This window comes from Gadus morhua, chromosome 18 (assembly GCF_902167405.1).
Source record: "Gadus morhua chromosome 18, gadMor3.0, whole genome shotgun sequence".
Classification (NCBI taxonomy): Eukaryota; Metazoa; Chordata; class Actinopteri; order Gadiformes; family Gadidae; genus Gadus; species Gadus morhua.
The window spans coordinates 19,263,142-19,335,230 of NC_044065.1; the positions used below are offsets into that span (position 1 = coordinate 19,263,142).

The 72,089-nt window shown below is 42.4% G+C and overlaps 4 long non-coding RNA genes across 4 annotated transcripts; 3 read left to right on the forward strand and 1 right to left on the reverse strand.

Annotated features, from left to right (window-relative positions):
- Positions 1-24,565: 24,565 nt before the first annotated feature.
- LOC115531542 (uncharacterized) lies at positions 24,566-24,898 on the forward strand. The gene is made up of 2 exons (XR_003973905.1): positions 24,566-24,665; positions 24,836-24,898. It is a non-coding gene; the product is annotated as an uncharacterized LOC115531542 (long non-coding RNA).
- A 775-nt stretch (positions 24,899-25,673) lies between these two features.
- LOC115530856 (uncharacterized) lies at positions 25,674-26,154 on the forward strand. Its single transcript, XR_003973804.1, has 3 exons — positions 25,674-25,755; positions 25,964-26,030; positions 26,110-26,154. It is a non-coding gene; the product is annotated as an uncharacterized LOC115530856 (long non-coding RNA).
- A 1,539-nt stretch (positions 26,155-27,693) lies between these two features.
- On the reverse strand, positions 27,694-28,636 carry LOC115531347 (uncharacterized). The gene is made up of 2 exons (XR_003973871.1): positions 28,145-28,636; positions 27,694-27,944 (listed from the first exon to the last, which is right to left on the reverse strand). It is a non-coding gene; the product is annotated as an uncharacterized LOC115531347 (long non-coding RNA).
- Positions 28,637-54,571: 25,935 nt separating this feature from the next.
- Positions 54,572-55,777, forward strand: LOC115531428 (uncharacterized). The gene is made up of 3 exons (XR_003973887.1): positions 54,572-54,720; positions 54,752-54,777; positions 55,731-55,777. It is a non-coding gene; the product is annotated as an uncharacterized LOC115531428 (long non-coding RNA).
- Positions 55,778-72,089: the final 16,312 nt, after the last annotated feature.

Genomic DNA, 72,089 nt, shown 5'->3' on the forward strand with positions numbered 1-72,089 from the left:
TCATATCTCCTCTCTGGCTCATCTGTGATGCAACAAAAGTAAGCAGCAAAGTAAGCACCTCTCCTCCATTTATATACTATTAAACTTCCTTAAATATTTGTTATTCTATGTCTAATCACCTTCATTTTCTTGTTTTAGAAGCTGACACTCGGACAGTCTATGCTGTGATAGTAGCACTTCTAAAGGTAGAGGTCCAACAAACAGGATTTTTGGACCAAGACAGTCAATGGTAAATGTCTGTGCAATGAATGAGTATTTTAAATAAGACCATCAGTGATCAGTGCATGTTGTTCTCTTGTCTTTCTAACCAGGTGCCTCGTCTTTGAACCATGAAGGTCAATATGACACTGATGGCCGCTTGAGGACGACACTCCCCGTAAGTGAAAACGTACAAAGGTGAAAATGTACATGTAATGTGCTCTAGATAGATGGACACTTTACGGGCTAATTCAATTTGGCCTTCCAATCATCGTGTTTCTGCCTAATTCCTCCATACAGTTAAGTGCAAGATGCACACACCCAGGTGCTTGCCTGGTAAAAAAAACGGATCAGAGGGAAACAAAAGAAAGACCTGCACACATTCTAAAAACCTCCCACAAATCTTAATTTCACAACATTTCCATCAGGATCTCCTTTGCTCTGTGATTTTAAGGAAGATCCTAAGTGATTGAAATGTTAGGATTTGTGGGAGCTTTAAAAATGTGTGCAGGTCTTTCTTTTTCTTCTTTCTGATTCTTAAAACTCTGCCTCTGGATCTCAAGCAGGCGTGTGTTGAATGATGCAATGAACGTGATTGTGAATGTTACAATACATTGGGTTGCTTTAGATCACTGAAGCCTAATTTAAATAATGAAAAAATAATCTTCCCAGACTGTTTCTGTTACTTGCTTATGCTGTATGCAAGTTGTGTAAGAAGCTTATCTCCATATAAATCTGAGCTGTACATGAATCTGTTAATGAAGTCCCATTTCGACTCCTTCCTCCACTTCACTATTCATGTTCTGTTCCTTGAAGTTAACTACAGCCACCCTTCCTGGGTAACGCCACCACCAATCCCTGGTCATCCACTCTGCACAGTCACACTGTGCAGAGTGAGAGCTTCATTCTCATTGTCTCATAATCTCATTATTAAGGCTGCTGTGGATACTTTCAAAAATAAATATTTTTCTCTTCGGTAAAATCAAACCAGTGGGATGTTAGATTGAAAACCTCCAAAGCAATGTATTAAAAATTGAAAGAACAGTCCTATGTGTAGTTTCCTTTTTGGGGATTTTCAAAATGAGGTACCAAGCTAGAATGGATTGTCATCCAACTGTTTTTCAACCCTCTCCGATTATTACTATGAGTAATAGTATTGCATGCATACAGTACTCACATCAGCGCCACAGTAAGCCTAGAGGCTGCAACCATTTGCTTCTCAAAAGATTGTAGTGTTTTAGAATGAACGACCACTAGAGAGACAAGACAGGCGCCGCTACTATGCTAGCTACTAGGTAGTAACACCAGACCAGCATTAATCAATCAAAATTAAGCTATCGACTGGCTGCTTTTCACAAACCTGAGCTGATCGAAGTTTTCTCATAAGGGGTTGCGGGAGATGATGTCACTCTCCACCGCTTGTTCTTGCTCTGCCCTTTTCTTCCCAAATAATTTTCTTATATCCATCTCTTATCAACGATATTTTATAACTGTACTTGACATGAGAAGACCTCTGAGAAGTGGCGGGCGCCAGGGTGTTGCCATAGCAACACCAGAAAGAAATTGTGTAATGAAAGAATAAAACAATGATTGATGCATTTTTGTTTGAATAACATCTTGCTCCCGCGGCCTGTGCCAGCGCCGGTGTTACACCGAATTCTGCGACCCGTCGAAATATGTGACCCCAGAGGGCGCTGTTGCATATTTTCTGCAACATGCACAAGTTTGAAGCTAGACTCGGAATGGGTACATTCGCTTTGTGACACCGGGCAATACTTTCTTTCTTGAAAGCGTCTTACTGACTGTAGCGTCTTATGGGGAAAGAAGCAACGGTGATTGACCGTACTAAACACCTTATCCATACTATGAGTCTGTGAAATGCTATCAAATGTATTTATTTGATAGCAATATTTATTAAGCACATTTAATACGGTGTGCAATTATTAGGGGTCCAAGCCAACAGGTTGGATCCCTATTGTTTTTGTAAGGATTTTTCTTATTATTATTATTAGGGGTCCAAGCCAACAGGTTGGATCCCTATTGTTTTTGTAGTGTTTGTTAGGGGTCCAAGCCAACAGGTTGGATTAGGGGTCCAAGCCAACAGGTTGGATCCCTATTGTTTTTGTAAGGATTTTTATTAGGGGTCCAAGCCAACAGGTTGGATCCCTATTGTTTTTGTAAGGATTTTTCCTATTATTATACTTACCTCCCTGAAACTGTGCCCACAGCCCAAACCGTAAATGGTGCCGACACGCCAATTGCATGACTAGATCCAGGTCTCTTCGGACTATGCAGACGACAAAATCCAGACACGCCGGTCACTAGGTGGCGCTATAGCAAGGAATACGCGTTTGGGGCTATAACTCCCACACCGAACCTCCCACAATCAAAAACTTGTACCCACATATTCACTGGAGTCTGCTGCATCTTTTGGCATAGGCCACGCCCATTTGCGTCTAGAATTTTTTTTCGCAAAATCGCGAAGACCGCAAAACTGTTTTTTCCCTACTCCTCCCACATTTCTTGACCAATCGACACCAAACTTTGCACACGACATCTTCAGACGCACATGCAAAGGAATCGTGAGACAGTTTTTTGATCCGACCTTCGACGACGAAACGGTAGCGTTTTGAATATTGGTTTATGAGCTAAATTAGACGTGGAAAATCAAAAATCCAAAGAAATCCAAAATTAGACATCGGAACGAGTCCAAATTTTACACACATTCTGGTGCTAACCTAACTGTCGTTCGATAAAAATTCCGGAATTTTTCGCCATTAGGGGGCGCAATAAACGAGGAAATTGTATATCTTCTAATTGGCCCAAGGAATGTTCTTCAAACTATAAGGAAACCATCAAGGGGCAAACCCGAGTCTATATAAAAAATATGGCCAAGAATTATTAATGTGGGCGGGAGTTATTTGGCAAAGGAAAATTGTCTTTGGAAAATCTCGCCACAAGGGGGCGCAAATAAACGACGAAATAATATATCTCCTGACTGGCCAATGGAATGTTCTGAAAACGCGTTTTGGGCTGTAACTCCCACACCGAAGCTCCCACAGTCAAAAACGTTATATGCACAGATTCACTGGAGTCAGTGGCATATTTTGGCATAGGCCACGCCAATTGGTTTTGAACACATGCTTCGCGTTGTGCCGGCGAAATGCACATTTCTTGGACCCCTGCATAACTGCTTGCAGTTCTAGTTTTTAGGGGTCCAAGCCAACAGGTTGGATCCCTATTGTTTTTGTAAGGATTTTTATTATTAGGGGTCCAAGCCAACAGGTTGGATCCCTATTGTTTTTGTAAGGATTTTTCTTTTTATTATACTACCTCCCCCTAGAAGTTGTACCACAGCCCAAACCGTAAATGGTGCCGACACGCCAATTGCATGACTAGATCCAGGTCCGGCACCGCTACTCAGATAACAAAATCCAGACACGCCGGCCACTAGGTGGCGCTATACCAAAGAATACGCGTTTGGGGCTATAACGCCCACACCGAACCTCCCACAGTCAAAAACTTGTACCCACATATTCACTGGAGTCTGCTGCATCTTTTGGCATAGGCCACGCCCATTTGCGTCTATGAATATTTTTCGCAAAATCGCGAAAACCGCAAAACTGTTTTTTCGCTACTCCTCCCACATTTCTCTACCAATCAACACCAAACTTTGCACACGGCATCTTCAGACACACACGCAAAGAAACCCTCAGACAGTTTTTTGATCCGACTTTCGACGACGAAACGGTAGCGTTTTGAATATTGGTTTATTAGCTAAATTAGACGTGGAATATCAAAAATCCAAAGAAATCCAAAATTAGACATCGGATCGAGTCCACATTTTACACACATGTTGGTGCTAACCTTAATGTCGTTCGAAAAAAATTTCGGAAAATTTCGCCATTAGGGGGCGCAATAAACGAGGAAATTGTATATCTTCTACAAAATTTCGCCGCGAAAACGCTACACTGACTTCTCGCTACTCCTACCACAGTCAAATCCTTTGTATCCACAGGTTCAGGGTAGCGTTTTGAACACATGCTTCGCTTTCTGCCGGCGAAACGCACATTTCTTGTCGCGTTGTGCCGGCGAAATGCACAGTTCTTGGACCCCTGCATAACTGCTTGCAGTTCTAGTTAGGGGTCCAAGCCAACAGGTTGGATCCCTATTGTTTTTGTAAGGATTATTATTATTCCGACATGCTAATCCTAAAAGTGTGCCCACAGCCCAAACCGTAAATGGTGCCGACACGCCAATTGCATGACTAGATCCAGGGCCCTGAGTTCTAAGCAGACGACCAAATCCAGACACGCCGGCCACTAGGTGGCGCTATACCAAGGAAAGATGCGTTTGGGGCTATAACTCCCACACCGAACCTCCCACAGTCAAAAACTTGTACCCACATATTCACTGGAATCTGCTGCATCTTTTGGCATAGGCCACGCCCATTTGCGTCTAGAATTTTTTTTCGCAAAATCGCGAAAACCGCAAAACAGTTTTTTCCCTACTCCTCCCACATTTCTTGACCAATCAACACCAAACTTTGCACACGACATCGTCAGACGCACACGCAAAGAATGCATGAGACACTTTTTTGATGCGACCTTTGACGACGAAACGGTAGCGTTTTGAATATTGGTTTATTAGCTAAATTAGACGTGGAATATCAAAAATCCAAAGAAATCCAAAATTAGACATCGGATCGAGTCCAAATTTTACACACATGTTGGTGTTAACTTTAACGTTGTTCGATAAAAAAATCGGAAAAATTCGCCATTAGGGGGCGCAATAAACGAGGAAATTGTATATCTTCTACAAAATTTCGCCGCGAAAACGCTACGCTGACTTCTCGCTACTCCTACCACAGTCAAATCCTTTGTATCCACAGGTTCAGGGTAGCGTTTTGAACACATGCTTCGCTTTGTGCCGGTGAAACGCACATTTCTTATCGCGTTGTGCCGGCGAAATGCACACTTCTTGGACCCCTGCATAACTGCTTGCAGTTCTAGTTATTATACTTCCCGCGCTAAAAGTGGGCCCACAGCCCAAACCGTAAATGGTGCCGACACGCCAATTGCATGACTAGATCCAGGTCCGGCACCGCTACTCAGATAACAAAATCCAGACACGCCGGCCACTAGGTGGCGCTATACCAAGGAAAGACGCGTTTGGGGCTATAACTCCCACACCGAACCTCCCACATTCAAAACCTTGTACACACATATTCACTGGAGTCTGCTGCATCTTTTGGCATAGGCCACGCCCATTTGCGTCTAGAATTTTTTTTCGCAAAATCGCGAAAACCGCAAAACTGTTTTTTCGCTACTCCTCCCACATTTCTCGACCAATCAACACCAAACTTTGCACACGACATCTTCAGACGCACACGCAAAGAATGCACGAAACACTCTTTTGATGCGACCTTTGACGACGAAACGGTAGCGTTTTGAATATTGGTATATTAGCTAAATTAGACGTGGAATATCAAAAATCCAAAGAAATCCAAAATTAGACATCGGATCGAGTCCAAATTTTACACACATGTTGGTGCTAACCTTAATGTCGTTCGATAAAAATTTCGGAAAAGTTCGCAATTAGGGGGCGCAATAAACGAGGAAATTGTATATCTTCTAATTGGCTGAAGGAATGTTCTTCAAACTCAAGGGAAACCATCAAGGGGCAAACCCGAGTCTATATAGAAAATATGGCCAAGAATTATTAATGTGGGCGGGAGTTATTTGGCAAAGGAAAATTGTCTTTGGAAGATTTCGCCACAGGGCGGCGCCAGAAAACTACGACATTGTCTATCTCCTATTTGGCCAATGTTCTGAAAACGCGTTTTAGGCTATAACTCCCACACCGAAGCTCCCACAGTCAAAACCTTTATATCCACATGTTGTTCACGGTAGCGTTTTGAATACTTGCTTCGCGTTGTGCCGGCGAAACGCACATTTCTTGTCGCGTTGTGCCGGCGAAATGCACACTTCTTGGACCCCTGCATAACTGCTTGCAGTTCTAGTTATTATACTTCCCGCCTTGAAAGTCGGTCCACAGCCCAAACCGTAAACGGTGCACACGCGCCAATTACATGACTAGAACCAGGTCCGGCACCGCTACTCAGATAACCAAATCCAGACATGCCGGCCTCTAGGTGGCGCTATACCAAGGAGAAACACGTTTGGGGCTATAGCTCCCACACCGAACATCCCACAGTCAAAAACTTGTACCCACTTATTCACTGGAGTCTGCTGCATCTTTTGGCATAGGCCACGCCCATTTGCGTCATTAATTTTTTTTCGCAAAATCGCGAAAACCGCAAAACTGTATTTTCGCTATCCCTCCCACATTTCTCGACCAATCAACACCAAACTTTGCACACGACATCTTCAGACGCACACGCAAAGAAACCCTCAGACAGTTTTTTGATCCGACTTTCGACGACGAAACGGTAGAGTTTTGAATATTTGTTTATTAGCTAAATTTGACGTGGAAATCAAAAATTCAAAAAATACCAAAATTAGACATCGGATCAAGCCTACATTTAAGTCACATGTCGGTGCTAGCCTTAATGTCGTTCGATAAAAAATTCGGAAAATTTCGCCATTAGGGGGCGCAATAAACGAGAAAATTGTATATCTTCTACAAATTTTCGCCGCGAAAACGCTACACTGACTTCTCGCTACTCCTACCACAGTCAAATCCTTTGTATCCACAGGTTCAGGGTAGCGTTTTGAACACATGCTTCGCGGTTGTGCCGGCGAAATGCACATTTCTTGTCGCGTTGTGCCGGCGAAATGCACACTTCTTGGACCCCTGCATAACTGCTTGCAGTTCTAGTTATTATACTTCCCGCGCTAAAAGTGGGCCCACAGCCCAAACCGTAAATGGTGCGGACATGCCAATAGCATGACTAGATTCAGGTCCGGCACCGCTACTCAGATAACAAAATCCAGACACGCCGGTCACTAGGTGGCGCTATACCAAGGAATACGCGTTTGGGGCTATATCTCCCACACCGAACCTCCCACAGTCAAAAACTTGTACGCACATATTCACTGGAGTATGCTGCATCTTTTGGCATAGGCCACGCCCATTTGCGTCCATAATTTTTTTTCGCAAAATCGCGAAAACCGCAAAAATGTTTTTTCGCTACTCCTCCCACATTTCTCGACCAATTGACACAAAACTTTGCACACGACATCTTCAGACCTACACAAAAAGAATTCCTGCATTACTTTTTTGATCCGTCCTTCGATAACGAAACGGTAGCGTTTTGAATATTGGTTTATTAGCTAAATTAGACGTGGAATATCAAAAATCCAAAGAAATCCAAAATTAGACATCGGATCGAGTCCACATTTTACACACATGTTGGTGCTAACCTTATTGTCGTTCGATAAAAATTTCGGAAAATTTCGCCATTAGGGGGCGCAATAAACAAGGAAATTGTATATCTTCTACAAAATTTCGCCGCGAAAACGCTACACTGACTTCTCGCTACTCCTACCACAGTCAAATCCTTTGTATCCACAGGTTCAGGGTAGCGTTTTGAACACATGCTTCGCTTTGTGCCGGCGAAACGCACATTTCTTGTCGCGTTGTGCCGGCGAAATGCACACTTCTTGGACCCCTGCATAACTGCTTGCAGTTCTAGTTATTATTCCCCCTGAAAGTGGGTCCACAGCCCAAACCGTAAATGGTGCACACGCGCCAATTACATAACTAGAACCAGGTCCGGCACCGCTACTCAGATAACCAAATCCAGACATGCCGGCCTCTAGGTGGCGCTATACCAAGGAGAAACACGTTTGGGGCTATAACTCCCACACCGAACCTCCCAGAGTCCAAAAACTTGTACACACAGATTCACTGGAGTCTGCTGCATCTTTTGGCATAGGCCACGCCCATTTGCGTCTAGAATTTTTTTTCGCAAAATCGCGAAAACCGCAAAACTGTTTTTTCCCTACTCCTCCCACATTTCTTGACCAATCGACACCAAACTTTGCAAACGACATCTTCAGATGCACACGCAAAGGAACCCTCAGACAGTTTTTTGATCCGACTTTCGACGACGAAACGGGAGCGTTTTGAATATTGGTTTATTAGCTAAATTAGACGTGGAATAACAAAAATCCAAAGAGATCCAAAATTAGACATCGGATCGAGTCCAAATTTCACACACATGTTGGTGTTAACCTTAACGTCGTTCGATAAAAAATTCGGAAAAATTCGCCATTAGGGGGCGCAATAAACGAGGAAATTGTATATCGTCTACAAAATTTCGCCGCGAAAACGCTACACTGACTTCTCGCTACTCCTACCACAGTCAAATCCTTTGTATCCACAGGTTCAGGGTAGCGTTTTGAACACATGCTTCGCGTTGTGCCGGCGAAACGCACATTTCTTGTCGCGTTGTGCCGGCGAAATGCACACTTCTTGGACCCCTGCATAACTGCTTGCAGTTCTAGTTAGGGGTCCAAGCCAACAGGTTGGATCCCTATTGTTTTTGTAAGGATTTTTCTTATTATTATTCCTGCGCTAAATGTGGTACCACAGCCCAAACCGTAAATGGTGCCGACACGCCAATTGCATGACTTGATCCAGGTCCGGCACCGCTACTCAGATAACAAAATCCAGACACGCCGGCCACTAGGTGGCGCTATACCAAGGAAAGACGCGTTTGGGGCTATAACTCCCACACCGAACCTCCCACATTCAAAACCTTGTACACACATATTCACTGGAGTCTGCTGCATCTTTTGGCCTAGGCCACGCCCATTTGCGTCTAGGAATATTTTTCGCAAAATCGCGAAAACCGCAAAACTGTTTTTTCCCTACTCCTCCCACATTTCTTGACCAATCGACACCAAACTTTGCAAACGACATCTTCAGATGCACACGCAAAGAATGCATGAAACACTTTTTTGATCCGTCCTTCGATAACGAAACGGTAGCGTTTTGAATATTGGTTTATTAGCTAAATTAGACGTGGAATATCAAAAATCCAAAGAAATCCAAAATTAGACATCGGATCGAGTCCACATTTTACACACATGTTGGTGCTAACGTTAATGTCGTTCGATAAAAATTTCGGAAAATTTCGCCATTAGGGGGCGCAATAAACGAGGAAATTGTATATCTTCTACAAAATTTCGCCGCGAAAACGCTACACTGACTCCTGCTACTCCTACCACAGTCAAATCCTTTGTATCCACAGGTTCAGGGTAGCGTTTTGAACACATGCTTCGCGTTGTGCCGGCGAAACGCACATTTCTTGTCGCGTTGTGCCGGCGAAATGCACACTTCTTGGACCCCTGCATAACTGCTTGCAGTTCTAGTTAGGGGTCCAAGCCAACAGGTTGGATCCCTATTGTTTTTGTAAGGATTTTTCTTCCTATTATTAGGGGTCCAAGCCAACAGGTTGGATCCCTATTGTTTTTGTAATGATTTTTTTTATTAGGGGTCCAAGCCAACAGGTTGGATCCCTATTGTTTTTGTAAGGATTTTTCCTATTATACTTACCTCCCTAAAAGTGGGACCACAGCCCAAACCGTAAATGGTGCCGACACGCCAATTGCATGACTAGATCCAGATCTCTTCGGACTATGCAGACGACCAAATCCAGACCCGCCGGCCCCTAGGTGGCGCTATACCAAGGAATACGCGTTTGGGGCTATAACTCCCACACCGAACCTCCCACATTCAAAACCTTGTACACACAGATTCACTGGAGTCTGCTGCATCTTTTGGCATAGGCCACGCCCATTTGCGTCTAGAATTTTTTTTCGCAAAATCGCGAAAACCGCAAAACTGTTTTTTCGCTACTCCTCCCACATTTCTCGACCAATCAACACCAAACTTTGCACACGGCATCTTCAGACGCACACGCAAAGAAACCCTCAGACAGTTTTTTGATCCGACTTTCGATGACGAAACGGTAGCGTTTTGAACATTGGTTTATTAGCTACGTTTTACGTCGAAACGCAAAAATTCAAAAAATACCAAAATTAGACATCGGATCAAGCCCACATTTTAGACACATGTCGGTGTTACCCTTAATGGCGTTCAATAAAAATAACGGAATTTTTCGCCATTAGGGGGCGCTATAAACGAGGAAATTGTATATCTTCTAATTGGCCCAAGGAATGTTCTTCAGACTATAAGGGAACCATCAAGGGGCAAACCCGAGTCTATATAGAAAATATGGCCAAGAATTATTAATGTGGGCGGGAGTTATTTGGCAAAGGAAAATTGTCTTTGGAAAGTTTCGCCACAGGGCGGCGCAAAAAAACGACGACATTGTCTATCTCCTATTTGGCCAATGGAATGTTCTGAAAACGCGTTTTAGGCTATAACTCCCACACCGAACCTCCCACAGTCAAAACCTTTATATCCACATGTTGTTCACGGTAGCGTTTTGAACACTTGCTTCGCGTTGTGCCGGCGAAACGCACATTTCTTGTCGCGTTGTGCCGGCGAAATGCACACTTCTTGGACCCCTGCATAACTGCTTGCAGTTCTAGTTATTATTATTCCCCCCTAGAAGTGGGCCCACAGCCCAAACCGTAAATGGTGACGACACGCCAATTGCATGACTAGATCCAGGTCCCTGAGTTCTAGGGAGACGACAAAATCCAGACACGCCGGCCACTAGGTGGCGCTATACCAAGGAAAGACGCGTTTGGGGCTATAACTCCCACACCGAACCTCCCACAGTCAAAAACTTGTACGCACATATTCACTGGAGTCTGCTGCATCTTTTGGCATAGGCCACGCCCATTTGCGTCTGGAATTTTTTTTCGCAAAATCGCGAAAACCGCAAAACTGTTTTTTCCCTACTTCTCCCACATTTCTTGACCAATCGACACCAAACTTTGCACACGACATCTTCAGACGCACATGCAAAGAATGCATGAAACACTTTTTTGATGCGACCTTTGACGACGAAACGGTATCGTTTTGAATATTGGTTTATTAGCTAAATTAGACGTGAAATATCAAAAATCCAAAGAAATCCAAAATTAGACATCGGATCGAGTCCAAATTTTACACACATGTTGGTGTTAACGTTAATGTCGTTCGATAAAAAAATCGGAAAATTTCGCCATTAGGGGGCGCAATAAACGAGGAAATTGTATATCTTCTACAAAATTTCGCCGCGAAAACGCTACACTGACTTCTCGCTACTCCTACCACAGTCAAATCCTTTGTATCCACAGGTTCAGGGTAGCGTTTTGAACACATGCTTCGCGTTGTGCCGGCGAAATGCACATTTCTTGTCGCGTTGTGCCGGCGAAATGCACACTTCTTGGACCCCTGCATAACTGCTTGCAGTTCTAGTTAGGGGTCCAAGCCAACAGGTTGGATCCCTATTGTTTTTGTAAGGATTATTATTATTATACTATACGCCTTAGAAGTGGTACCACAGCCCAAACCGTAAATGGTGCCGACACGCCAATTGCATGACTAGATCCAGGTCCGGCACCGCTACTCAGATAACCAAATCCAGACACGCCGGCCACTAGGTGGCGCTATACCAAGGACAGACGCGTTTGGGGCTATAACTCCCACACCGAACCTCCCAGAGTCCAAAAACTTGTACACACAGATGCACTGGAGTCTGCTGCATCTTTTGGCCTAGGCCACGCCCATTTGCGTCTAGGAATATTTTTCGCTATATCGCGAAAACCGCAAAAATGTTTTTTCGCTACTCCTCCCACATTTCTCGACCAATTGACACAAAACTTTGCAAACGACATCTTCAGACCTACACGAAAAGAATTCCTGCATTACTTTTTTGATCCGTCCTTCGATAACGAAATGGTAGCGTTTTGAATATTGGTTTATTAGCTAAATTAGACGTGGAATATCAAAAATCCAAAGAAATCCAAAATTAGACATCGGATCGAGTCCACATTTTACACACATGTTGGTGCTAACCTTAATGTCGTTCGATAAAAATTTCGGAAAATTTCGCCATTAGGGGGCGCAATAAACGAGGAAATTGTATATCTTCTACAAAATTTCGCCGCGAAAACGCTACACTGACTTCTCGCTACTCCTACCACAGTCAAATCCTTTGTATCCACAGGTTCAGGGTAGCGTTTTGAACACATGCTTATTAGGGGTCCAAGCCAACAGGTTGGATCCCTATTGTTTTTGTAAGGATTATTATTATTATACTATACGCCTTAGAAGTGGTACCACAGCCCAAACCGTAAATGGTGCCGACACGCCAATTGCATGACTAGATCCAGGTCCGGCACCGCTACTCAGATAACCAAATCCAGACACGCCGGCCACTAGGTGGCGCTATACCAAGGACAGACGCGTTTGGGGCTATAACTCCCACACCGAACCTCCCAGAGTCCAAAAACTTGTACACACAGATGCACTGGAGTCTGCTGCATCTTTTGGCCTAGGCCACGCCCATTTGCGTCTAGGAATATTTTTCGCTATATCGCGAAAACCGCAAAAATGTTTTTTCGCTACTCCTCCCACATTTCTCGACCAATTGACACAAAACTTTGCAAACGACATCTTCAGACCTACACGAAAAGAATTCCTGCATTACTTTTTTGATCCGTCCTTCGATAACGAAATGGTAGCGTTTTGAATATTGGTTTATTAGCTAAATTAGACGTGGAATATCAAAAATCCAAAGAAATCCAAAATTAGACATCGGATCGAGTCCACATTTTACACACATGTTGGTGCTAACCTTAATGTCGTTCGATAAAAATTTCGGAAAATTTCGCCATTAGGGGGCGCAATAAACGAGGAAATTGTATATCTTCTACAAAATTTCGCCGCGAAAACGCTACACTGACTTCTCGCTACTCCTACCACAGTCAAATCCTTTGTATCCACAGGTTCAGGGTAGCGTTTTGAACACATGCTTCGCTTTGTGCCGGCGAAACGCACATTTCTTGTCGCGTTGTGCCGGCGAAATGCACACTTCTTGGACCCCTGCATAACTGCTTGCAGTTCTAGTTATTATTATACTTACCCCCCTAAAAGTGGTACCACAGCCCAAACCGTAAATGGTGCCCACACGCCGATTACATGACTAGATCCAGATCTCTTCGGACTACGCAGACGACAAAATCCAGACACGCCGGTCCCTAGGTGGCGCTATACCAAGGAATACGCGTTTGGGGCTATAACTCCCACATCGAACCTCCCACAGTCCAAAAACTTGTACACACAGATGCACTGGAGTCTGCTGCATCTTTTGGCATAGGCCACGCCCATTTGCGTCTAGAATTTTTTTTCGCAAAATCGCGAAAACCGCAAAACTGTTTTTTCGCTACTCCTCCCACATTTCTCGACCAATTGACACAAAACTTTGCACACGGCATCTTCAGACCTACACGAAAATAATTGCTGAATTTATTTTTTGATCCGACCTTCGACGACGAAACGGTATCGTTTTTAATATTTGTTTATTAGCTAAATTAGACGTGAAAAATCCAAAATCCAAAAAAATCCAAAATTACACATCGGATCGAGTCCAAATTTAACACACATGTTAGCGCCACCCTTAACGACGTTCGAATAAAAATTCGGAAAATTACGCCCTAAGGGGGCGCTATAAACGAGGAAATTGTATATCTTCTAATTGGCCAAAGGAATGTTCTTCAAACTCAAGGGAAACCATCAAGGGGCAAACCCGAGTCTATATAGAAAATATGGCCAAGAATTATTAATATGGGCGGGAGTTATTTGGCAAAGGAAAATTGTCTTTGGAAAATTTCGCCACAGGGCGGCGCCAAAAAACGACGACATTGTCTATCTCCTATTTGGCCAATGGAATGTTCTGAAAACGCGTTTTAGGCTATAACTCCCACACCGAAGCTCCCACAGTCAAAACCTTTATATCCACATGTTGTTCACGGTAGCGTTTTGAATACTTGCTTCGCGTTGTGGTGGCGAAATGCACATTTCTTGTCGCGTTGTGCCGGCGAAATGCACACTTCTTGGACCCCTGCATAACTGCTTGCAGTTCTAGTTATACTTCCCGCCTTGAAAGTCGGTCCACAGCCCAAACCGTAAATGGTGCACACGCGCCAATTACATGACTAGAACCAAGTCCGGCACCGCTACTCAGATAACCAAATCCAGACATGCCGGCCTCTAGGTGGCGCTATACCAAGGAGAAACACGTTTGGGGCTATAGCTCCCACACCGAACATCCCACAGTCAAAAACTTGTACCCACTTATTCACTGGAGTCTGCTGCATCTTTTGGCATAGGCCACGCCCATTTGCGTCATTAATTTTTTTTCGCAAAATCGCGAAAACCGCAAAACTGTATTTTCGCTATCCCTCCCACATTTCTCGACCAATCAACACCAAACTTTGCACACGGCATCTTCAGACGCACACGCAAAGAAACCCTCAGACAGTTTTTTGATCCGACTTTCGACGACGAAACGGTAGAGTTTTGAATATTTGTTTATTAGCTAAATTTGACGTGGAAAATCAAAAATCCAAAGAAATCCAAAATTAGACATCGGAACGAGTCCAAATTGTACACACATGTTGGTGCTAACCTTAATGTCGTACGATAAAAATTTCGGAAAAATTCGCCATTAGGGGGCGCCATAAACGAGGAAATTGTATATCTTCTACAAAATTTCGCCGCGAAAACGCTACACTGACTTCTCGCTACTCCTACGTTGTGCCGGCGAAACGCACATTTCTTGTCGCGTTGTGCCGGCGAAATGCACACTTCTTGGACCCCTGCATAACTGCTTGCAGTTCTAGTTTATTTATGTTTTTGTTATAATGCCCACCGTTTTTATTTGTATGCCCACCGTTATTATTATTTTTTACTGCTGTTTATGAAATAAATATGAGCTAATGCCACAATTATTCATGTCTGCGATCATCACAGAGTCCACAAGCAACGCAGATCGCAATCAACGATGCCACAATCAATCTAGCGCACTGTCGAATTCTGCGCCCACGCTGTAAATGCAGGGAAAATTAGGCAAACCCCAACCAAATGTTTTCAGGTCATTTGTCGTCCTCATACCTGTATTTGCACACAATTATTCATGTCTGCGATCATCACAGAGTCCACAAGCAGCAGGTCGCAATCCACGATGGGTCACAATTCATGACAGCAGACCGTCGAAATCTGCGACCACAATGTAAATGAGTCAAACCCCAACCAAATGTTTTCAGGTCATTTGTCATCCTCATATCTGTATTTGCACACAATTATTCATGTCTGCGACTGTGGTTAAATGGGGCCGGGGAACGGCCCCATTTAAGTTTTAAATTAATGAATTTGCCTTGTAGAATTCAGCAAGATTAAAAGTGCAAATACATGATACAAAATTCATGTAAATGGGCAACCTTGTGTGGTTGTTCAAGACCAGTGTTGGGCAAGTTACTTCCCAAATTTAATATATTTGATATTACTAGTTACTTGCATTTGAAAGTAATACCTTTCTTTACAATATTACCTTCTGTGTAGAGTAATAAGTAATAAGTTACTTATAAGTAATAAGTTACTTATTACTTTCACCAAAATAAACATTCAGGACAAGGCGGAGGGGGGGGGGGGGCAAACATTAAAGTCTAATGAGGTTTATATTGCATCTGCTTGTAGTGTGTGTGCCATGAATAGCTGAATTACAATAATGTTATGATATAGAATAATTAAACAACCAAAACCTTTACACGACATGACACAAACTCTTTTTCTTTGCCTCATTTATTAGCTCCTGAGTTACAAAGTGCAGCCACACAAACATTTAACAAAAAAGTTCAATTTCCATGAAATCAAACATGTTAATAGTTTATACTATTTCAATAATAAAATAAAAGTGCACTTCAAGAATGACGTCTAACAGCCACCCGACAGGGCATGTTTTGTAATTAAGTATTTTAGAACCTGAGCAAATATCCTGCCCTGAAATAGCAGCAAATAGCAGTAATAAAAAAGAGCATGAGAACAGCATAAATAATGAAACACATTCAACATTTCAGTCCCACAGAGACTTTACAAGGAACTTATGCTTAGAGCCTATTAATGTTTTGGTTAGGACCAAACAACAAAGTCTTAATAGACAAAATATACAGCCAAACAAGGGCTGGAGTCTGTGTGGCTCGGATTGTAACCAAGCCCCCAGGAACACTGCATACTTCCGCAATCCACCAGTGCTCAGCGGCCAAGCCTGGTATTGCAGCTGTTTAAGCGGGCTGTGGACGGGTCCCTCAAATCATGGGACCCAGAAGTAGATATCTCCGTTCACTCCAATACAAGTGGGGAACAGGAATGTGTCTCCGCAAAAAATGTCTGGATATCAATCAAAGGCTCATAATTACCTTCATGCCATGACCTCAAAACGCCACCTCAAGCGTTTTATTAGCCGTTATCTCGCTGGGGAAGAGGGGTGTGCAGCTGAAAGGAGTCGTAGTGTAGTGGTGATGAGGGTTGTGAGGGTCGCTGAAACACAGTGTCCATCCTTACGGGAAGGGGGGGTGGTGGGGGTTGTGAGGGCCGCTGAAACCCCAGTGTCCCTCCTCACGGGAAGGCGTGGTAATCATGTGACATGGTTATCAAAATGTTCTTTTTTTGGACGGTTTTGGACGGCATCGACTCATTTGAGCCTGGGGGCATGCAGGACAGCTGTACATATGATCTATGTCAGGTCTCCCAACACAACCCTCGTGTGACACCTCCCACAGGTGTCACACTGGATCTGAAACAAAACAATTCCCCTCAGGATTAATAAAGTAAATCATATTTATGTTATCTTAAACCGAGGTCATATTGAATGGGAAAAAAGTTCAGTCTAAATATCTGCATAAAATGTGTGTCTTCTCCTGTACCAGACTGAATGAATGAATGATCTTTATTTGTCAAAGTACAGGTACAGGTACATCGAAATTTGGGAGAGCTCGCCCCTGGTGCTTAAAGAAAAATAGGACAAGGAACATACATAAACAATATACAGTATGATAAAAAACGAACATACTGTATATATATATAACTAAAACTGATACATCTAATATAAATCTAACATCTAATATAAATCAAACTAAAACTGATACATCTAATATAAATCGAACTAAAACTGACACATCTAATATAAATCGAACTAAAACTGATGCATCTAATGTAAATCTAACTGAGGTAAAGTGCAGTTGAAGTCCTTAGAAAGTCAGTGAGGCAGGTAGATAAATCGATGGTTCGTTGGGAATTGCACAGTTCCCTAGACAGGTTGGCATAAAGAGCAGAATAAAGAATAAATATATTGTTGATTTATACCATGGTTTATTATTTTTTTGTTCATTTAATGCATTTATCTACTCAATATAAACTAAGACTGTTTTAACATACGCAGTCATGCAAAGACACAGGCAAGGTTTGTATATATGTCAATAAGACATGGTTTAAGACAGTTATATTGACATCCATGTTACATGTAAAGCTGCTGTTTAACATTCAGACCCTAATTCACATGAATTTAGGCAGATCTCCCTGGTACTTGTTTACATCATGCCTTCTGCAAACAACCTGAGCCAAGAACTCGAAAGCGGTGGTGTTATAACAATAACTTACCCAGTCAGTCGCATCAGGTCTGTCTTGAGACCCCCCTCGCGCTTCTTCTCCCTCTCCACAGTAGTGGCACAGCTCACTGAGATCATCTGGTTAAGATATGGTATTGATTACATATAATATTTTCTTCTTATTTCCATGGGAAAATACACCATGAGTGATGCATACTAACTTTCTAGACTTTTTTATATTCATTTAATGAATGATATTGAAATCCTCATGGTGTTAATAGAAGTTTGAAAATGGTTAACATACCAGTCTCATTGAGAAGTGTTACAGGAATTTCCCTCCTTTAACCAATGCCTCTTGAGAGTTTGGGAAAGTAGGACACTCCTCCGCCAGGACTTTCTCAGCATACTAAGAACATGTTTGAATAAATGAATATTCAAAACATACTGGCCCAGTTTAACCACTTAATCAAAATTCATCAACTTTATGTCTCTCTAGGAGTTTAAATGTTGAAAAAGGAGACCTTTTCAAAATCTGCTTCATGTTTCCGTAAAGAAATATGCAATTCAAAAACTTACTTTGATGGCAAATATTCCACATGAAGTGGAATCCTGCTGTAGGCTATGTGGCACAGTGTTGGCTTTCCACCTGGACACCGTACAGCCCCTCGCTCTCATGAATGCTCTGAAAAGTAGACAAAAAGCAGCAAATTATTATGCAATTCTGAAACATCCAGTCTAGCACAATGGACAGGTCCCAGTCACCAGAGCACGAGGTGCACTCATGCACCACCATGGACAGTACCACAGTTCTCACACACCTGCACAGCATCATCCCATCAGTCAAGGTCAATCCCTTCACCTGTTTCACCCATACTCCAATGGTTAAATAGCAGCATTCCGCCTGCCGGGCCAGGCCATAGAACCCAACTGTTACCTTGTGGTCTCCAGACATCTTTTGATCTTGGAGGCATCGTTGCCGAGTGGATCCAGCACAAGGCTCCTCTGTTCTGAGGGGAAGATGACCTAGAGAAATTTGGATAGGCACATTATGCATGTGTCACATTCACATATCCTAATAAAATCATGGATGTGCCTTGGAAATTTAAATATGAATACATAGCGTAAGATAATGTTTAACTTACTGTGAGTATCCAATGATTTGGCTCATTCACTACCCCGAGAATGACTCCGTACAATGATGGATCACACTTCTAAAATAACCCACAATTTATTGTTAAAAAAACAACCACAATATACAGTAAATCGTAAACAGTAAAACAGTAAAAACCTGTGCCTACCCTTAGAATTGCAGTCTTCCTGTTCCAAATTTGTGTCATGGCATATGTATTAATGCAAAGTGCCTTTTTCCCCCCTTGGCAATTGTGCTTCTGGACCATTCTGAGCAGGGTGGCATTGATCACCTGGGGAAAGCAAATCCATTTGAAAATGAAGTCAGTTAACTTATGGTGTACTAGCATTTGGAGAGTTCTTTGTTGTATGAGTTAACTAAAGGAGAATAAAATACTGAAGCTTACCTCACTCTCAAGTTCCTGACCCGGAGTTGTCCTACAGATTTCACAATAAAACATCTTGTATGGTCCTATTCTGGACAGCAGAACATGAACATTTTTGCCGTCCCAAGCCTCTGTAACATCTTACATGAAAAAAAGAAAATGTTATAATTATTAAATCGATTCAATATCTTCTCTCCTGAACAGCTGTTTTGTTTGAGTTACCTGAACTTTTAAGGTTGAACATTTACATAAAAGTTTAGAATATCAGAGTGAGCTTCATAGCGTTACATACATTTCTCTGAAGTGGAGGTGGCAGGTGGAGTGGAGGTGGCAGCAGGTGGAGTGGAGGTGGCAGGTGGAGTGGAGGTGGCAGCAGGTGGAGTGGAGGTGGCAGCAGGTGGAGTGGAGGTGGCAGGTGGAGTGGAGGTGGCAGGTGGAGTGGAGGTGGCAGGTGGAGTGGAGGTGGCAGCAGGTGGAGTGGAGGTGGCAGGTGGAGTGGAGGTGGCAGCAGGTGGAGTGGAGGTGGCAGCAGGTGGAGTGGAGGTGGCAGGTGGAGTGGAGGTGGCAGCAGGTGGAGTGGAGGTAATGGAAGAGACTGGGGGAATTTTCAACCTCCGAGGAATTCTTGGGGTTGGGGTAGTGTGCAGCTTCAGGTGATCATTGTTGACCTTGTGGATAGATTTTCCTGAACTATCCACAAGGTCAACACTTTTCTCTTCAATGTTCACCACTGCGAACGGCCCAAGAAACTCCGGATCCAGCTTTCCCCCTTTCCGCTGCAGGCTACGGACGTTCTTCCTCCACACTATGTCCCCCACCATAAAGCTCGCTCTCTTTTTCAGGGATTGCAGTCTCCCTCTGGTTCTCTCCTGAACCTTCTCCACATTTTGCTGGACAATGCTGACAACTTTGTCCTGTTGCTCGATGTCCATTGCCACCTCCTCTTCATTAAACTGCTCCTCAAAGGACCCATCGACCTGTAAAAAATGTTCAAAATAGTTTTTGAAGAACAAGAGAATATATATAAACATTCCAACTAACCTTATAGTTTTCCTGCACCTGAGATGGATACCTTGCTTCCCTCCAAAACATCAGGTAAAATGGAGAAGCGGGTTGTGAGCTGCTTTTTGGTGCGCAAACCAAACATCACAGCGTCCAGGTATCTATCCCATGTGTTGGGTTTTTCTCTTGTGAGCTTCCCCAGAGCTCTAGATAGTTGAAAAAAGTTTAATGTTACCCTTTTATTTGAGTAGGTTAAATGCTGTTTCTTCGATTTTTAACAAGGTAATTTTGTCAATTGAGTGCTTGAGACGAAGAACCATATAAGTCCATATTTTCAAATTTCAAATAATAACTTTTTTTTATTATTTGGCCTGTGAACATTATATAATATATTTCTTTTTACTTGAAGATAGACAACAAAAGCTTCCCAATTCTACTGAGATTACATTTTTCAGTGTCAATCTTAAAAACAAACAGTTACAGCAATTTACATTTATGGAATGTGGAAGAACGGTATAAGTCCAATTCGTCATATCAATTCAAACCACTGGAGATCTAATTCCTTTATCTTAGTTTTAATACAGTAACAGAGCCTTCAAGAAAATAACCACTTCATTCTTTCAATTTTTTTTATTTAACACCAACCTCACTTAGAGAGCGCATAAATACTCACACCATTCATTCATTTAATAAATAAATACATCCATCCATCCATAAATACCTATATTATTATTATTATTATACATACCTATATTATTATAATTATAAATATTATTATTATAATAATTATTATTATTATATATCAGATCGCGAGTCTGGGGATGCTTTCTACTCTTCACATTCTAATTTTTCATAAAATGATTGGGCCTCCGCTGGCATGTATGCTAGCATTGTCATCAGGTCATCGTGCTTCTCCTTTTTGACAGGGAGAGGGTCTTCGTATGCGCGAGCGTATGTGGTGGAAAACAAGGGAGCTTGAGGTGGTTGTTTCTTCCTCTGCTTGGTGATCAGCCAAGTCTTCCATCCCTCATAGTCGCTGTGGCTGTCTTTTGTGTGGACACACCATGGATCAGCAGCTGAAATCATGATTCAACAAGAAATTCAATTAAGATTACCCAACATATCCCCAACACTGATAATCTCAGAAACCCAACTTTCAACCACATCATGGATGTGATTAGGAAGCCAGGTGGACGCTTTAGAGTAGCATCAGGGAGCTGTCTGAAGTCTGCACACTGCATTTCTATCACGCTGAATGGCTGCTGCCTGGCTCCCCGGATCATCTCGGTGACATCGCTGGGGGTGTAGAGCGTGGAGATCTTACGCCTCTTCTCCAGCGTGGCAAAGGAGCGGTCACAGGGAAGGAAGGAGTGACCAGATACCATGAACTTCTGCTCTATCTGGCTGAAGTTCCCTCTAGATACGAGCAGGGCCATGAGGTTAAGTACTCTCCAGTTATTGTTCTGCCCACAGCATCGGTCACTATAGATGATAAGTTTCCTTTCCTTCGCCTGGACAAGGGGAGCAAAAGATGCTTCTGCCCACTTCAAAAGGCAGCTTGCCACCTCTATTGAACCTCTGCGCGCAATGCCCTCATGCCAGAGCCACATTGTAGGAGGACTGCCGGTGCCCATCTCCTGGATGCAGAAGTTATAGTTCGCCAGCTGTCGTTGGTAGTACACGTTGGAGTGTGTCAGGTTTGGCGTGTACACTACCCCCTGCATGTCAATACAAATTACATGGCAGTCGTTATTGGCTTTGGCCCACTCTGTGTCAGCCTGCAACTGGGAGTATGCTTTTTCAGCCTTGCGATGGTGAAGCTCACTCTCATCTGCAATCTTTGATCTTTCTCCGTCGGTTGTAGCCGCTGTTAATTTGGAGAACAGGGCGTCACATTTCCCACAAGTATCACTTCTTGGCTGCCCAAAACAGAGGTTCTGCTGCTTGAAGATGTCCCTATAGAGCCAGAGTTTGCAGTGGATGTTGGATTGTTTTCCTTGTACAGGCGGTACATGCGGAGCAGGTTTAAATCAGGGCTCAGGTACTCCCTCTCCACATCTCCCTTCATCCGTGAGTAGTGGTTCGGTTGGCGTGGGAAACTCAGGATATGCTCTCTTATCTCCTCTCTCACTGCAGGATGAATGCTATGAGGCCTAAAAAAACACAACTCATGAACAAGGGAAATATAATAAACTATGCTGGTCTGTTTTGCACAATTGATTGTTTCTGTGACCATATGTGTAATTCTAACATAGGATTTTGTTTTAACATACAATCATTAAGATCCACATGTTGAAACGATACAAAGAATAATCATACTTTATAGTTGCATAGCACTTCACTTCTGATATCGATCTCAAAGCGCAAAAATATGTTTCCTGACAGCATGAAGTCTTTCACGATAACACTTAGACTAGGCTTGGATAATAACTTACCTGTTCTTGTGCTTTCCTCTTAAGTCCTCTAATGGAGATCTGACTTCAGCTACCTGCTCTGTTCCCTCAGTCTGACTGCCTAACTTTTCTTGAATAACCTTTTCAAATATAAGTAACTTTAAGTAAATATGTTATGGAAAATGTATCTCATTAAAAGCATGCATGTAATGAAAAGTTAAATGGAAAACATAAGGCTATATAAAACTTGCCTGTAGGCGACTGTTGGTCAGTTGAAAGACTGACATAAATGTGAGCTTACAAACGCTCAGTCTTTTGCCTCCTTGTTGGACATGGTACTTAAAGGGATAGTTCACCGGTGGGAATATGAAGGTTTTATGAATTAAATAATTCAATGTATTAAATAAATGTGAAAAAAAAATTGAAATTGGTTCATCCTAGCCTGAAAAAAGGCAGAAAGAGTGTTTTCATGGTCTCTCTGGCTCAAAGAGAGAAAACCTCCAACTACCACAGTGCATTGCGCTCGCTGCCCCGCCCACCTGTTTCCGTTTAAAAGGGGGAAGGACCCATGCGAGCAAACAAACTTTATTCACGAAGTTCATGAACCGGCGTTGACTAGTTTTGACTCGTTTTTCCAAAAGCAATCATGCCCAGTGGTTGTTTGGTACCCGGTTGCACCGAAAAGTCGAGGTTGGGACAGAGTGTACGTTTTCACGGTTTGCCAGTGAAAGACGCTCAGCGTTGCAAACTATGGCTGCGGGCGATAAACAACCCCAGATTTGGAGAAGACACCGGGATGGAAATGATAAAAGGTAAAACGATATGCAGTCTCCATTTCAAACTGGAGGATTTTGATGGAAGACTTTTCGGCAAGATAAGGTCCGCACTCAAACCAACTGCTGTTCCGTCCGTCTTCGCTGTGGGCCCGTTCCCAGATGACGAACAGGCCGGGGCTTCTAATGCACCTCCCGCAGCGAAACGCAGTCACCTACAGGTAAGACTGTCGTAATATTCTACTATATTTCTGTGCTGCTACTAGTGAGCACTTCAGTTTACTGCTAGAGCTCACTAGCAGTGAAAAGGGTCCTATGTTCCCCGTGCCGTTTGCGACTCCCGGAGCTCTTAGTATATAATATAATTTGTATAATAATATCACGGCCAAAAGCTCTGCGCATCCGGTTGGCCGTAGCGCGGGGTGCTCTCGTAGGGATTGGGCTTCTCGGGGTTTGTTTACCGGCGTATGAAAAGACTGCGTCAGGTTCTCCGACGTCTCCCTCTTCCACAAAAGGTAAACACATGCAATGGTAGTTTTCTCGGCCGGTATTTGGCAGTAATGGTGGAAAAACGAACATATTGGGGAACATAGGACCCTTTTTGGGAAAAGCGGTCCTTTGTTCCCCAGTCTCATACAAAGAGGGGAACATAGGACCCGGGGAACATAGGACCCGGGCCAGGATCATAGATGCGCTCCCTCGGCTGCTACCCGGGTCTCTGTGTGCTTAGCTTAGCTTAGCATACTGTCGATTTCGCTATGGACGCCGGGGATGAGTTTTGAACGAGCATTGCCCGTTGCCTTGCGCTAGGTATGTACTGTTGTGCCCACTGCACAACAAATTGCCGGCATGAGTTACCACTGAAATCAATGGGTCAGTGGGTGAGATCGGTCGTCAAGATGGTGGCGCAAAGCTACAGTGACGTCACGTGACCCAAACGAATAGCAGCTATCGGGGCAAATTGCTAAAATAGTTCAAAAACAAAGTAAAGCAGGAAAAAAGCCTTTTCAGTGAGTGATATAATCTAAAATTATACTAGGAAGCAAATGCATATTGAGCAGTTTTATTCTTGTCCCTACATTACATTTTTGTGTGTGTGGTACCAAAAACATGACAAACTAAATGACTGTGTCATTACAGAACGCTGCTAGTGGTCATGGCGCATTGACTCTCTCTGCATCCTCCAACCCGCTGAAGACCTTCCCTTTGACATCCACACCAGTGAAAACCTTTCCCTCGGACCAAGGACTATCGGTAAGATTCTGAAAAGGCTACTTTACAAATGATCTAAATCAAATATTTTGCCAATATATTACTCACACAAGATAACACTTTCTAACTTTCAACTAATCATTCTAAAGGAATAATATTTATATAATTGGTCATCTTTACAATTAAAAATAAACCTCTTCTTTGTTTTGCAGACATCGTGCCCCGACACACCTGGGACCCTTGATTCAAGTTTTAGCACTGTGGGTGAAGCAGACGAAAACTATCAGCCCAACACAACTGTCACCCCCACGTCAACGTCTTCATCAGAAGATGAAGGCATGGAAAGAAGATCATTGTGAATGAGTCCTGCTTGATGTCACTTTTCAAATTTTGCCAGATGTGCGGCAAGCCTCTATCATCAAAAACTGTCTTTGACTGTGGGGCGCAAAGGAAGGTGACGTGGACATGTCTTGCTGGACATTCCGGGACATGGAGATCATCGCCTGAAGTGAGGGGAATGGCAGAGGTGAACCTCCTCGCAGCGGCAGCTGTTCAGTTCAGGGGTGGCACGTACACTGAACTGTCAGACTGGTGCAAGACCATGAATGTCCAAATGATCGCCAAGACTACATTTTATGAGGTGCAGAAGGCTTACTTGCACCCTGCCATTGAAGACCTATATCAACAACAGAGAAAAGATAGAGACCTAGAACAGGAGGATGGGAAGAAGCTACACTTGTCAGGGGATGGCCGGTGTGACACCCCAGGTTTCAGTGCCAAGTACTGCCATTACACCCTCATGTTGGACGACACCAAGGAGATTATTCACACAGAACTGCTGCAGGTAAATAAAAGATTAACACTGTAAAATTAAAATATATGTTATTATTGCTGCTGTGAAAGTTATTATTCAATTCAAGTAACTATTCAACTTTTTTTTTCTAGTCTACAGAAGCCGGCAGCTCTGTTGCCATCGAACCACTCGGTTTCAAAAGGGGCATGAAGGAGATCATGGGTGAAGGCTTAGATATTGAGGTGATGACCACGGACCGCTCAACATCGATGCGTAAGATCATGAGGGAAGAATTCCCCAATGTTCAGCATGAGTTTGACATCTGGCATACAGCGAAAGGTATGTATTTTTTGCCTTCCCTGTACACACACAACGAAACATAATCCTCCCCCATTCTCCAGCCCTCCCCATTCACAAATCATGTCCAGAGCTTTGCAGCACAGTAGTTTATATATTGCAGATAAAAGGATGGGATTTGGCTGTACTTAAAAAATTCAATAAATGTTGTTGTGAGGGGACCAAACTTATTTTACATTTATTCTTTCAGGTTTGAGGAAGAAGATACAGAGGAAAGGAGCAATTAAAGGGAACGAAATTCTTGCTGCATGGAGCAGGTCAGTGTTGGTTTGTAAAGTGCCAAGCTTTTCATTGTTTTGTAAGTTTCTAAATTACTAATTTTCTTTTCTTTCATAGGTCAATCATAAACCACCTGTGGTTTACCTGTGCCACAAGCAAGGGTGATACAGAGGTAAGGAATCAAAGGCTTTGTTTATCTGTTTTTTAGAGACCAAAAATAGTATATACCGGTAATTGTAGTCTTATAATTGTAAATAATACTTGTTTCATACAGATACTGAAATGCAGATGGCAGTCCATTCTACACCACGTGTGTAATGAGCATGAATGGACGGAGGATGATGGACAAACAAACCGGTGTGGACATCATCCTCTAACAGCCCAGGAGCAAAGCAAGCGCCAATGGATGAAGAGGGAGTCTTCAGCGTTTGAAAATCTCGAATCGCTGGTAAATGACAAAAGGCTTTTGAAAGACCTGGAACAGATGGCCCTGTTCAAACACACTGGTGAGTTTATAATAGTTCTCCTTATAAGCTTGAATACTTTACAAAATCACTCCGTAATGATCATGTTTTCATTCTCATATTCTTTTCCCTTTTTATTTTATTGCATACAGGGCCGCTGGAGATCTTTCACAGTGCAATGCTCAAGTACCTCCCAAAAAGGCAGGGATTCTCTTTCCAGGGAATGAGAGAAAGGGGTCATCTTGCATGTTTGGAGCACAATGAAAACATTGTCAAAAGAAAGCAGGCCACAACCATGACAGGTGTGTAGTAAGAGTGGCTCAATGAAGAATCAAGAATATAATTTTCACAGCTTACACGGTTTGCAGATTTAGCTGAATAATTCGGGTATTTCATTTGAAAAAAGTACAGCATCTCAAATGTTGCCTTTATAGTCTTATCTATAATTATTTTTAATTTATTTTGCAGGACAACCACGCTTCAACCAAGTGTTTTGCAGGAGATCCAAGCAGTGGGTCGTGAAGCAGATTTTTATTCCACACACCACCCAGTTCATTGACACAATTGTCACAAGTGTCATAACCAGAAGACGAAACCCAACGATTCTATATAAGGTTTCAACATCCTCACTTGCCCTGCCCCAGCCTGCGCTGCCACCTAACATTGCACCAGTGCCAAAACCACCAAAGGAGGCGGCAGTGGCTGAATTAAAAAGGCGCTTCTGAGAGGGAGATCTGACCTATTTTATCTATTTAAACGTATCTTTTATAAAACATTTGTTTTCAATCTTATCTTTGTAAATATTGGATCATTTTCCTTTGTGAATAAATTCTTATTGTTTTTACTACCTAACCTTGGACTCCTGTATAAACCCATGTTCACCATAACAAACTTCACTGCAATAATTATTTAAATTTCTGTCATTACATTTTTTTCCATATGGTTAAAACTGCAATTTGGTATAAATCACGAAGTTGCAAAGTAGGTTCAACATACAGCCATCATGTATGAATGTAGCAAGAATAGATTTATAAGTACTTTAGGTATCATCTGTATATTAGGTATCATTTGTATATATTACTGTACATCAAACATTTGCTAATTACAGTATTTCAGCATATCAAGTAGGCTATCTGTAAACCTTTTCTCCCCAGTTGAAATAAGTGTTCATCTTATACAGCAGGCCTACTTTAGTGTAGCATCATTTGGTATAGTAAACAAATAACAACAACCAACATGAAATTGAAGTTTTATTCATAAAATATAAACTATATACAAAAACAAAACGTATGGTGGGTTTGCTAAATATCACAGCTCATCTTGGGCATCTACCGTCTCCTGGTAGCCACGGTACTGCCCATCTTGTGTTGGGTAATTAGCCCTGATGGCCTGGACAACACACGCTGGCAAAACAAGGCGATTGCCTCTCCCAAGTCTCTCACCTTGCAGTATCCACTCCAGGAAATGCCGGTAAGATGTTAGCCTATACTGTCTAAGAAAGAAAGAACAAAATTAGCAAAGCAAGATAAATTATGCCTTGAGTAGCCTACAGCATTACACAGACTTGAAGCTAAAGTAACGTAGCCTATGCACTGCCAATAAGGTCGGCTACTTTCGGATAAATACATTGTCACGTTCCCCGTGACTCAAAACTATTGTAGCCAATGTGTTAGTAAACAAACACTTACTCTGTGCTCAGACGTCCGTTTCTCCCGGCGGGCTTTGGCTGGCGTTTCCAGTTGACTTTCTGGGTCCGGAAATAAGTGTCCAATACCCAACGGTTCAGATGAGGCGTAAAGCCTGGGTGAGATGTTACACAGACGGCCCCTTCCTCGCCAGATTCAGCCATTTCATCGCGAAGAAACTGGCATCGCTGAAATTCGCTGCAGCACAGGGACTCTTTGTGAGTCTCCATAGGTGAACAGAGCAAACAGGTACACCACTAGTTCACTCCAGCGCGATCCGGCTCCTCGGCAACAGGCAAGGCTTGTTCAGCTGCAGCCGCAGCAGCCTCCTCCTCTATTCGTCTCAGTTCTTCCTCGCTGTATTCTGGCTCATACAAATAGCCCTGAATATCACAATGCAGCAATATATTTTCAAACTCAGCTGTTGCTTCTGCCATGGTCAGAGGTTTGTGTCGGTCTCCCGTCCCTCTCATTCCCCCTCAGTACGCGAGCTGAGCGTGCAAGCTCCCGCCCTCTCTCATTCCTTATTGGTGGAAAAATTTCCGGCAAATTTGCCACCAAAAGTGTGTTGTAGACCTCGGCCCTTCTAGCGGGAAGAGAGGTTTCTCCCGAAATGACGTCAAACGCGTCATTTCACGTCATTTCGGGAGAAAATTAGATGAGAAAAAATGGGCCAAGGGGAGACTGGTTTAGACTGATATTTTTTTATATATTAATTTACATTGCAATAGCGATTTTATAATGATAGAACGCCGGTTTTAAATGGGTGAACTATCCCTTTAAAGGTGTACGTCCTCTTTGGAACTTCAGTGTCAGGCCCACGTGGTCGTCTGCGACTCACCTCGTGCTAGAGGTAAAAGTAAAGTAAAAAGATATTTACCATAGTGTCGCATGCTAGCGGTTGTGTAGAGCTGTCAAGTAAGGCAATTAAGTATGTTTTGGTTGGGAGAATGAATAACCAATGTGTGTGCCTTTTAGGGCCTAGGCCTACATGATGCCCATCATCCATCATCCATCCTCACAAAATTTAACATTTACAGTGATCAGGCATATGTGCAGTCTTAGTGAACTGAAAATGCAAAAAAGCTAGATATTCATTGGACAACCGGCACAAAATCGTCATAACCGGGGAATCCCGACTTCTATGGGAATGAATGATACAGCTGAACTCTTTTTGATTGACAGCATGCGTCGCGATTGGAGAGTTTCAAGTTCAAGGATGTTAACGTTCGTCTTGGCAATGACAGGTGAGGTCGAGAGGCAAGGCAAGTTGCAGCTCAAATTATCATATATTTGTGAGCAATAGCCTACAGTAGGTTTCTATTCGTTTTTGTACATATCCTACTGTAATTAAAATCGTAATGTGCAGTTACGTTACAGAGTTAGTGTCTTGCTTTTGTTTCAATTCTGTATTTAGGCTAAGTTGTAGCCAGATAGCTCGCTATAACTTATCAGAGCTTCCCCTATTCCAAAGAGGAGCAACTTGTGTATATAGGCTAAGTCTTAAGGGCCGGTTGCTTCTCTTTTATGTAACACGTTTGTTATTTCATGGACCTATTTGCGTTGCATCGTGTAGTTCGCTTACCCGGCTCCAAACCAGAAAGAATGATAGCCTGCTGCCTCTCGTAAGAGACAGCATATTACTCTGTAAAGAGCTGAAGCTTTCTTTGCTCTGTTAGACTTGAACACAGTCTGGAACACGTCTCCTTGCACACCTTGCCCTTAACAGAAACAAAGTCACTTTAACGTTTTTAGCTATAAAACACTGTAGAGCTCAGGGGACTGCTAATAGCAGCCTTTATTAAATTTACAAGCTAGAATATAACAGTTTACACAATCAATGAATGGTAATTAGGCTACTATGCTAGCCTACGTGACACAGCTGGGCTGGCGTTCGGAGACATCAAACACACCTAATGCGTTTCGATTAATTTCTCTGTGATTATAAGAAGTAGATACATGCTTTAAACATCCACTTTATCCTCATTTTCTCAGCTTTAATTTTGACCCATTCATGACTTGATCCGTTAAACAGACTGAGCTGTATGAACAGTAGTAGACGTTCAGTACACGCCCCTCTGACTGTAACCGCTAACGTTAAGTAGATACTTTGTACATAAACGGTTCTTCCACTCACCTCTTTCGGTGGACTTTTCCCTCGTTTCAGGACTCCTCTTCGGTTCACGTATGGTTTCCCAGCATCCCTCAAAGTCTTCCTGGCTCTGTCCTTCCATTCATTTATGTGTGCTTTCCTTTTTTTGCCAAGGTTTTGCCTTTTAATGTCTGCAGCGGACACGAAAGTTGCCGGCGTCTCCATTTTCATCAGTGGACATAAACGGTTTTTCCGCGTGAGACTATTTTAAAGTTTAAAATACTAGTATTTATCGCGCGACCACCACCCCCAAACTGCTTCTGTATACAACGTGTCACACATACATTCATGTTATATGGTTCTCATTTTTTTTATTTTTTGGACTTATACGGTTTTTCGTCGCATGGGTTCAATTGATGTAATTGAAAAAATGCATCTCTTAACCTCTGTATAGTGCCATTTAATCTCTCCACCAACCCATTCATCTGGGGGTGGTATGGGGCACAGAGACTCCTCCTTATCCCCAAAATTTGGCACACTTCGGTGTTGATCTGTATGAATGGTGCAGAGAAAGAATTAACCCCACTGTAACATTGAATAAATAAAACATATTAATTTGAAAGTTCAAATATTTGCTAAAATAGCGATAAAAATACATACTTGGTTGACAAATTCTCTGCCTTGGTCAGTAAGTATTCTCTGTGGCACCTCAAATTGATGGAAAAAAATTGAGAATGCACTGTGTGACCTCGGCTGCAGATTTGGATTTGATGGCATATGCCTGTGACCATCGAGTGAAGTAGTCCACCATCACACAGATGTACTGATTTCCCTGATCAGTCATTACAAGATTGCCAACCAGGTCCATGCATATAAGTTCAAAAGGAACTTTGGTCTGTTTGAAAACCAAGAGAGAAAGACAGAGAAAGAGGTAATTGCTATGTTATTCACACATGAAATATGTTGAAAATATGATGAATGTTCCTCCCATCTATAGGAACATGGGTTAAAAGACACAAAAATGACATGTTTACCTTTATTGGTATATACTCTGTGCCAAGCTTGAGGTCATGTCGACTTTGCTGACACACCGTGCATTGTGATACCTATGGAAGACATTTTCATGTGATTTGCCGTTTTTTTTGTGCTGAATAGCAAGTAGAAAATTATTAAATATGAAAGCAAAAACAAACCCAATTCTCAATGTCGGTGGACATGCCAGGCCAGTAGAACCTCTGTGAGATCACGCTCCTGGTACAAACTTGGCCGCAGTGTGCACCAATGTCACTACACTGAAATTCTTTAAATAAGGCGTCGGCCTCAGCTGCCCCACAGACCACTTTCACCTTTTCCTCCTTGTCCGAGCCCCTACGTCTGACATAAAACAATTCGCCGTCTAGAAGATAGGATGGCAATTATTGAGTAGGCTACCCTTTAAGCCTAGTTTAATTCAGCCTACAGCCTCACATAAATTGCAAAGCATAACTGCATAATTTATTGATAAATTATTTATTGCAATAATATATTAAATATCTAGTTTTGGCCTACCATCGATCAAAAACTTTGAGGCTCGTCATCGAAATGTCCAGCGCTGTTTCTTGTCCATTTCATTGGGAAACTCCCTCAATTCATCAAACATTTGTTTCTCCATAATATATATAATATATATACAATATACAATATAGGCTACAATATATTGAAACTGCTGCTCATAAAGTGTTGAAACTTGTCTTGAAACTGCTGCTAATAAAGTGTACGTTGTGGTGGTTAACTTTCTGATAACGGTTGTCAATCTGTTTATATGTCACGGAATTCAAATTGGATCCAATCAGACACATCCAACGTCATTAGTGGTGGATTCAATGATTCGTTTCCGTGACCCAGTTCGCTTGATTCAGTTCGCCACGAGGAGTCGTTCGCGAATTGTTTGTTCGTTCGTTCAGTCGAGTTTCCGGTAGCACTCACTCCACTGAGTCTGACTGACTCAGCTGAGAACCGTGCAATGGGGTCCATTCCATGATGCGATTTACCGCTACCGGAAACCAGGCTGAACGAACATACGATTCGTGAACGACTCCTCCACGTTCAGTCGAGTTTCCGGTGAATCGATTCACCGGAAACTCGACTGAACGTGGAGGAGTCATTCGCGATTCAGCCTAGTTTCCGGTAACGGTGAATCGCATCATGGAATGCACGCCATTGCACGGTTCTCAGTTGAGTCAGTCAGACTCAGTGGAGTTAGTGCTACCGGAAACTTGTTCGTTCGTTCAGTCGAGTTTCCGGTGAATCGAATGGTGAACGAGACGACCAAACGAACGAGAGAGACGAACCGGTTTAGTTCGTTCGTCCTAAAGACTCGGTCATTCGAACCGGTTCACGAACGAACGAGCCAACACTAAACGTCATACTTGTTTACATGATGAAGCAGGTAGGTTAAGTGACCCATCGTGGATTGCGACCTGCTGCTTGTGGACTCTGTGATGATCGCAGACATGAATAATTGTCTCCAAATACAGAAATGAAGACGACAAATGACCTGAAAACATTTGGTTGGGGTTTGACTCATTTTCCCCGCATTTACATTGTGGTCGCAGATTTCGACGGTCTGCTGTCATGAATTGTGACCCATCGGGGATTGCGACCTGCTGCTTGTGGACTCTGTGATGATCGCACACATGAATAAGTGTGTGTACATACAGATATGAGGACGACAAATGACCTGAAAACATTTGGTTGGGGTTTGCCTCATTTCCCCTGCATTTACAGTGTGGGCGCAGAATTCGACGGTGCGCTAGATTTATTGTGGCATCGTTGATTGCGACCTGCATTGCTTGTGGACTCTGTGATGATCGCAGACATGAATAATTGTGGCATTAGTTCATATTTATTTCATAAACGGCAGTAAAAAATAATAATAACGGTGGGCATACAAATAAAAATGGTGGGCATTATAACAAAAACATAAATAAATAATTGCACACCGTATTAAATGTGCTTAATAAATACATTTGATTTCATTAGCATTTCACAGACCCATAGTATGGATAAGGTGTTTAGTACGGTCAATCACCGTTGCTTCTTTACCCATAAGACGCTACAGTCAGTAAGACGCTTTCAAGAAAGAAAGTATTGCCCGGTGTCACGAAACGAATGTACCCATTCCGAGTCTAGCTTCAAACTCGTGCATGTTGCAGAAAATGTGCAACAGCGCCCTCTGGGGTCACATATTTCGACGGGTCGCAGAATTCGGTGTAACACCGGCATTGCAAGGGGAGGGATATTACGTAAATTCGCAGGAGGCGGGATGAGTGCGGCCGCTGTCACTCAGGTTTGTTTTGGTTTGACGCAGACAGCACGGAGGCAGAACAGACCGCAGAACTCAAAGCGATCGTCTTCAATGTTGCTGCAACGATGCAGCATATATTCAGAAGAGCAGCCAGTACTACTACAGTACGTGCTATAGCCCCGAATGCCGAGGTCTAACGACGCGCCTGCCCATGATCATCTGTTTGTGCATACAATGATAGTCATTGTAATTCATAGTTACTTTATGCAAATTTCTGCTTTCCATAGATGGACATATGTTCTTTTTTTAAAAGAAGTCAGCCAGGTGAGAGAATGTAAATGTAGCAACAAAATATATAATAGATTATTACATGATATTGATGATAATGAGTTACACTTTATTTTTTGTTGTTAGTTGTTATACTGTATTACTTTGTATTTTTGGCTGACAGCACGAAGAAGGAGATGAGAATAGAGAGGGAGGAAAAGAGAGAGAGCAAGATGAAACAGGTGTTAACATCATCAGGTGGTCAAGAAGACCATAATAAGCATAATTTTTACCACATTTATTGCATTTGCCCATATTTATCTACTCAATCTTTACAAACTCCTCTGTCCCACTGCACATGGACAGGTTATAGTGTAGGCCTACATATGCTGTATTTACCTCAGACATTTGCCCCTCGGCTTGTTTGCTTTATTTATTTATTATTTTGAAAGTTTATAACTATTTTCTTACTAAACGTTTGAATGTATGTAAAGAGCGAGATAGGAGCATGGAGAGTGTGTGAATGCAAAGAGGGCAAGAGCAGGATTTAGAGATGGGGGACCCACAGAGGGTGCAATTTATGTTTATGTTACTAAGGAGAAAGAGAAGAGCAGAGCAGGGAGAGTGTTTGGAAGGTGAACGGGAGAAGCAGACCAGAGAGGTGCATGGAAAAGCACAGATAGAGGAGCAAGTGGAAGCAACAGTGTCTGCAGATATGGCTTTCGATTTAGTAAGTAAGTAGAGCTGGGTTTCGATTCAAATTTCAAGAATCGATTCGATTCCGATTTTTAAGTTTCAGAATCGATTTTTTCCGATTTTCTCAGATTCCATCCGATTCGATCCGATTTTGATCTGATTTCCGATTCGATACGATTTCGATTTGATCCGGGGGTTAACGTTATTAATGTTATGTTCCAGGTATTCCTCAAAAAACATGTTTTTGATATAATGCCATTAACATTTTTAACTTACCCTCTATACATTTTAAGAAATTGTAGTTTTTTGTTTACTACCCCAAGCTTCCATAAGTGGGTCAAAAATGACCCCCATGCATTTTCTATGGAATCCAATGGGAACCTTTGATTCTTATCAACTGTGGCTGTCAGGAATAAATTAACTGTGGACCACACAGACTATATCAGAAGTGTCACCCCTCAGGAAGATTATTTTACAATAATCTATATAGCAATCTATATAGCAGAATGAAAAAAACAGAAATAATCACATTTTACAACAAGACGAAAGGAGGTGTAGACACCACTGACCAGATGGTTGGCACCTACACCTGCAAGCGCCAAACACAGAGGTGGCCCATGGTGCTGTGGTACAACATAATTGACATTGCCACCCTGAATGCCTACACCTTTTTCTCGGCTCAGCACCCAGAATTCAAGAGCGGCATCACCAATGCACGACGGCTCTTCCTCAAAGAGCTGTCAAAGGAGCTTGTCACACCACACATGAGAAGTCGACTGGAAGGATGCCCCCAACTGCAAACTCCGATTATTGAAGCAATGGAAAGGTGTGGGGTGACAAAAGCCACAACCCAGCCACAGGAAAGAAGCAGACAGGGCCAACCAAAGAGAAAGAGGTGTCAGATCTGCCCAAGTAACAAAGATCGCAAAGTAAACAATAGGTGTGGGAAATGCAATGTACGTGTGTGCAATGATCACAGCCAGAAACAGGTAGTTTGTCTGAACTGCATACAGTGATGAGACAAGAAGGCAAAACAGGGAAAAGAGAGAGGAACTGTCAATGACTGGACAGTTACAGACAGACATACGGACGGACAGACAGTGGATGTTCACATTTTTCTATTGCTGTTTTGGGTAATTTTATTTTTCAAAAATGTTAAAAAGTGAAAAATAGAGATATTTCAAACATGAAATAATTCTTGTGTGGTCCTAAATATAATACTAAATATTATACAAGTGATTATTCATGACAAAAATGGCATAAAAACACATTGATTCTAATTTGGGTCATTTTTGACCCACTTATGGAAGAGTGTAGGGTCCAGTCACTCGTGCATCTAAGGGTTAAAAATGAAAAATGTATTTGAACCGTTTCCTTCACTTCATGACTGTAGAGAAGCAACATATTAAAACTAGTATTAAATCAATATTAAACAGCAAATCTTACAAGTATTGGTAGTTACTGATGGCTGGAAGACTGATGAAAAGGTTAAGGGTCAATCTACCTTCAAGAAAGATAATTCAGGACAATAAATGGAGGACATCATTGAGGTGACTATATCTGCAACAGTGGATTCCTACTGGGACACTAACCAGTGCATTATTATTATGCTTGAAAATAATTAAGAATTCACCCAAAAGCGGTTGCTACCAAAAGCATTTTTATTTTAAAACTGCTCACACTTAATAAACTGAGAAGTACTGAAACTGGAAGTATAAAATTAAAACGTTGAGCATTTTTCTTTAAAGTGCGAACATAAGAACAGAACAATTTTAAACTGTAAAAGCACTGAATGGCGTCTATATGAGCATGTTCAAATCTGTTCTAAAACTACACTCAAGATTTGTTTTCAAGAATATGCAGCACCCTAAGTGTTCAGGGGAATCCCATGAATATTTTCCATGAATATATAAAATATAAATTTTTAACTTATAAAATTCGATATATATATATATATTTTTTTAATTAAAAGAAAATCGATCTTTGGACGTACGAATCGATAATCGGTATTAATATGCGAATCGATTAAAAATCGATTTTTTCAACACAGCTCTATAAGTAAGTAAGTAAGTACGTTTTATTTATAGAGCACATTTACACACAGCATACACTGACCAAAGTGCTGTACAATAAGATAAAAATAATAATGATAATTAAATACAACAACACAACAATACATAGGTCATAATAATACAAAGGGGGAACATTCATTTCCAGGGCATACCACACAGACATGAACAGGAGGTAGGCTAAAAGGTCAAGGGGCAAGGAAGGCCAGGGAGTAGAGGTGGGTTTTTAGCCTAGATTTGAAGCCAGAAATGGAGGGGGCGGATCTAATATCCAGGGGGAGCTGGTTCCACAGACGTGGAGCAGCAATGGCAAAGGCTCTATCACCTCTCTGCTTGAGCCGTGAGTGTGGCACATACAGAAGCCCTTTGTTAGAGGATCTGAGGGACCTTTGGGCAGAGTGGGGCTGAACAAGCTCAGTGATATAGGCCGGGGCCAGCCCATTGAGTGCCTTATAAACAAATAAAACAATTTTAAATTGGATCCTAAAAATAACTGGGAGCCAGTGCAAGGAGGCCAGAATGGGTGTGATGTGCTCGTGCCTCCTGGTGCCAGTTAAAAGACGCGCAGCTGCATTTTGGACCAGCTGCAGACGTCTGAGTGAGGATTGGGGGAGGCCAAGGTAGAGGGAATTGCAATAATCCAGCCGTGATGTAGTAAAGGCATGGATAACTATCTCGAGGTCGTTGTGGGATAGGAAGGATTTGAGGCAGGAGATCACTCTGAGCTGGTAAAAACTATTTTTGACTACAGTGCTGATCTGTTTGTCAAGACAGAGTTCAGAGTCGAGGATGACACCAAGGTTTCTGGCATGGGGTTTGACAAGAGGCGTGAGGTGACCTAAGTTTGACAGTGCAGTGTGTCTTGCCTTGGAGGGACCAAAAATTATGACTTCAGTCTTGTCACCATTTAGCTGGAGGAAGTTGTTAGCCATCCAGTTTCTGATGTCTTCAAGACAGACCAGGAGAGATTGGATGGAGTCCCTAGATTTTAAGGGCAAGTACAGCTGCGAATCATCGGCATAGAGGTGAAAAGAGATCTTATGCTTTCTAATAATGTCACCCAGTGGGAGCATATACAGGCTGAAGAGCATGGGACCCAGGATGGACCCCTGGGGGACCCCATATGAGACATTGGCGGATGATGACGAGAACTGACCAATAGAGACAGAGAAAGTCCTATGTTTAAGGTAAGAGCTGAACCAGAGTAGTGCAGTCTCCCTAATGCCCACCTGCTGGTCCAGGCGGGTGAGGAGGATGTTGTGATCTACAGTATCAAAAGCAGCACTGAGGTCAAGTAGTATTAAGATGGCATTATCACCAGAGTCCAGAGTGAGGAGGAGATCATTGGTTACTTTGAGCAGGGCTGTTTCGGTGCTGTGAAGGGATCTAAAACCTGATTGAAGAAGTTCAAGTATGTTGTGGGTGGTCAGAAAGGGAGTCAACTGAGACAGAACAGCTTTTTCTAGGACTTCGGAGATAAAGGAAGCTTAGAGATGGGACGGTAATTATTCAGGCATTTAGCATCAAGGTTGTGTTTCTTTAACAGGGGTTGGACAACCCCATGTTTAAAACATGAGGGGACAGTGCCAGATGTAAGGCATGAATTTAGAATTATTTGAATTGAAGGGCCAACTGCATCAAAAACATCCTTAATGATAGAGGAGGGAATGGCATCATGGGGGAATGCATTGGCTTCAGAGAGAGAAGTGGGCTGAAATTGGTTAAAAATAACTGGTGTACCAAAGTAATGGGAGGGGGTAAACAGTGATCTGATGTTCTCTATTTTGTTAATGAAAAACTTAAGGAATTCCTCACAGGTGGCAGTAGATACATCAGCAGCTGGGGAGTTAACAGGGTTGATATCAGAGTTAATAGTGCTAAATAAAATGTTTGGTCTGTTTGAGTGTTTACTGATCAAATCAGAGAGGTGCTTTGCCCTGGCTTTTTTTTGCTGCAGCCTGGAAAGCAGCTAAAGCAGTTTTAAAAATTTCAAAGGAGACGGTAAGGTGATCCTTTTTCCATTTTCTTTCGGCTTTACGACAGGCCTGCCTGAGAGAGCGGGTGGCCTCATCCAACCTATATCGAGATTTTAGTTTGGGGCGGATGTATGTGAGAGGAGCTACAGAGTCAAGTATGGAGGAGCAGGAAGAGTGGAAAAGGCTGACTAATTCATCTGGGCTGGAAGAGGATGATGCTGCTGTTGCAATGGTAGAAGCAACAGTTTGACTGAGAAAGCTATAAGAAAAACTGGGCTGCAGTAAGAGAGTTTATATGGCGAGAGTAATGGCCTTGAGCTTTAGTAGCTGGCAGATGATTGGAGAGGGTAACATCAAACATAATAGGTCTGTGATCAGAGAAAGTGGCATCCTCAATTACAATATTATCAACAGAAAAACCATATGATAAAATAAGGTCAAGTGTATGTCCCAGTAAATGTGTAGCTTTGTTTATATGTTGAGTGAGACCAAAGGCATCTATTAAACCACAGAATTCGTTGACCATGGGTCTGTCTGGACAGCAGACATGGATATTAAAGTCACCAAGTATGAGCAGACGATCGTACAATGACACAAAATGGGACAGAAAGTCAGAGAATTCTGTTATAAAGTCTTTGTCAGGCTTAGGGGGTCTATAGATCAGAACACAAGCCAGTGGGGACGTGGCAGATTCTACAATTATGCATTGCAGTTCGAAAGTGGAAAAACTGCCTACAGAGAGTGTCCGTACTTTAAAATCATTCTTGAAAACGAGAGCTACTCCGCCTCCTCTTCCAACGCACCTTGGCGTGCTAATAAACGAGCAGTTGGTGGGGCAAAGTTCGCTGAAAACAGAAGACTGACCAACTCCAGCGCCTATCCAAGTCTCGGTTAAAAATAGGAAGTCCAGATTGTGACGAGAGAAAAAGTCATTTAAAACGAAAGTTTTGTTCGACACAGACCTGCTGTTGACCAGGGCGGCTTTTGCTGTGGAGTGAATCACAGTCTGGGGGTGACGGCAGTATTCCAGAGGGCGGATGTTCAGGGGATTCACCCCACCGCTACGGATCCGCAATCTCGGATCTGACAGGTGTTTGGGGTCGGTGCGGGGTGATGGATAGGCCAACATGGCAGGGGAACCTCGGATCCCACGAACAACGAGCCAGGGAGAGATCATTCCGGCCTGTGAAGTGTTGATGGAGGACTTCCTTGCGGGGTGCAGAGTTGCCTACAGGAGAGGATCGTCCAGGAGAGCCGCGCCGAGACTGGATAGTCGGTATGGCATCCTCCGTTGCTCGATTGTTGATCTTGAAGGAGCGACGAGACCCCCTGTGTATGTAGCGCTTCCTCCGACGGATCCCCGTAACCTGGCAAAGCTGGAGTACATCTTCATCGAAGGAACTGACGGCATAGGAGGCAAGCTGTTGGAGCTGCTCCGCGGTGTAGATATATCCCATGTTTAGTAGGCTACAGCAGCTCAGGCAAAGCACAGCGCAAAGCCTCAATCTCCCTGGGAGGGCTAGTTATTAGTCAACCGACTAACCTAGCTGCTGGTCAGCGTCAAATCCGCTGACAGGATGAAGGAGAGGGAGAGAGACATCGAGTAGCCCAAAAACAGCAGCGGTGGAGCACAGGCAACCAGCTTCAGATCGACTGAGGCGTTGGATATCCAAAATCAAGCTCAGGATGGGGTAAAGTGCAAGGAAAAATTGTGACAAAAGAAGGCCAAAACGAAGTTAAAACGTATGAACAAACTTTGTCATAAAAATAAAATAGATTAAATTGCGAAAACTTGAAAAAACTTAAATAAAAACAAGGCAGACGGAGTGGCCTTTAGGCCATTTAGGTGATAAGGACACTGGTCCTAAACAACTGAAGCTGCCTCAGTACCCACAAGATCAGTTTGGAACACAAAAGAGAGCCTTTCAGTCTAACTGGTTCCAGAGTTTTACTTGGCTTGAATATTCATTGAAAGTAAGGGCCGTTACAAAGTCGACGCGAGCAACGCGCGTAAACGACGCGAGTGACGCGCTTCCTTTCATAGTCTACACAGCATACGCGAACGACACGGGCAAAGCATTACATGCAATACACCACTCACGCCACGGGCGGCAGCAGAATCACCGGTGTTTCGCGGCTTATATTGCGGGTGACATTCCGAGTGCCATTCCGATCAAAATGTCTACGGAAGAAGAGTGCATTTTATTGCTCCTTTTACATCGGCAACGACAACGCAGGAAGCGCAGAGATAGGCGGTGGTATGTGCGCCCTTTGAATACCACACGAGATCGGGATGGGGAATTTGTTTCTCTGGTGCTTCCAATGCGAAGCCTGGACGAGGAGAGGCATTTCAAATATTTTCGTATGTCGGCGCCAAAGTTCGATGATCTCCTTTCGCGAGTCATCCGGAATCTTCCCGACCCTCACCAAAACCACCGGAACCCGATCGGGGCTTCCCAAAGGCTTGCCGTTACCTTGAGGTACCTGGCAACCGGCATCGGCCTGCAAGCTCTTTCGGCCAGCTACAAGATGGGCACCAGCACTGTGTCGGGCATCATGGAGGAGATGTGTTCTGCCATCTGGGACGCCCTTCAGGGGGAGTTCATGGCCTTTCCTTCCCGCGGTCAGTGGCAGGACATAGCGGAGGACTTTTGGAGGCAGTGGGAGTTTCCCCTGTGTGTCGGGGCGATTGACGGGAAGCATGTCAGACTCAGAGCTCCAGCACGATCGGGAAGTGACTTCTATAATTACAAAGGTTTTTTTTCCATTGCCCTCATGGCTGCTGCTGATGCCAACTATAGATTTATTTATGTAGATGTTGGCGCATACGGGCGTGAGAGCGATGGAGGTGTCTTGGGTCGCAGTGCCTTCGGATCCAGACTGGCAGAGGGCAACCTCAATCTACCCGCCCCTGCTGTCCTACCAGGCACCACAACGCCCAGTCCTTATTTTTTTCTGGGGGATGAGGCCTTTCCCCTACAGGTGAACCTGATGCATCCCTATCCAGGTGAGAATAAAAATATTGAATAGCTATTTATTGTTTTTACAGTGCGCGCAATGGCACACTTGACCATTACTATTCAAAAGCCGTGTTAAGTTGGAGTCAGCCAAGTCATCTGTTCTCTCATCTGTTCTGTGTTCCTGCATGACACTTATTTGTCTTCTCATTAGGTACTAACCTGCAGGATAGGAAGCGCATCTACAACTACCGACAGGCCAGGGCGAGACGCGTAGTGGAGAATGCCTTTGGCATATTGGCTGCGCGCTTCCGAATCTTTGGCCGTCCAATTGACTGCCAACCTGAAAAGGCGGTGAAAATTGTGAAGGCGTGCGTGGCTCTCCACAACTTCCTGGCATCCACCGAACAAGCCAGATACATGCCCGCCTCCTTTGTGGATACGACCGCTGACACCGGAGAGGTCCAGCCTGGAGAGTGGAGGCAGCATGTTGAGGGGGACCGGAATATGGTCGACGGACCACGGTGTTCGGTCGGCAGAGCCAGACCATCTCAAAGGGCGGCCCTTGTCAGGGAGCAGCTGGCAGATTATTTTCTGTCAGATGCTGGCGTGTTTCCCCACCAGTACAATGTGCTACGTTTGGGTATGCGCACTGACCAATAAACGTATTTTTCCCTTGGAAGCATGACTTTTAATTTATTAGTTATCACATTGCACAAGTTAACTAATTTGGTTTACGTCAAACTCATTAATTCATATCCATATAAAATGTTTATACAACGAGCTACTGCCTTGACAGATGAATGAATTATTTCAGTGTACGCTTATAGCCAAAGCTTGCCGCATAATGTCCACAGAAATTATATGGTAGGAAACATTATTAGAGAAAAGGGGTTTATTTATCAAACACAGAAACTTGACCCACCATGCATGCACACATTTTTCATTCACTCACGCTTTCAAATTTCATTCACTCAAAGAGGCTATATACTGAACTTATGTTTCAAACAGAACATGAACACACAGAACGTGAACACAAAACATTACGTAATTAATTAAAATAGGCTAAAACAAATAAGGCAAGTAATAGAAAGAATATCGGGTGAGAAGAAAATGATTAAATTGGCTCATAATCCCGCATCAACTGTTTGGTGTCGCGCATCAAAAAAGCACTTTGCCCCTGTGGAAGGGTTCGCATGAATTCGTACAGGTAATTGGTAAAGGCGAAGTGAATGTCATTCATATCTCTTTCCCTCATCCTCTCTCTCTCCCTCTCTCTCTCATTCTCTCTCTCCCTCTCTTCCACCCTTTCTCTCTCCCTTTCTCTCGCCTTCTCTTTCCTTCTCTCTATCCTGCCGAATTTCCTGCAGCCTATCGAGGAGGGCAGTCTCGCATGGATCCGTATTCGGCCTGACGCTTTTCCTCTTTCTTTCCCCCCCACGGGAGGCTGATGATGTCGGGGTAGGGGGATGAGATGATGGGGTAACTGACTGAGGAACGGTCGAAGCCACTGCAGTCAGGGTGGTGGAAGGGTGGGGTTGAAGAAGAGAAGAGGTAGAGGCAGAAGGGTGAGATGTGGAAGAGGTAGTGGTTAGAGGGTCAGATAGAAGTGGAAATTGGGATAGGGATGAGGCGGGGTTGGGGGTTGATGGAGGTGCCTGATCTGCCTTCAAATTAGGCCTTTCCTCCTCCTCCTCATCGTCTTCCTCACCTGCCTACAGAAAGACACCTGTTTTCAAACATCCTGACCAAGTAAATAGCCTACCATTACAAAATACATTGAGAACAGTCTGTCTCTCCACACACACACACACACACACACACACACACACACACACACACACACACACACACACACACACACACACACACACACACACACACACACACACGTTGATTATGCCTACATACCGGAAAATTTGATTCGGTGGACCTGTGCCGGATGAACTCGCTCAACCAGTTGGGTCAGGATTTTAGGATAGCCGAAAGTTATTTGCCCAGCACCACTTCTGCACGCGATCTTCCATTTTTTATGCGCTCTGGCGTATCTGTCCCGGACAGCTTTCCAGTCTGTTTTCACTTTTGCAACCGATTTTTCCATTGCACTTGCAACCTCCCTCCACGCATTCTCCAAAGCATTCTTGTTGGAATGTAACATGGATGAAGTGTCATATAAATGCTCATGTAATCTAATTTGCTCGCACAATTTTTCCTCTTCGCCCGCCATTTCATTCGAATTTTCGTCCGTTAATATAACCTATAGTTGAAATTAACGTACAATATTTGCAGTATCGCCCCCACCGACAACGCATGGTATTGCATGGATCGGCGCGTCGCGTATCAAAAATTTGGAGGACGCGTTTTGCTACGCGTCGACGCATAATGGCGGCCGAAGCGTCGCGTCGCGTAGCCTTTTGGACGCGTATGCGTAGCGATACGTCGACTATGTAAGGGCCCTAATGCTGCATTCTGTTTTGCTTGTAGGATGTTCGGCAAGAGATTAAAACAGGAGGAATTTGTGAATGGTGGGATCAAAAATTGGAAACATGCACTGAGCATGTTTCAGAAACATGAAACCACACAATGCCACAAAGACAGTGTACTCTTCTGGCATAGCTATAAAGTAAGTAAATCAGCAGACAGTGTTCTACAGCAAATAGAAACTGCAAGTTCCAGTGAGATAACTGAGAGAAGGGAATACTTGAAACGTATTGTGGAAGTGACAAGTATGCTGGGGAAACAGGGTATTCCATTTAGGGGTCACGATGAATCGCCTGAGAGCAATAACAGAGGGAATTTCTTGGAGTGCATGGACCTCCTGAAGAAGTTTGACCCTTTCTTGCAAAGCTACACGCCTCCAGCAAACACAACCTATCTTTCATCTGACACTCAGAATCAAATGATACAGTGTTGTTCACAAGAGGTTCACAGCAACTATAACAGCTGTCACTCTGTGAGATATGTTGCAGATGGTGCTCTAAGGGAAAGGCTCCTATCCCTTAAAGACTTAAAATATTTTGATGCTGCATCAATAAGCACTGCAATTGAGAATAAATTATTAGTGAATAATATTGATGTCTTGAGATGTGTGGCACAGACTTATGATGGAGCAGCTGTCATGAGTGGGGCACTGGGGGGCGTACAAGCCCATTTTCGAAAGAAGCACCCTGAAGCCATTTAAGTGCATTGTTATGCACATGAATTGAATCTCGTCAAATGTCACACGTGCAGAGCAGTTTCTGAGGCCAAAGAGTTTTTTGACATGCTGGACAATGTCTCCAATTTTTTTCAATTCTTTTGTGAACCACCACAATTATGAAGAAACTCAAAAAAATCTAGGGATGCAGCAAACTGAACTTGTCCAGTTATCCAACACACGCTGGGCATGTCAACTGCGTTCTGTGAGCTGTTACGTATTTTAAGAACACAAGCTGTATTTCCCTCACTTAACCACTAGGGGGTAGGACCAAACATATAAGCCGTAAATACTATACATAGCCACAAGGGGAGCTAGACCTTACTGAAGGCTGCAATAAATACTTTAGCCACAGAAGGCAGCACCACAGACCAGGCGAGGAAGCCGAGGGTTACGTCACACCGGTTCCTCACACTACTTCCGGTCCGCGCTGTTCAGACCATAAGAGCCTGCAGATTGTGCAGGCCTTCAGATTTCTCTTGGTAGCGATTGGACATGGGTTAAGGTCTATTTTTCAGCTAGGAGAACACTCGCACGTGCTAAGGCACATCTTCAATCTCTCTTTGCCTCAGAGTATCAGTTTACCATACCGAAAATACTTTATGCTAAATAAAGTCTCTTTAAAGCTATTCCTTTGGATTCGACCCTTTCCTTGAAGAACTCAGCAGAGCGCAGTACTTGCAAACTTCCCTGCCATCATCGAGTGCCTCTCCACTATTAACACACCCCTTGCAGTGGGAGTGAAGGCAAAACTCTGTAAATTCTCTTCAATCTATTTGATGTTTGTTTTCCAGTCTCTCCTCTCAGTTACAGCAGGTTTGCATAGATACCTGCAGAAGGAGACCATTGATCTTTCCCAAGCAGTGGCCTACAAAAATGCAGTGACTGATTCTCTTAAGGAGAAACGCAGCAATGCCACTGCTGCTGATCTGCATGCTCAGGCCCTATGTGAGGCCAATGACATATCAGTGCCAGAGCATCCTCTCTTTTTTTGTTGTCGAGTCTTCTCGTTGGGCAGGTAGTGAGGTTAGTCATTCCTCAAGGTTAGATGACCTAAAACACAAATAATTCTTTCCTTGTTTAGATAGAATGATTTCAGAAATTGATAAAAGGTTTTCTGATGTGAATGAAGAATTGCTGAAAGGAATTATGGCGTGCTGTCCAACATCTAACAAATTTCTTTCCGAGCCAGATTTGACAACACTGGCACTTCACTATCGCATTGACCTTAAGTCAGAAGAGGTGGTGATAGCCAGAAATTTCTTGAGGTGCAGAAGAGAGGGTGGTGGTGATGTTGGGAACATGCTTGCAGTATATAACCTGCTAGATGCAGACATGTTCCCCTCTCTCAAGGCAACTATTCAGGCTGCAATAACCATACCAGTCAGCAGCTGTAGTTGTGAAAGGTCCTTCAGTGCTTTAAGACGTCTCCATACCTGGCCCAGAAGGACCATGGAGCAAAAGAGACTCCATCACCTAGCAGTGATGTCTGATGAGAGTGATGTTCTGGAGAAAATAGATCAAGATCAAAAAAAAAGATTAAGTTATAAACAATTTATTTATTCTTTAAGAGCTAGAGACTAGCCAACACGTGTTTAATCTCCCCCCCCCCCCAGAAAAGTCAGAACCTAGAATCGCCACTGGTCAGAACTTTCGTAAATTATTAAACATAACCTGTTGAGTTAATCCTCTTGTTTATAATTTGACCAATATAAAATGGTGCAATACAGTGATGATATCTTTTACAGATTGTGTGTGACAGCTATCCTGTACTGATTGCACATTTTGCAGACATGGCGTCTGTGGAGAGGTTCCCTAAGCATTCAGCTGCAGTTCTCGGCAGGGCCAAACAGGTACTTTCCTACCTGAAAAGATGCGATAATTTGCTCTTCCTCCGCTTCATGTGTGATGTTTTTAACCACCTTGTCACCTTGAGCAAAATGTTCCAAAAAGATGGCCTGTTTCTGGGAACTCACTTCCTTGAAGGTAGACATGGGTCCCCAAATGGCCAAGGTCAACCAGGCCATAAAGGAGTCTGAGAAAAAATATGTGTGTGTGATTTGGATTGATTAATTAACCTTTACAGTAAATATGTAATGATTCACATTAAACTTTCCTGTTAAAAGATTTGATCATCAATCATTTGGAAGAGAGGCTGAAGGATCTGCATCAAGGGGACCTGGTTGCAAAGTTTAGGGCCTTTGACCCATCATCCTGGCCAGCATGCAACCGTGCTGACCCAGTTAAAAGTGAGGGGTTCAGGCAGTGTGGTGTCGATGAAATGAGGGTGATGGCCACGTTCTATCAGGAGCTATTGAGACAAGCTGGCATTGAAGTCGATGAGGTTTTAGCAGAGTACAACCACTACAAGATCTTTGCCAAGGGACGAGCAGCAGTGCCGATGAGGGAGCTCTTCATGAGTGTCTTGCAGTCAGGTGTGAATATAGAGTGTAGAATGTGTGACAGATTAGTAAAGTGCCAAATCATATAAGTTATCTTAGGAGACTTTTCATATAGAGCAGTTCAACACTGTTCATCTTTAAATATTATAAAGAAAAAATAACTGGGAGTCAGGTGTGTGTCAAATGTTTTGAGATACTGCCAAGTACCTGCCAAGTTGTTTAGAATTCTTTTAATGGTTAAATTTTTTAATTTATATGAAATTCTAATTTCTGTGTTCAGAGGAAAAGCGAGAACGTTTCAAGAGCTTGGCCCCCCTCATGGAGGCGTACCTGATCCTGCCAGTACCCACGGCAGTGTGTGAGCGGGGCTTTTCAACAATGAAGAGTGAAGACTGACTGGAGGTCAAGTCTTTCCTCTCTTCAGCTGCAGAGACTGATTTTCCTGTCAGTGGAGGGCCCCCCACTGGATAAGTTTGATGCTGAAGCTGCAGTTCGAAGGTGGTGGACAACCTGCCAAAGACAGCGTCGGCCAGGTTTCAACCCCTGGGAGTTTAGGCATGGCTCAGAGAATGAAATGGAAATTTGAAGCCCTAGTCCACATTCAATCCAGACATTTCTGTTTTGCATAATATATCAGTTTGTTTGGTACTAGAACTGCCACCATTAGCCAAAGTTAATCTACAACTAATTTGATCCACTGTTCATTGTTGATGGTTTGACAGCTTTGCAGACCATAATTGTTATGTTTTGTATTTAAATTTGAATTTGTATTTACAGTATAATAATTATAAAATTCAACAAATACCTGTTTTATATATACCTGGTTTTATACATTTTCTTAATAGGCCTACGTTTTCCATTTTGGCCAAGTATATTTTGCTATTGGGCAAGTAAAACAATACAGCCAGGCTTAAAATGCTTAATGTCAAGAAAGCACTTCAGAGAAGTTCACAATGTCAAAACCATGCCCATGATGTGCACTGACCACCAAATTGAATATATGTCACCCCTAAATACAAATCTGGCCCTCTATTTCCCATCCATGTGAGAAAATCCACATTTGCACCTGTCATTGATTGCAAACTTGAAAACTGTCAGAAACTTATGAAGATTGGAATAGCATCAGGAAACCCAGCCAAAGAGTGTATACATTTTGAGAGGACGAAACATGCAGACCCTTATGCATGACCTGCAAGCCTAACACTTCAGTCTTTAAAGGAAATGCATGACAAAGGTCTCATTTCAAAAGAGTGGAGTGAAATGTGTGAGGAGTTACATGGCACTGCAGTTGAACATGGAGTAGATACTGTTTACCCCTTAGTTTATGGGGATATGGGCTATCCCTTGAAAAAGGTGTATACTCTGTGTCTCTAACACCCATTGGTTAAACACTGTGAATATTAAGTTGGTCAATGTGTCCTCTTCATTTTTAAGTTTTCTTATCATCCTCAACAAACCCCTAATATTGCAATACCAAAAGTTTTCAACAGCAAAGATGGAACCAACCGCAAGTGGCTAACTTACAGTGAAAAAAATCAGTCTCTCTACTGCTCTGTTTGTCTAGCATTTGCACCTCTGGTTACTGATGGCCCTTTCATAAAGAGAGGCATGAAAGACTGGAAACACATTCACCAAAGAATAATGGAACACGAAAAAAGCAAGACACACAGAGATAGTGCAGATGCTTACTTTCTGAATGTACAAAAGATAGATGTGAAAAGCCTGTTGACTGGCAACCAAATGTCATTGCATGCTGAGCAATTGAAACAGAAACGTCAGGTGATGGAGCGCATTGTGGACGTTTTTAAAGTTATCGGTAAATGTGGCCTTAGCTACAGGGGAGATGAGGAGGCAGGTTACAGCTTAGAAAACATTGCTATTAATCATGGCAACATCCTAGAGTTGATTCTACTCTTGAGTAGATATGACATTTGCCTACAACAACATGTAAACACTTGCATAGAAAACAGCAGGAAGCAACAAGAAACTGGTGCAAAAGGCAGAGGGTCTCTAGTTACACTGCTGTCAAAAGACACATTCAATAAAGTTGTGGATATCATCAGCCAACTGATAAAGGCCACTATAGCCGAAGAAGACAAGAAGTCAAGAAGACAAGCTGGCATGTTTTCAGTCCAAATTGACACCACACAAGATATCAGCAGCAAAGACCAGTGCTCCATCATCCTCAGATATCTAACAGATGTCATTCATGAAAGAATGATTGCTATGGTGGAGTGTGAGTCATCTACAGAGCAGCATTTTGCAAAGCTCCTGAAAAAGGTGCTACAGGAGCTTAATATCGGTATTGGCAAATGTGTGGGCAACTCCACAGACGGAGCAGCTAATATGCAGGGACAGTATCGAGGGTTTTCTACATTCCTCTCTGAGCAGTCCCCCAATCAGATTCATGTATGGTGTTATGCACATATTTTGAATCTTGTACTGGCAGACACAACAGGCAGTGTTGTGGAAAGTGCATCCCTCTTTTCGCTGTTTAATGATAAAGCAGTTTTCCTAAGAGAGTCATACAAGCGCATATGGAAGTGGGAAGAGATCAGTAAGGACAAGCATCACAGAAGACTGTGCAATAGGGCAAACTAGGTGGTGGGCTAAGGATTAGGCACCAAGTAAAGTGTTTGGGTGCTTTGGGAATCCTCAGGGAGCCTTGTTTCTTGAAGTGCTTATGACTTTGCACACCATTGTAGATGACAGAACACAACAGCCAACTGTGAGGGCCAAGGCGAAGGGATTCATAGAAGGCCTTTTGAGGTATGAGACAGTGCTCACTGCACAAACTTTCCTTTGCATTTTTGAGCAGACATCAGCTCTCTCAAAATACTTACAGAGAAGGGGAATGGATATCATCACAGCACAACGTCTGGTTGAGGGGACAGAGGAGGGTCTCAGGGAGTGTGCTAGGGACTTTGAAGGAGTTAAGTTAGCAGCTGATGAGTTTGTGAAGTGGGCCAATGAAATGTTGGAAGAGGGGGAAGAGAGTGAGCTGGTAGTGCAGACTGCCCATCCTGAGAGAAGGTTCAGAAAAAAGAAAAGAATGCCAGGAGAGCTTGCAGAAGATGAGATGCTAGCATCAGCTGATACTGACTTCAAGGTCAAAGTTCACAATGTCATTGTGGACACAGTGACAGACAGTATCCATAGAAGGTTTTCTATCAATGCAAAACTTTGCTCAGATTTTGCCTGTCTAGACCCTAGAAATTTTGCTCATGTGAAGGAAAATGGCCTCCCCAGCTCGGCTCTGGACGAAATAAGCAAATGTCTGCTTAAGTTTGACGATAGAGCTACAGTTGGCACATTATGTAGTGAACTCTACAGCCTTGCATGTCAGTGGGACAGACTGAAGATGTCCCCTCTGGAGGGTTACACTGTCAGGAAAGCTTGGGAAATGCCACAAGGAAGTGAGGCGGTTCCTTCCATGGAACAGCAGGATGTTGAACTAGAGAGCAAAACTTGTTCGTCCTGTAAAAACGGTGTAATTTGTGTTCATCTCATCCTCTCTCGGTACAATCTGCTAACTGATGCCTACCATGTGATTGGACTGGCCTACAGGTTGCTATTAACACTGTCCATCACACACGTAGGCTGTGAGAGAAGTTTCTCAACAATGAAATTCATAAAAAAACAGACTCAGGAGCACTTTGACCGAGAAGAAACTTGAGGCATTCATGCTCATGTGCACTGAGAAAGAAATTATCATGTCTTTGCACAATAATACTGAAATAAACAAAGTCGCAGAGACCAGTGCACTGCTCAGGCGTTTATTATTGTTTTAGGGTTGGCCATGTCTCTTTGACACTATTCTTGTGCAGAGGAAAAACAGATAATGGCATCATTAGAAAGTTATGTTTTACTGTGAATAACAAACTTGCAGAGAACAATGCAATACTTATTTTATTCTTTGTTCATGTTTAAGGATTAAATATCTGAACACTAATTTGCTTGATATTTGATATTGCAGAAAAGGACATGCTGATGTTGTATTTGTGAAATCTAAATTCGGATTATGTTATTACAGAGTGCAACCCTCTTTTTATTTTTTTCAAATTTAATATGCAATATTTTATTTATTCTTTTTATAATTAGTTAAAAAGGATGTTGTGTTGCAAAGAATAATGGTGGAGATGTGCACTCATGTTGAAACAAATCCCCATTGTGAAGCAACAATTACTTCCACTGAATTGGAATTATTTTAGAAAAAATACACGGAATTACAAGGCTTTAGAGAACAGTGCGCTATTTTATGCTTAACATGTAAAGTTATAATTACATTATTTTAATATAATAGGTTGTGATCTAAAGTGGGCCGCTCTGAGGCATGAAACTCCAGGGCTGAAAACGAGTCCCACTCCGGCCGTGCTTATAGGTGAGCAGACTGTTATGCCATGCAAGATGAAAGACCACAAGTTTAGTCGAGCGCCATTTGCGTTCAAGGATCCTGCAGCTTCGCTTCAGAGTGCGCGTTTCTGCATTAAACCAGGGAGCTGTTTTTTTCAATGTTCGTTTTTTAGTTATGAGCGGAGCAGCTGAATCAATGGCAGCAGACAAGGCAATGTTGAGGTCATCAGTAAGACACTCCACAGAACCACTATAGTTACAAAGAGGTGCAAGTGAACCAGGTAACTTATCTGCCATAGCTGTAATGGTTGCAGGTGTGATGCGGCGACAGCTCAAAGTAGCTTGCTGATCGTCGCAGGGGCAGGATACCACCACCTGGAAAGTGAGCAAAAAGTGGTCTGATAAAGCTGAGGTGTAGGAAGAGACCACTAGCTGTGAAATGTCTACACACAGCTAGTGTTTAGACATTAGTGTGTAGACGAGATCCAGCGTGTTTCCACCGATGTGGGTTGGGTGCTGGACGAGCTGTTTGAAGCCAAGCGTATCTGTAATGGACATAAAAGCCCTTGCGAGGGCATCAGATGGGTTATTCACATGAATGTTGAAATCCCCAATAAGCAAAATATTGTCTGAGTATGTAGCCAGATCAGCTGCAAAATCAGAAAACTCATCAACAAAAAGTGAATAAGGTCCTGGGGGACCGTATACTACAGCTAAAACGAAAGAGTCTGGAACTCGTTTCGCTTCTCGGGGAGCTGAGCGCGAACGCAAGCACCTCAGAGGATCTGAATATATATCTATTCTTTGGCTTTAAATTAAGCTTAGAATTAGATATTAGGGCTGCTCCACCACCTTTCTTAACTTCTCTAGATACTTGGGTGCTAACGTAATGGGGTGGAGTAGCTTCGTTTAGGCTAGAAACTCATCTGGTTTTAACCAGGTTTCACAAAGGACCAGTATGTCGATCTTTTTATCAATAATTAGATCATGGACCAAGAGCGCTTTCGATGAAAGCAGCCTTATGTTCATGAACCCTATTCTGAGTGCTTCTATTTTATCAGTCCGGTTAACACTCAGCTCTGAAGCGGTCAAGGGGAGGCCACGGTTTCGACATACCAGGCCGGCCCTTGCCTGCAGGTTTTAAACCTCGAGACATATAGGTAAATATAGGTAAAGCGTTGTTTTCAGTGGGAGTCTGGTTAAAGCTCGGCTCTGAGGCGATCAGTGGGATCGCGAGAGTTCGACATACTGGTCGCGGGCCTCGCCTGCGGGTTTTACACCTCGAGATAGTGCAAGGCCGCACCACCGTACAAATAGATTCAGCGTTAATTTCATTTCATTTAATATTTAATATTTATTTAGCAGCATTTAATACCTGAATATATCGGTTGACTTGAGTTGGGGTGGCCATCTTCATAATAGTGTTGTTACTGTTAACCCAAGAAAAATCCAATATGCCCAGAATAAACACAACTGTACATAAATTACTTTTAATTTCCATCATTGCTAAATATCTGATAATCAACTACAACCCCCCCCATCCCGCTGCGTTTGGTTTGTCCAGATAAAACTTCACCTTGAATTGGGGGAAGGGGGCATTTTGATCCTTAGCCTATTAGTTTAAGGACATGTCATTATGCATAGATTCAATAAAGCTGTTGAATAACTCAAAGGCCATTAAATACAGATGTTAACATATTTAACCAGACACAATGTTGTATTTGCTAGTTTCACGCATTTATCAACACCCATCAACCCCCCACCCCCACCAGTTGGTTGGTCTGAGTTGAACTGTAACTTGCTCTCGAGTGGGTGCAGGGTGCATCTTATTCTTGACCTTCACCTGAAATTAGATAAAGAAAGATAGCAGATCAACTCCCAATGACAGGACGAAAGGTCCGGCTTTGCGAGGTGAGGAGTGAGGAGGCACCGTGAGGCACCATCTGCGGAGTCACATGCCCGATCATCATCTCAAACCATTTCAGTGGACTCTAGGGGCAGAGGCCAGGCTATGCAATCTAGACTGACCCAGTTCATGACGCGGCCGATGACACTGCAACAGCAGAAAACCCTGGACGAACAATTTGCGAAAATGGTGGTCTGAGACCTACAGCCAATTTCCTTTTTGAAGGGCTTCCTTAATCCCTCCTACATCCTACCAGGTAGGAAGACCGTCTCCAAGGTCCTGGTTCCTCAACTTTATGCCAGATGCCTTGCCGATGTCAAGGAGAGAGTGGGAAACACTGCAGCTGTGCGTCTCACAACGGACTGTTGGACATCCAGGACGACCCACAGCTATATGTCCGTGCAACCCGGTATCACGCCAAAGCGTTTAATAGATACGTTGGTCCACCTCGCAAGGCGTGTTCAGTGTCACGCTTTGCCTGACCAAAGCGTGAGGAGTACACGGTTTCTTCTGCGAGACATTCTCCCAGCATTTGGTGAAATTGTTACGTAGCCTATATTAATCTTTATTATCTGATGGGAAATGCAATATTTTAAGACAGATACATCGTTAAACATGTTTCTCATAACATTTCTAGCGAGAAATATATTTGTCCCTTGCATAATCTTCCGCCAGTGAATGTGTATGATCTTTATTAATCTTTATTATCTGAATGGGAAATGCAATATTTTAGGACAGATTCACCATTAAACGTGTTTCTAATAACATTTCTAGCGAGAAATATACTTTTTACTTGCATAATCTTCAGTCATTGAATGTGTCTGATCTTTAGTTTGATAGTTATTAGGAAGATTTTATCGGCTCGCTCTCATGTTTCAACGTCAGGCTGCTAGGGACGCTGCTTTCACTAAACTAGCAGCTCACGTTTTCTGCGGTTGTGTTATTAAACCATAACTTTATGTAACTTTTAATGATATTATCTTGTTAGAAACACATATATCTGAGAGCAGGGATGACGTCTTGTTTAGATTGCTGTCAGGTTAGCCTGCCGCAGCCACATCCTCTCGGTACAGTTGTTAGCACTTAGCATTACCTAAGCTTGGCCGTGAGTTTATTTTTTGCAGGGTGGTAGCGGGAAGCTCGTGAATATTCATGAGGGAACTCATCCCTCATTGGCTGGGACTTGGCTCGTGAATATTCATGAGGGATTTCATCCCTCATTGACAGAGGGCTTGTGAAAATCACGAACGCAAATAAATGAAACGTTGTTATAAATCAACACAAATCATTGTATCAATAGTGTGACACATGTAATACAGTAGTTGTTTTTAGACGAGTTAGTATCATGAGCTAACGTTTGTTTTGGCACTTACAGAAAGGTAGCTTGTTTGTTTTGGCACTTACAGAAAGGTAGCTATAGAGTTGCCGTGTAGTAGGTGGATTGATAGGTGAAAATCAATATTAGAATTTATGTAGCCCTACGGGAAAATATTCTATGGATAGGCCTGCAGATTTTATTGTTTTGGCACTAACAGAAAGGTAGCTATACACTAATCCGGCGAAACAGGAAGTAAAGCAGCGCCGACATTGCTGAGTTGCTGGAATCACGTGACTTGCCGTGTTTTGCTACGGAAGTAGCGTGTTGGTCCCCGTAGGCGGTTGTTGAAATGTTCTCCTTTTTCTTTAGTTTTTTTTAGTACATAAGCTGTTCAATTATGCTGGGAAGAACATGCTGTGTCTGTGCAGGCCAGGCCTGTGAACCCTCTTGCTGTTGCATCTTTAATTTTGTACAGTAGTCCTGCTGTATGGCTACAACACTTCCCTCGGCCGGTCACGCAGTCACACACATTCTCACATTCACACCATCTTCTCTCTGTATAGTTACTGACACATTATGGTAAGAGTTCACTGCCTGTGAAAACCTCACAACACATTTTAACCTGATGAGCTGATCTGCGATGCTGGTAGTATCTGGCCAATCCATCCGGAGCTCATATAATTCTGACCTTCAAGCAGTGCCCTGAAGTTTGCGCTCCGAAGCTCATCGCATGCCAGACGATTAATAAAATAATCCCGAATACCTGTAAGAACATGTACTTTATTGCTACAACTGGTCGTGGTTAGCTATTTGCAACTTGTGAACATATTAGCAAACACAGCTAGTAATGGCATCTAGGTTGTATTGTTGTCATCAATTATTACACATCTTAATACATTACGTTGTCAATAAATTACCTTCATCGGCAAGTTTTGGACAGTGCCTGACATCTATCGAATTTTCCATGTTGTTGTTTATACCTGTCACTACGAAAAGTCTGCGAGCAGGATGCTCGCAGACTTTGGATTAGCTGAACGTGGCGGATTAGTGTATAGAGTTGCCGTGTAGGAGGTGGATTGATAGGTGAAAATCAATATTAAAATTCATGTAGCCCTACGCAAAATTATTCTATGGATAGGCCTACAGATTTTATGGCCCTTCTTTCTATAATGTAATTGGTTGTGGGGTGTGGCAGAACCACTATGAACAAATATCAGAAATCATACGGTTTCATTAGTAAATCTATTGCCATGTGGAAAGAATGTCATTAGGGTGGATGAAATGGGAGACAACAAACATTGAACAAACGTAACAAAATGTATTCAAATGTATAAGGCTGCATTCAATGCAATTATAAGGACACGTTTGTAAACGAATGACAGCTATACATTTAAACAAGAACAATAATAAAAATAAAAATATTTGTATAAGTCGGCATTCAATGCAATTTGAAGGACACGTTTGTAAACGAATGACAGCTATACATTTAAACAAGAACAATAATAATAAAAAACAAATCATAAGGCTGCATTCAATGCAATTAGAAGGACAAAAAAACGCGAAAAAACACTTGTCTAAATTTTACTGTGATTTTTGCCAAGTGCAACACAATCAGTGACACACTGGGATATACTCAGTGTTGGGAAAGTTCACTTTCTACGTGAACTAGTTCAAAGTTCAGTTCACAAATTTTTAAATGAACTAGTTCAGTTAAACGTTCATAATTCAACATTTTGAACTAAGTTCACAGTTTCAAAAAATGAACTAGTTCATCGTTTTTTTTTTCAATATGTTGCTGTGAGCTATTCGTTTCTTCCGGTATTTTGAACAATGAGCCCGCTTTGTGGTTTGTCTAGGATTAAATAGAGTGGTTGAATCAAGTATCGTAGCGATCGTTTCTATCGTGTTTTATTGCACATTTAGCGCATTTTGTAAAACCCATTGATTTCTGTTGATTTCTGTTTTTGTTGGAAGACTCATTGCTTGTTGGCCGGAAACATAAAGGGGGGGCGTTCACGTTTGGTTGTAGTCTTTTTGCTCGGTTCTAGCCCTACTGTTGAGACGGAGAACCGAGTGAAAAGACTGCAACCAAACGTAAACAGCCCCCTTTTCCGTTTCCGGCCAACAAGCAATGATTCTATGAGGTATTCTAGACCGCTGAGCTATGAGCCAGAGAGTTAACGTTATGGATTGTACATATTTATAATTCGAAATTCGTCTCAGCCTTTATACCACAGATATTATAGGGTCTAAAGCATGTAACCGCGTTTTCTGATTACAGTTGAATTCATTTTCCACAATTTAACAGCTCTCGTTTTGAAAAATAATCATTAGTTTCATTGGGAATCGCGATACTTTCAACATAAAGTGTACATATATATAATTTGAAATTCGTCCCAGCCTTTATACGACAGATACTATAGGGTCTACAGCATATAATCACATTTTCTGATTACAGTTTAATGTAACAGTAAGCTGAACTCACTGCAACTTCAAATTAACCACACAGAGATTACCATGGCAACCGGTCAAACAACAAGACGTTCTGCGCGCGCATCCAACGTGTTGATAAACAAATAACCCCCATATTGAACGAAGTTAAACTAAGCTAGCGTCCCGTTCACATGCACCAGAATGAACAAGTTCACATTAACGTTAATCAGGCAGTAATACAGTACGTTCAGTTGATGTTCGCCCAAAATATGAACGAGTTCATGAACTATCGTTCAATGAACGCGTTCGGGCACAACACTGAATATACTATGTGGTGCCGGCCTTTTGGGTAGTGAATTGCCCTTTGCCCTTCCATAGTTGTGCTCTCTTCTTGAGCTTTTTTGTTGGCGGCCCAGTAATGAGGGCACGCCTGCCTCCAAGTGGCGTCTTCCGACGAGCCACAGCTGTCGGCTGCACTCCAATCTTCATGCTTGTTTGCATGCCCCTTCTCGCCATCCTCCAAGCAACTGATCCGGCAGAGGCACTTTGCCGGCCAAATGTGGCCAGTGCAGAGATTAGCTGGCTGTCTGTTGTCATTCTGTAATAGGGGGCCAGCATCTTCTCCATGGGAGCCTTGTACAAGTCAAACCCAGACTGTACATTTTCAATGAGGCCCTCCATCATCCCCCTGACCCGAATTTCCAGCCTGCTGGCAATGGGAACAACAACATACAAGAACATCAACAAGTATTGGTTAATGGTTACTACTAGTAGCAAGTACATTTTTTGTGATTGTGCGTGTGTGTAAATGGTAGTAACTTCTGGTGTGTGTGTGTGTGTGTGTGTGTCACCAGCCCCCCTCAAACACACATCATTTCTGATGAGTTACAGCACACCCAACAATACAGATGACCTGAAGGTCACTATCAGAGCATGCCTAGCCCATCCATCTCTCTCCCACTGATCTTTTTTATTATTTCTCTGCTGTCCTTTTATGGGTTTGGGTGTAAGACCACGTAACATTACAACACTTTTAATTTGAATTCTGCCCACCTCTTCCTGGTTTATTCCGATGATTCCTCACCAGCTGAGCAGCCATCACTATCGCCAGCCTCGTCCACTCCTCGGGCTGGGCTTTCTAGGCCCTCCGCTGCAGCTTCACAAAGGGGATCTAAATAAAGAACAATTTAAAGGAATTAAATATTGATTGTCTAATGAACAGTATATTCATTCAAAGTTATTTACCTGTGACAGACAGGTCTGCATTCTGATCTTCAGTCATTCCCCTGTACCAGTTATCTGGTATGTTGTTCTTTCCTTTGTAGGGCAGAGGAATATGTTATTTCTTCGTATACTGTATCAAAATACATAAAGCATTCGATGTAGGGCAAATCTGGTGTAAATGGACCCATAGCCCTGTCTTAGAGATCCCCATGTGCTGTCCATATAGAAAAAGGGACAACAACATTTGCCACAACACAGGCAAAGTTATGGACCAAGATACTATACCTGTTGCAATTTCATAAAATCCCTTCCTGGCAGCTGGTGTGAGTTTCCGTAATTTGTGGTAGTCAACCATGAAGTTCACCTCATCCTGCTACAGTGTCACATCAAAGGAGACATGATTTTTTTTTTAATTTTAGCATACAGCATTTGAGAATTAAAACGGAAATAATAGACCATGTAACAATTTCATACATTATTGGTTCTTCTTGTGTCCCCTTTCGACTTCAACTTGATTCTGTTCTTTGCTGCGTCAATGAGCCTCCGGCAATAGTAGGCCTCCAGCCTGGTGGTAATAAAGGCCATCAGCTGGGTTATGTTGTAGTTCTTCAGCCTATAGAGGACCTGGGCCTTCAGCACCCTCATCGCACTCTCAACATAGTTGTTTGTGTCGTTCCCCCATGTGGGGAGATGGGTGCAGAGACAAATTGCCCAGGCCTCACGTCTGCTGAAAATAACCGTTAGATATTTGCAGTATCGTGGGTGAAGCTTTGCCGTGGAGTCCTCTAATGCCCCATGATATGAGGCCTCAAGTTCTCCCGGATTTTTTGCGTACACCATAGCCTTGAAGAGCTGTAGCAGGTGTTGACGGTCAGACTTTGGTACCACATTGTGTGCATCCCACAGCCACCTCCACATCGCCTGCAAAATGTGGAAAACAGAGGATCGGCGTTGTCTGGGGATAACAATCGCTGAGGGCCTGCCTTAATGCCTGGCAGTCATCAGTCATCACCACTTGTGGACCAAGCTCTCCTCTGCGAAAAAATGCGTCCTCCGGAAGAATGCTCTTGAGGAGCTGCAGTCCTGCAGTGATGACACTTTGAGACTTGGATGAGGTCATCATCCTCACACCCAAGGGCAGTCTTCCATTGGCTGAGTGGGTCAAGATCAGGAACACTCTATTAGTTCTGTCGCAATTACCAGAAGAGTCCACAAAGACAATCTCTGCACTCTCAGGGACCATTGAATGGACTCGCCTCATGAGGGGACTGCATAAAACAATGATTACGTTCTTAGAATCTGCAGACATCTTCCCGCACTCTGCCCCTTCCGTTTTGTCGTACGCATCAAGTGATGCCTGTAGGCTGGAGAGCATGGCGTCCCCGGATAACTCCCCGTACGACCACTGGAAAATTTTGTAATAAAGCCTGAAATTACAATTATACACAGGATTTAGTACATTATATCACGTACATTACCACAATTTTCACAGAATCTTTCACTTAATAATAGTGATCACATTCAATTGTATGTTTTACTATTACTTACCTAAAACAGAAACTTAGATCTGGACAAATGGAGTGATCAGCAGCTGCAAAGGCGTATGAGTCACCCATCTCTTCCTGAACGTCGTATTTTAGTGTGGTAAGAGCAGAAGAGGGAGAGTGGCCACTTTCAAAAAGAGTCTGCAGTTTATTGCTGGTTTCTGGTGCTACATCTCGGTACCGCATAGCCTCAGCACACATGAGCAGGTGATGATGTGTATGTTTCAGGGTGATGTAGAGACACAATCCTTCATTGATGTGTACATCAGCAGATCTGAGGACAATACAATTATCATTACATTATTTAGAAAACTGAGACAGAGTGACTTTTTTTACAAAACAACTAGCCTGTTTTTTGGGGTAGTAAATCTATTTTTAGATCTAACCTGGACTTTCTGTTCTTTGAAAAGCTTTGCCTCTTGAGAATGACATACATGAAAAATGCCTTTTTTTTTAGGATGAATTCCGCGTGTTGTGTTGGCATCTTAGGTCCACCTTCAAACACATTAAATTAAGGTTTTGGCTCAACCCTTGCAAAAATATATTAAAGCACCTGCTATGGATTCACTTACTCCTTAGGTCAGAGTTGAAAAGAGAGAGTGCCGTAAAGCAGAACGCAGGTGGCGAAAGACAAATCTCAATGTTCATTATGATATGTTCAAAGAGAAACTACGTACTTTTAACCTAGAACTAAGAAATGCAAGGCAGTCTTTCTTCTCTGACATCATCACCAAAAACAGCAACAATGTACGTGCCCTGTTTGCTGCTGTTGACAGGCTAACAAACCCTCCTGTGACAGTAGCGTCTGAACATCTTTCCACGAGGGCCTGCAATGAATTTGCCTCCTTCTTTACCGAGAAAATCATAAAATAAGACAAGCTGTTCAATCAATACCAGGTTCAAGATATGTTTTATCTCTGTACCCATTTAAAATGAATTCAGATGCCATGACAGTTTTTTCTGATAAACAAGAAAAACCTGGATGACATTATACAACCCCTGAACTCCTCCTCCTGTTGCCTTGACATCTGCCCACAGGCTTCTTTAAAACTTTCTTTAACTGCATGGCCTCAGAAGTCCTAGAAATTGTCAATATGTCCCTTCGCACTGGTGTATTCCCACAGCCCCTGAAAACAGCAGTCATCAAGCCACTCATAAAAAAGAAAAATCTAGATACATCACTCATGAACAATTATAGGCCGATATCCAACCTACCATTTTTAAGCAAGATCATTGAAAAAGCTGTTTATCATCAGATGAATAAATGCTTTGATGTCTTTCAGTCAGGTTTTAGACAACACCACAGCACTGAGACCGCACTGGATAAAGTCCTCAATGACATCCACTTAAACACAGAAAGTGGCAAAAGTTCTGTCTTAGTTTTACTGGATCTCAGTGCTGCGTTCGACACAGTTGACCACAACATATTACTAGATCGACTTGCAAACTGGGTTGGACTTTCTGGAACTGTGCTTAACTGGTTTGAATCCTACTTAAAGGAAAGAGACTACTATGTGTCAATAGGCAATTTCACATCCGAGCAAACAAATATTACATGCGGGGTCCCCCAAGGTTCCATTCTTGAGCCTCTTCTGTTTAATATATACATGCTACCGCTAGCTCAGATTATGAACAAGAACAAATTATGTTACCATAATTATGCAGACGACACACAAATTTAAATAACCATATCACCAGGAGACTATAGTCCGATTCAAGCACTAAGTAAGTTCATTGAACAAATCAATGACTGGATGTGCCAAAACTTTCTTCAATTAAACAACGACAAAACTGAAGCAATTGTCTTTGGTGCGAGGGATGAACAATTAAAAGTCAGCGCACAGCTTAAATCTGTTATGTTAGAAAGCAGACACCAAGCTAGAAATCTTGGAGTAGTCATAGATTCCGACTTAAATTTCAAAAAACACATTAAATCAATTACTAAGTCAGCCTACTACCACCTTAAAAATATATCGAGAATTAAAGGGCTAATGTCTCAGCAGGACTATTTTTAGTAGACTTGACTACTGTAATAGTGTCTTTGCAGGCCTTCCAAAAAAATCAATTAGACAGCTTCAGCTAATCCAAAACGCTGCTGCTCGAGTCCTCACTAGGACCAAAAAAGTGGATCACATCACCCCAGTTCTGAAGTCTTTACACTGGCTTATAAATTGGTATATAAAGCCCTAAATGGTCTAGGGCCAAAATTCATGACTGATCTGCTGATCCGCTATGAACCGACCAGAGCTCTTAGGTCGTCTGGGACAGGTCTTTTAATAATCCCCAGAGCTAGGACTAGACAGGGAGAGGCGGCATTCAGCGTTTATGCGCCCAATATCTGGAACGGACTGCCAGAGAGTCTGAGGTCCGCTGAGACTCTCGTTTAAATCGGGTCTCAACCTAACCTGTCATTTTTATTTTTTGTTCAAATGTTTTATTTATTTTATTTAAATGTTGTATTTCTATCCATGTTTTAAATTTGTTTCTTTTTTGTATGTGTGTTCTATATTTGATTTTAACCCTGTGAAGCACCTTGAGTGGCCCCATGTCTGAAATGTGCTTTATGAATAAAATTGCCTTGCCTTACATGTTCTGCCTTTGTCGTTCCACAGGGTAGCTTTTGTTCACCCGCCATGTCGTTTGTGATGACTTCTGAAAGGCTTGAAGCCATCTGTGAACCTCCTCCTCAGTGTGAAGTCTTACTTTAAAAGAAATGTTGCAGTTCTTGCCCTCAAGAGACACAAATTGACAGATATCGTAGTCCTTGATAGTCCTCAGGTAAGAGTTTCTGTCGAAGCACCAAAGACATTTAAATAGGCAAATGCATACATGCTTCCCCTCACGATGTCACAACAATAAAAACACAACTGGTGCAATATGTGGATTCATACAAATACCTTGGAACAATAATTGATTTTAAACTGAATTTTGAAGAAAATTGTATTGCTGTGTGTAAAAAGGGACACCAGCGTCTTCACTGTCTGAGGAAACTGTTCTTTTTCCAGGTGGATAAAACCATAATGACCTCGTTTTATCATGCTTTTATCGAATCGATTGTATCCTTTTCTTTGGTTTCACGGTTTGGAAGTCTCTCTATCAAGAACAGGAACTCTCTTAATCAGGTGGTGAAATGGTCCAGTAAGCTAATTGGTGAATCTCAGCTGAACCCGGCCTCCCTGTACACTAGACAGGTACAGCGGATAACCGAGTCTATTTTAAATGACCGTTTGCACCCTTTGCACAAAGAGTTTCAGCTACTCCCTTCTGGAAAAAGGTTTTTAGTCCCAAGGTTTAAAACCAAGCGTTTTAAAAACGGCTTTGTTCCAGCTGCAATCACGATGAAGAACAAGCAGTAGAAACTGCTAAATTTATCAGGGTTTTATTATATTTTAATTATGTTGGTCAGTTTTAAGTGTCCACATTTGGATTAGCACTGGAGCACTTTAATTGTTTTATCCACTGTATGTTACTGTCCCATTTGTGTTTGTGTGTATGTGTTGTCTTAACTGTGTGACGGAAGCTCACTTTTAAATTGCAACACAAGTTTACCTACGGGTACGAATAAAGTAACCTGAACCTGTTGTAACCAAATATCTATGCCTTTAAGTTTCTTAAGCGTGCACCATGCACGGATGGTAGAAGATGATTTCCTTTTACTGATGTGAATGTTGTTTGTTTAAATTGTTTAGGTGATGCTTTTGCCCAATAGCCTACAACTAAACTTTGCCAATGGGACATATACATTTAAAACCCACCCAGAAGAGGTTGTTTGTCTATACCCTCTGTACTACTAAAGGGGAAAAAGGGGTTGGAACACCAATGGAACACATTATTTGTTTGCTAACAGCCCTGACCTGGAGCACCATTAACATAAGTAGTTTGACATTAACCTTGCTTTAACAACACTTTTTTTTGTTGTCCATCTCCTCAAAGTTGACATGGGTCTGCTAAATGTTGCAAGCTTTAATAAATCCTGTCATTATGCTCACAACTTCTAGAAACAGAACAGAATGGAATCTTAATGGAAATATCAAGACATGGACAAACAATTAGAAAAAAAAAACTTAAACAATCACCAGCTGCCGAAAGCACTGCGATGCGCTATATATAACGTTATAAAATATAATAAATACAAAAAGGATTTACTGCAGTAGCCCCTGTGACACAACATTTTCACAGGGGCTTTTAGACGAGTGAGCTAACGTTTGTACTTACAGAAAGGTAGCTATAGAGTTGCCGTGTAGTAGGTGGGTATCATGTGTCACATTATTGCTAAAAAGATTTGTGTTGATTTATAACAAAGTTTAATTAATTTGCGTTCGTGATTTTCACAAGCCCTCTGACAAAGTCCCAGCGAGCCAAGTCCCAGCCAACAAGTCCCGCCAAGTCCCAGCCAATCAGGGATGAGTTCCCTCATGAATATTCACGAGCTTCCCGCTACCACCCTGCAAAATAAAAAATTTGCAGCCTGGCCACCAGCGAAGAAGATTGAAGAGTACACCTGTTTGCCTGCTTAATGGAGGACTACCAACAGGGAGCGACAATTAATGTCAATGTCAACAATTCAACAAGCAGCATTGAAGTATTAGAATCTTCCGATCTCTGGTAAGATGAGCATGCTTGAAATGCTTTTTTAATTTGTATAATTTCTTTGTTTGAAATAGGTTTTATAAGATTGACCATTGATGTTGTCATGTATATTTATTATGTTCTCAAAGTGCGGCCCGCGGAATCATTATTATATATAAAAAATATATATACATATATATATTTTTTTATTATTATATCAATATTAATTTAAACAAAAATAAATGAATATAAAGAGAAAAGTCGACTCTCTCTAGCTTTCAATTAAATCCTTTTACATTTGTTAGTTTTAATCCGACTGTACATTACTTTGAAAGGCTGACGCCTCGTTTCCACATATGTACATTCTCGTATGCGATCCAACCGTCTCCGACTGAAAGTCCATTCATTCCTATGTGATTCTCCGTAATGTCTGTTTTTCCTCCGAGACTCCTGCCCTCCGTAAAATTTCTGTCCGGTATGTACGTAATATACGTTCAAAAATGTTAACATTCGCCGTCGTTTTACGGAGATACCGTATGAAAGTTTTGCTAGCTCGCTTGCTTTAGATTGTCAGTTTGAAAGACAAATTGTGAGTATTTCTATTTTCGGATCCTCTATACTTCATCATTTTGATATGAAATGGTTATAATGGTTATAGATCAATTTAATCTATCATATGTTTTACATAAATAACAGTCAGATATCTGTTTGATCATTCGTTTGTATGAGTTTAATATAAAATACAGTCTGATTTTATTGTATTATTTGTATAGGCCTCATTTATGGCTATGGGTACCCCTAATTATATAATTATAGTCTACTGCTGTGATTTCCCTCAATTTTAGCGCTCATTTTTATTTTTGTTAAATAGACTTTGCGATGACACCAACACGAGTGAGAGTGCTTGCCATCGCGTAACTGTATTGGCGCAATCGCCAGGGATGGCAGAGACGCAGGGCATCCTGTTGGACAAGGCAGTTTTTGGCCAAGAGCTTGGAGTTTGGCGCTTATCACCGGCTGGTCCAGGAGCTGCGACTCGGGGATGGAGATGCTTTTAAAAACTTCTTCCGACTGCCCAAGCTGCTGTTCGATTCTGTTCTGTCCGTCGTGGGTCCAAAAATCGTTCGGCAGGATACCAGCTACCGCCAGGCGATCTCCCCTGCGGAGCGCCTGGCAATCTGTTTGAGGTAAGCTTATTGATAGGACTATAATTATGATTATTTTTTATTTTTCACAACAGATAATATGAACATGTTAGTCAAAATAAAAAGCTTGCATGTTTTATGTTCGAAATACTTTATATTATTTTATTAAAGAGATATTGCCACACACACACACACACACACACACACACACACACACACACACACACACACACACACACACACACACACACACACAAAACAGTAATGCCATCAGATGTTGACATTAGTATTTGGTGATATATACAGAAAACAGCACAACTTACAGCTTGGTAAGAGCAAGATGTGTGTGGCATGTCTAAGCATTGATTACATTGTAATCAAAATCGCTGCAGCCTTTAATAGTAAATTACCTGATAACATTATTTTTGTCTTTCTGATTTTAGATACCTGGCAACAGGGGACTCCTACAAGTCCTTGGGGTACAGCTTTCGGGTTGGTGTTTCCACGATCTCACGCATCGTGCCAGAGGTCGCAAATGCCATCTGGGACGGCTTTGTGAGAACTCACATGCAGATGCCAAAAGAGGAGGAATGGAGAGCCATCGCAGAGGAGTTCAAGAAGGAGTTGGACTTTCCCAACTGCATTGGTGCGATAGATGGGAAACACGTCACGATCCGGGCTCTACCCTGCTCAGGTTCCATGTACCACAATCATAAGGTGACCTTCTCGATTGTGTTGCTGGCAGTAGTGGATGCAAACTACTGTTTCAGGATGGTGGACGTCGGTGCCTATGGGAAAGGGAGTGATGGCGGTACCCTGAGAGCATCTGCCTTCGGAAAAGCCCCTCAAGCAGGCACACTCCACATCCCAGCTTACAGAAGCCTTCCTGGTGCTTCCGAGCTTGGTGAGATGCCACACGTGTTTGTGGAGGACGAGGCCTTCCCTCTGCAGAAGCACATCATGAGGCCCTACCCTGGAAACAACCTGACAAGGCAGAAGCGGTTGTTCAACTACCGTCTGTCTCGGGCTCGTCTGGTGGTCGAGTGTGCCTTTGGGATCCTTGCATCCAGGTTCCGAATGTACTACAGAGTGATGGGGCAAAATCCTGAGCATGTGGAAGCCTGTGTAAAGGCAACCTGCATCCTCCACAACCTGCTGTGGTCAACAGAGGCCACACCTCCATCAAGTGACGAAGCAGTCCCCTTGGAAGGAGGCAGGCGTCTTGGAACAAACAACTCCACCAAGGAAGTGATGCAGGAGAGGGAGAGGTTCATGACCTATTTCAACAGCGCTGCTGGCAAGGTTTCATGGCAGAATAATATAGTTTGATACCATCATCTTCATAAAAAAAAGGCCCTTTTCAGGGCCACTCACATCAATAAAGAGCAAACTTCACATACTCAGTCCCTAAAACCCATATGAATTTGTACAGTATACTTTTCTGAACACGCATCTTCACTGTGTTATGAATAAATATTTGCATAGGTTATGAAAGGATATTTTTTTCAGGCTGATAAAGTAAATTATTTGTTGTTTGTCATATAATCTTGTCAGATAATTTGCTCTATGAGTACTTGTTACATTGTCTTATTTACTTTAAAGGGAAAAGAACCAAATCATAAACCATCTTTTTTATAAACAATCAAGTGATTTTATTTAATTAAAAAAAATAGAATTGTAACTCAATTTAATTTTATTTGTGTAGCCCTTAATCACCATTACAGTCTCAAAGGGCTTAACAGGCCAAATATTTGTGACACCCCCCTTTACCCATGCCCCCACACGGGCAAGAAAAAACTCCCTTGAATCAGCAAGGAAGAAATCTTGAGAAGAAACGCAGTGTAAGGGATCCCTTCTTCCAGGGATGGTCAGGAGTGCAATGGGTGCCACAATTGACATACAGGTAAATACATGCACACCATATTAAAATGGTGATGGGGTTCTGGCCGGTTATCCATGAGGAGAGTCTAGGCATCCAGTCCAGCGCCCGCAACACGCTAGAACAGACAGAATAGTGAATTAGAACGGAAAAGTACATAGTGGGAATGTATAATGTAATAAGAAAAGCACAAGCAAACAGAGTGGTCTTCACTTCGCATCTGTTGTTTTCACACTCCAAATGCAAGATTATAGAGGTGCATTTTGAGCTTTCCTTTGAATAGCTCCACAGAGTCAGCTTCCCTGATCACTGATGGCAGCCTATTCCATAAAAAGGGGGCTCGATAGGCAAACGCTCTCTGTCCAGCCGATTTCTTTTTAACCTTCGGCAATGCTTTTTAACCTTCGGCAGTGCTATTGGTCGTGTAACATTTTAAATTAAAAGAACAGGAGTCACCAGGTCAGAGGAGTTTGTTCTGAAAAAGCCAAATGACAAAAAGACAGATCAGCCAGGTTATAGTGACAGGTCGATCAAGTCAGGGAAATATTTGCAATAACAATTAACAGGTATATTGTAACCATTGCCCACTTACATTGAAACTCTGCCTCATACATCAGGCGATGTATCTGGAGCTTTAAGAGTGCCTTCTTGCTAAGCTCCAGCCGCCGCAGTGATGGCAGGAGGCTTAGCAGGAAATGGTGGTCCTCATCCACGACCGGAATAGTAGTGAGACTGGGGCCAGCTGTTCTCTCCAGGGCGAGCATCAGGTTTCGCTCAAAGGCTGAGTTGGGTGCCGCTGCCCTTCCAGCCCTCCTCTTCCTGCCCAGAGCAACAGCAGCACCTGCAGCCCGACCTGCATTCACTTGCACATTCACTCTCTCATTCACCACACTCTCATTCGCCACACTCTCATTGCCCACACTCACATTAACAAAATCTTCCATGCTGGAGTTGGTAGCTGTCCAGAAGGCCTCCAGTTCACTCTCATCCACACCATTCTCACAACTCTCTGGTATGTTGCCTGTCGTCATCCTGGATGCCACGAAGGGGTCTATAAAGGCCATCAGTCCAGCATGGCACCAGGGCCACCTGTTGCTGGCAGCGCTGCCACTGGCTGTTGTTTCTGATGCCTCCCTCCTCTCCCTCACATATCGATCCCTCAGGTCACGCCACCTTTTCCAACTTACCTAGTCTTTTTCTGTGAGAGAACAAGGGAAATAGATATTAAGTTGTTGCCATTTCAAATAATAACTACATTTTCAGATAACTCTACATTACAATAAACATTAATGATCCTATGATTTTATATTACTTCATTCTATTTATGCTTGGGCTAAAAGAAAACCTCTGTACTACAGTACAGTATACTACAGTATCAGGTTTGGGTATAGCAACATATTCCATAATATTGGGAAGACAATAAAAAAAAGTTTACTTTCCAACATTAAACATTTCAAAGTAATCTGGCCTACCCTATTGTGTCATGCTTGAGTAAATTGGGATATTTATAACACTATGCTAAAGGGGTAAAATAGCCTACCTGTCATAACCAATTTATTAACAATACGGCTGTATTCATTAGGCATAGTAAGCTTAAAACTTGTTAGCTAACATTAATTGGTCAACCATGCTATCAACGGTCACCCGCTCTTTTTAATTAAATATATTTCACAAAACATATAATTCCCTGGCAGGCCAAACTCCTCACCGATCTCTTTCCAACCCTGGTTGGTTTTGTTTTTATCTCGGTAGATGTCGATCCTCATGTTCCACAGTACCGGTCTCCTAAAAACGGCCATTATCATGCGTTCCCCCATCTTTTTGGCTGTCCGTAAATAAATTCATGTCCGTACGTAAAGCACTAGCGACCCCTTCCGTAAATTTACAGAAGCACGGATACGAAAAACATACGTACGTGGAAACGAGGCGTGAACCTCAGTTTCGTGATTCAGACCTCACTTGACCTCACTCCCAGAGGTCCACGGTGCAATGTTTTTTTTGACCACTGGGATGCTGGCTGCGTTTCCCGCCAATTTTTTTTTCCTTTGGCGGCCCTCAGTCAAATTTTGGGTTCCTAAATTGGCCCTCAGTTGTCAAAACTTTGAGAACCCTGTAGCGGTTTATGTAAAATGTATGTAAAATAGAAAGCAACTAATGTTAGACTTAGTAAGAGCAGTGAAGTTAACTTCAACAAGTTAGCCCCTATAGCCTTTTGCTTGATCGCTAACGTTAGTTGAAAGGTTATTATTATTATTTTATTTTGTCATTAGTTGTATCTAAAAGCATTTCTATATTGTCAGAGGTCGATAAACAAGTATAATATATAATTATGTAAAAATATGAGCCTAACAGAGTATAGTAACAGTATTTTTCCATTATCTATAAGGCTATTCCATACAGGAACATAAGGCACATATAAAGGTAATTAGGAAAAATACGTTCAAACATATACATTTAAACAAAAAAAGAAGATATAGATCCATATGAAAATGTAATTATAGTAAGCCCCAATGCTACAGCCCCCCTTTATTCTCATCCATCGTAATTCTGTAAAGGTCATATCTTCATTGATCTACATTATTTAATGTTAGTGTAATCTATTCGGAAAAGGTCCATTTAAAAATCGCTATTTGGTTGTAGCTTGCATTTAGCATTAACAATGATGTTTGTACTATGGGGCTTTTCTATCACTTAAGGCCATGTTGGATTAACAATGTATTGATTTGATTTCAATAATTCTGCTAGGTTTAGTAGTAGATATCAACTGTCATTTTGAATGTGACTAAACATGGATGGTTGAAGACAAGGTCCATCAAGCATCATTTTACATTATTTTCTCTCTTCTAACAGTTCTGCATTTCTAACGTAAGAAATCCTGTAATTCCTGTTGCAAGATAAATGATAGTGTTTTCATTTTCCTCTGGCTTACAGATCCCGTCTGTCCCGTCTGTGTCTCCAACTCTAACTGCAGAAGCCACTGTCTCCAAGTCAGTACTTTGTTCTCAATCTTATATATATTCTATCCTTTACCCAACTCACTGTCCAAACATACATGCCCTTTTACTTTTACTGGACTGTGCCTAATCCTCCTACACTGTGTTCTTATTTTTCTTATCAAGCTGTTTATGCTTTTGTTATTTAGTGCTGTTGAAATTGCAAATCAGCAAGACAGAGGCAAAGCAGAGCAGTCTATGTTCCTTGCTGATATGCTTCTTGCTCGAGAAAAAGTGAGTGTCAGTCTTTAGTGAGACAGTTATCTTGCATTAATATTGTTTATGCCAATGTTTTTGTAGAATATTTTTCTTTATACTGCTTTTGATAAATGGCACAATTACAAAGTGTCATCATTCAATGATCACTTTCTGTCAAGCAGAAAAAGGAGGCAAAGGGCAAAGCAGCATCTAGAAAAGGTGAAGTTAAATGGGTGGAGAGGGATTATGATGGTCGTCCAATTCCCAAAAGGAGCAGAAGTGGAGGAACACGGATGGGAGCCTCAGCTACAGGTATTTTATGGCTTTCAAGATTATTTGTTGTGATTACCCACTTACATAATCTCTCCTAAAGGCTGAGTAGTTGGAAAATTAATGGCTGTGTTTTGAAAACAGTATATTCAGACATCACCCTTAAAAATTAGTCTTGTTTCCTGAAAAGTCTTCCAGACATTAGCCACCATCAGTGGTTAATGTGTTGATTATTCATTGTGAGAACTTGTTTTCTTTGCAATTTAATGTGACTGCTTTTAGTCGCTATAATAACATTTAATTTTTAACAGATTAAACTCATCTCTACTTTTCTGTCTGTACATTCTTTCAGTTGTTTCTCAGGATGTTCACGAGGACTCTGCCCCTTTTGAGTCAGCTGGGGAGGATCATGCAGTGTCAGAGTGCTCTCAACAGTAGGATGACAACTTACTCTAATTAAGCAAGTTAGCAAAAAAAGAAAAATGGATTTTACATATATATTACAAAAAAATGTTCAGAAAATGAGATGCAGAAACTTCTGGACCTTCTAACAATGGACATTAGGACAAAGGACCATCCGTCGACGTCAGCATCATGGTCGTTGCGTCAATCTGCAGCCAAAGATGAGTGGCGGCAAGGCCGTATCATTAGAATCACTGTTTGCTGTCATGCAATGAGGTTCCAAAAAACATGCTGCCACTGTTTATCTCAAGCAGTCATTCGTTGCAGAGACTGCATGCCCAATAAGTGGCTCTGCATGGATTGTGATGTGACTAAACATCAGTCCCTTGCACTCCACAATCGTGAGTCCTGCGTCAATGGAATGTTCAAGCCCATTGAGCCAGGGCTTTGCTTTGTGCATAAAGATGGCAAATATGAACTTGTCAGTCAAGGTAGCACTTTTGTAATTTACTTAAAAGTTGATAGATTTTGTTTGGTCTTTTGTATCATTATTTCCTTTAATCACAACCTTAGGCCACGTTTATACGTAGCAGGGTATTTATAGAAACAAATATTTCCCCCCATCCGTTTTCCAAAATAACATTGTACACACAACATCGTTTCCAAAAAAGTTGTCATTTACATCAAAACGCAGAAATACGCCGTCGAGCGCCATTATAACTATGCCAAACCTAAGGGCGGCAGTGTAGGGAGAAGGATAAAGCCATGAAGGC